At 47.4% G+C, this 70749-nt stretch overlaps 2 protein-coding genes and 2 pseudogenes across 3 annotated transcripts; 1 reads left to right on the top strand and 3 right to left on the bottom strand.

Moving 5' to 3' along the window:
• The window catches only part of LOC133773791 (multifunctional methyltransferase subunit TRM112-like protein), a 426-nt pseudogene extending 323 nt beyond the window's left edge, over window positions 1-103 (bottom strand).
• Window positions 104-7787: 7684 nt separating this feature from the next.
• Window positions 7788-8304, top strand: LOC133773368 (large ribosomal subunit protein uL11-like; annotated as a pseudogene).
• A 23206-nt stretch (window positions 8305-31510) lies between these two features.
• On the bottom strand, window positions 31511-45682 carry LHX9 (LIM homeobox 9). 2 transcript variants are annotated; one of them, XM_062211240.1, is made up of 5 exons: window positions 45485-45682; window positions 43311-43513; window positions 41900-42255; window positions 36105-36307; window positions 31511-32083 (listed from the first exon to the last, which is right to left on the bottom strand). In XM_062211240.1, exons 1-5 carry the CDS (start codon window positions 45656-45658, stop codon window positions 32027-32029), a joined length of 993 nt encoding a protein of 330 aa, XP_062067224.1. In that variant the 5' UTR covers window positions 45659-45682; the 3' UTR covers window positions 31511-32026. The 2 variants fall into 2 exon arrangements, with proteins under 2 accessions (XP_062067224.1, XP_062067223.1); XM_062211239.1 differs by lacking the exon at window positions 31511-32083 and adding an exon at window positions 34751-35008.
• Window positions 45683-55527: 9845 nt separating this feature from the next.
• Window positions 55528-60477, bottom strand: C14H1orf53 (chromosome 14 C1orf53 homolog). Its single transcript, XM_062211237.1, has 3 exons — window positions 60235-60477; window positions 56986-57087; window positions 55528-55745 (listed from the first exon to the last, which is right to left on the bottom strand). The coding sequence occupies exons 1-3, from the start codon at window positions 60475-60477 to the stop codon at window positions 55674-55676; spliced, it is 417 nt and encodes a 138-aa protein (XP_062067221.1). The 3' UTR covers window positions 55528-55673.
• Window positions 60478-70749: the final 10272 nt, after the last annotated feature.

Below are 70749 nucleotides of genomic sequence, written 5' to 3'. Positions count from 1 at the left end.
ACAGGGTTGATGCGCACCTCAGTGGCCTGCAGGCTCAGGGGGAAGCCGCGGTACCCCACCCCCATACGTGGGAGCTCAGCAGGTTGTGGGTGAGCAGCTTCATGTCACCACCTGCGCGCTTGCCAGGTCGGAACCAGAAGACCCAACATTCTTTATAGAAACAGAAAAAACAATCTTAAAATTCATGTGAAACCACAAAAGGCCCAGAATTGTCAAAGTGATCCTGAGCAAAAAAATAAAGCTGGAAACATCACAATACCTGACTACAAAGCTATAATAATTAAAACACATGGTATTGGTATAAAAAGTAACACATACATATCTATGGGACAGGATAGAGAACTCAGAAATTAACCCACATACATATAGCCACCTGATTTTTGACAAAGTTGCCAAGAACATACACTAGATAAAAAATAATTTTCTTCATAAATGGCACTGGCAAAACTGGATACACATATGTAGAAGAGTGAAATTAGATCCCTACCTCATACCATATACAAAGACCAACTCACAATGGCTCAAAGACCTACATGTAAGAACTATAAAAAAAAGTAAACATTCTAAGACATGGGTGTAGGCAAAGGTTTTTTTAGATAAGACCCCAAAAATGTAGGCAGCAAAAGCAAAACTAGACAAGTAGGGTTATAGCGAACTAAGAAGCTTCTGCACAGCAAAGGAAATAATCAATGGAGGGAAGAGACAATTAGCAGAATGGGAGAAAATATTTACAAGCTATTTGTCTGACAAAAGAGTAATATCCAGAATGTCAAGAACTCCAAAGTCTCAATAACTAAAAAACAATCAGTTAAGAATTGGCCCAGGGCCCGGCGCTGTGGCCTAGTAGGCTAAGCTGTGCCTAGTAGGCACCGGCATCCCAAATGGGCACCAGTTCATTTCCCAGTTGCTCTTCTTCTGGTCCAGCTCTCTGCTATGGCCTGGGAAAGCAGTAGAAGATGGCCCAAGTCCTTGGGCCCCTTTACTCATGTGGGAGACCAGGAAGAAGCTCCTGACTCCTGGCTTCAGATCTGCACAGCTCCAGCCATTGTGGCCATTTGGGAAGTGGAAAAGCAGATGGAAAATCAGTCTCTCTCTCTCTCTCTGACTTTGCCTTTCAAACATAAATAAATAAATCATTAAAAACAATAGAAGGCACAAGCTTTGAATCAGGCAGAACTGGTTTTTAATTCCAAACTCGCTATCAAGCTGTGTGACCACAGGCAAGCCATTCAACTTCTTTAAACCTCAGTTCACTCTCTTCTAAAACTGGTATTATAACACACAGTTGGAAAACTAATCGATAATATGATCTTGGTGATATATTGTTGGCTCAAAAATAACAATTATTATTACCATGAGACCAGCCACCCATGGAAAAATCCCACCTTGAAATATGAGCTAAAAGTGTGTAATTGGGAGCAAGTGTTTAGCCTAGAGGTTACGATGCCCATATCCCACATGGGAATATCTGGGTTTGAGTCCCATCTCTGGCTCCTGACTCTAGATTTCTGCTAATTCAGATTCTGGGAGGCAGTAGTTATGGCTCAAGCTAATTAAGCTCCTGTCACCTATTTCAGACCTGGACAGCATATCTAGCTCCCAGCTTCAACCCTGGCCCACCCTGGCATTTGTGAGTATTTGGGAAATAAATTAGAGGATGAGCTTGATCTATCTCTCTCTCTCTCTCTCTCTCTCTCTCTCTCTCTCTCTTTGCCTACCAAACAAACAAAAGTATATTATTGACAGATGTTCAAAATCCTCAAGTCCAATCCACCTTACTGAGCACTGAGCTACCAGAAAATATGATTGAATGTAAGCTATGACTTACTAATGCTTTATCAGAAGAGCCATTAACTTCATAAAATGTATAATCATAAAATTCAGGATTTGACAGTGTTGATCCAATGCTAAATCACAAAGAGAGAGAGAGAGAGAGAAGAGGACAGAGTGAGAGAGAGAGAGAAAAACTGCATTTAGTACTTGAGTCACAAAGCAAGTACATCCCCTTGAGGAGCAAGGGGAAGTCAGCAGGATTTACAGTGGCATCTTTGAGATGTCATTCAAATTAATGCAACTCCCTCCCTGGAATTCCACAAACATCAAGCTGAGTGCTGTTATCAATAGGTCCTTCTTGGTAACTTAATTCTAGAAACTGGAACTCCTACACGACATAAACAAATGAAAGGGCATATTCTCTGGAAATCAATAAATTGTCTCTTTTAATAAAATCAGATGCATACTATTATTTTCTTTTTTGAGATTTATTTATTTATTTGAAAGGCTGAGTGACAGAGAGGGAGAGGAAGAGGGGAAGGGGGAGGAAGAACTCTATCAGAGTCTCCCACACGGATGACAAGGTCCCAAGAACTTGGGCCATCATCTGCTGTGGTCCCAGGTGCATTAGCAGGAAGCTGGATTGGAAGCAGAGTGTTCATAGGCCGGTGCCGCGGCTCAGTAGGCTAATCCTCCGCCTTGCGGCGCTGGCACACCGGGTTCTAGTCCCAGTCGGGGCACCAATCCTGTCCCGGCTGCCCCTCTTCCAGGCCAGCTCTCTGTTGTGGCCAGGGAGAGCAGTGGAGGATGGCCCAAGTGCTTGGGCCCTGCACCCCATGGGAGACCAGGAGAAGCACCTGGCTCCTGCCATCGGAACAGCATGGTGCGCCGGCCACAGCGTGCCTACCGCGGCGGCCATTGGAGGGTGAACCAACGGCAAAAAGGAAGACCTTTCTCTCTGTCTCCCTCTACTGTCCACTCTGCCTGTCAAAAAAAAAAAAAAAGGAAGCAGAATGTTCAGGACTTGAAGCAGCACTCTGATGAGGAATGCTGGCACTGCATATTTAACCAACTGCACCACGCTGCTGGCCCCATGTTAGCTGTTGCTGTTACTAGTTTTATTAACATGAGCCAGCCAAAAGAGTTTGATAAGGTCTGGAAGATGATGTTAACAAAACTCAAGATGCTTTGCTTCCAAACTGGAGAACCAGATCCTGGGCTATAGTAATCCTATCAAACTATTGCTTTTCCAAGGAAACCTGTAGACACAGCCAGCCCACCTTCTTCCACAACAGTCCACTCTGATTATAGGTCTTGAACACCAACCACTAGAGTGGTTTCTGATCAACCAATAGATGCCTTTCTCTTTCTCAAACATTGAGAAGGTCTCTGTTGAAATCTACCCATTAAGATGTTGACAGAGCAGGGATGCATATCCTTAGTATCACCCTGGATTCTAACATTATGTCAATCCATTTTCATATTTATGATCATTTCTTCTATAAAATATTATTTGCTATTGCTAACAGACCAATAGTATGAAAGATTATATTAGGGCGGCACTGTGGTACAGCGAGTAAAGTAGCTGTCTACAGCACTGACATGCTTTATGGACTCTGGTTCGATTCCCAGACATTCCACTTCTGATCCAGCTCCTTGCTAATATCCCTAGGAAAGCAGCAGAAGATGGCTCAAGTGATTGAGCCCCTGCACCCAGGTGTGAGTCCCAGATGAAGTGCCTGGCTTCAGCCTGGCTCAGCCTTGGGAGTGAACTAGAGGATGGTAGAATGATTTCTTTCCTTCTATCTTCTCTCTCTCTCTCTCTCTTTCCTTCCCCACATAACTCTTTAAAATACACAATCTAAGAAAGTTTATATTAATAATGCCTAGCTACACCTGGTTCTAGTCCCAGTTGGGGTGCCGGATTCTATCCCGGTTGCCTCTCTTCCAGGCCAGCTCTCTGCTATGGCCTGGGAAGGCAGTGGAGGATGGTCCAAGTCCTTGGGCCCTGCACCCGCATGGGAGACCAGGAGAAGCACCTGGCTCCTGGCTTCGGATCAGCACAATGCACCGGCCTCAGCGGCCATTGGAGGGTGAACCAACAGCAAAAAGGAAGACCTTTCTCTCTGTCTCTCTCTCTCACTATCCACTCTGCCTGTCAAAAATAAAATAAAATAAAATAATGCCTAGCTAGATACATATTCATATTGGTTCACTGCTACAAAAAGAAGGAAGAGCTACCTGCCCTCACAGACACTCTGATAACTCATCCACGGTAGATATTTTAAAGTTATTTAAATAAAAATGGAACATTTCACTTTATTTTAAAAACAGTCACATCAACACCAGCAAACACAAACCAAATACCTTCCAAGTACTTTAAATGAAAGAACTACAGAGAATTCACAGTTTACTTCTTGGTGAAAGATGGTGTCTCAAAATAAGGACCATTCTGTTTTTAAAAGCTTCTTAGCAAGATAAATACATGAGCCAAGAGGAATGCAAAACTTGGAGAAGAAAAATGAGCCCTAAATTTTACTTCCAAAATCTACTTAAGGAAAACATGTATTCTATTAAGAAAGGAGAGAGACACTTCCCCCTCCCTCTTCACTCTCACAAAGGAGGATGTGTGAAATCTCACAGCCCCCAGAGAGCAATATTTGACTCACAGCACATGACATGGTTTCACACATTGGTTACTAAAGGAGTCCAAATAGATGCAGGAAGACACAGCCACTCCTCCAAGTTTCTACTTGTGAAACTCACAAATCTCCCCTTAAAAGATAAATTTTCTTCTAGTTTATCCCACTCCAACATAGACACATACTGAATGGACTTAACATCAAATAATGTTGCACTTTCCTCACACGCTTTAAAATATAATTGATGTATTATAACACATATTTACTATATTAGCATCATTGTGTTCAAAGATAAAATGAACCACATCCATCATTCCAATTCATTGCACTAAAGAGAGAAGGACCCAGAAAGTGATGAGCCCCTTGCTTGTTGGCAGTGAGCTCTATGTATCCACACCATGTCAGCCAAAAGGCTGGAGAATATGGCAGAAGAGCAAGGCACCTGTGAGAGAGCCGGGCTGATGTATGATACTCCCCAAGTCCTATCAAGGCTCAGGAGACAGATTGTCCAATATGTCAGTAGCAACACAGGTAGGCAAAAAAAAAAAAAAAAAAAAAAAAAAAAAAAAAAAAAAAAAAAAAAAAAAAAAAACTAGACCAGTACAGAAACCATACACCTGCCAAGGTCCCGTTGAAATCATCTTAGTGATAAAAGTCCTCGATGTTTGCCATCCCTAGGGAGCCACCCCAGCCCACTGTCCTAGAGAATGAGCTTGGCCATGCACCTACAGGGAGAAACTTGGCCATCGGGTCTGAACAATCTATAGCCCTGCCTCACGGGGCCTGTCAATTTCTCTCCCAGGCTTTTGGAATTGTGACACAGGCGAGTCACTGTGGTCCTTGATCTCGGCCCACACACACCTAGGGGCTGTGGGACAGCCGTGTCAATCACAGGCTGATCAGCCAAAACCCGCCAGCAGCAGAGAGGATGGGGTGAGGGAGGAGAGGGTGAAAGGAGTAAAAGACCAGGCAGCTGGGGACGGCAGGGGAGGAAAAGAGGTGCTGCATGCGTTTTCTTCCGGTCCCATTTTCCCTTAAGCCGGTGTGAGCCAGCTCTGCACCTTGCCTTTGAGAGAGCTCCGCACCGCTGCCTCCTCTCCAGCACGTGGAGCGCAGCCCCGAAATGACTCGTTTCTTCCTTTCAATCGCTCTCTGCTCTCGCTCACCAGTCAGAAGCTACGCCAACGCTTCTGTGGGTACCTAGCCCCGCAGTCAACAACGCAGGCTTGAAATAATCAATCTTTGTTCCCTTCTGTCTTGAATCTGGGGCTTAGTGGACCCCCTGATTACAAAGCATTTCCTTTTAAAACCTACTTACCTTTAATCAGAACCAGAAGCACACAGTCAACAGTTTGCAGTAACAATAGCAGCAACAACTGCTTAAAAAGCAGTTGGGTTTTTTTCCCCCTCACTTTGATTTCTGGTTGGTCTGTCTGCAGCGCCTGTTTCCAGCCTTTAAAAATCGAAAAGAAAAGCCCTGCTATCGGCCTTTCTATATTTTTAATGATTTTTCACATTGACCTGCCAAAAGGCCCGAGGCTGAAAAACCCCAACAAGGCGTAATGGTAATGGAATCTCTGCTGAGGACAAACCGCCCCTCGTGAGCACCTGCGTCAGCTGCTTCGCTACGTAACAGCCCCCTAACAAGCTCGCCTGCCCCCAGTCTTGGCAGAAAGGAGAATTGTGTCCCAGAACAAGCAACCAGAGCGTGCCAAGGGCGATGCAGCCCAAGAATCAGCCAGGAGACAGTTCCAACCTTAGACACTCATGGATTAGTTTTCAAAATATAGCGACTCTGCCATTTTGAAAATTTGAATCTCACCTTTTGTGTCCCCAGGTGTGAGGCTCCCAATTCTTCTGAATGAGATTTCATGCTGTCATTGTACACACCCAGGAAGGTCAACTTTTTTTTAATGTCCTGGTTTGGGACTTTTCCATCTCCTTGTGCTGTCTGGAAATTCCTGTCTCTTCCCATCCGAGGTCTTTGCCTCTCTGCCAGTTGAAAGCCTGCTGCCAGGTGCCGGCTTTCATGCTCCGTGCCGTAATTAAAGTTGCAGCCAGAATTTAAGGACTACTTAAAACACATGACATTCACCTGCTCCTCCCTTGCTCTCTCTTCCATGAAGGAAAAAAATAAGTACACACGCTTTACATTCAATAAACATGTTTCCAAGGTCCAAGCAGATTAAGAGTTCTGGACGGGCTCGCGTCGATGGAGACTGTGCCTCCTCCAAGGTCTTGGGAATTGGTGGAGAGCGTGAGAGAACCTGTTGAAGAGCGTGCAGGCATGTGGGTTTAGCATTTCTCAGCTTACAGAAACACTTTAATGTGTTTCTGAGTCCACCCTCTGTTTAGGGAAGCCGCCCCAAACAGAGGTTGCAGCTGTGGAGGACACTCTTGGGCTTGATTTAAACCTCCTGTGAGTTAATAGAGTTTACCTGTTTACCAAAGACCTCTCTGCACACTGGATGTGAGGGCTCACAACACCATGGACACAATCTGCATTTTAAGAATCTCCCTCTCTGGCCTCCACTTGCTCTCGCACCAGGTGCCACGGCTCCTGCCGGTCCAGAGACTCTCAATCCACGAAGCCCTCCATCTTTTCAAGGTCCCACAGAGCCCTCCTGTCATCACGCTTCTGGAGCAGCTCAGCTTCCAATGTCCATCAACAGCATTGCTCCTCGAACAGACCTTTCACTCCCTGCACCGCCCCCTCTCTTTGTCTTCCTTGCTTGGCAAACCTCCAGCCCCCTGACTAATCCGGGCCTGCACCTGCTCAGCGGATTGTGGCTGGAGACAGGCTACTCTCTGTTTAAATTCACAACCAGAACCTTAAAGGAGGCCCTTCCGGCTGGCTGGCAATCCTGCCACCATTTCTAAGTCTGTGCTCACTCTCCAGTGGAGACCACTGTTTCATATCTTGTCTTTCATCAAACCTCGAACACCTCCATACTTACGTCTCTCAGGTGTCACCTTGCCTCCTTGTGCACTGAGAAAATTGAAGTCGTCAGTGGAGAATTATCACAAGCTCCCACGTGACATCTACCTGCCCGGAGCATCTGCGCCTCACACCCCTCTCCTTTCTTGTTAATGCGGATAAATCTCCCAGGTTCCTTTGGGGGCTCTACATTCACCTCCTCTAGCCTTCTGGAGAGCACAACCCAGCATAGTCCCCCTCTCGCTGTGGTCGGTTCTCTGGTCCCTGCAACATCTTTCCCTCCAGCAACCACACTTGCGCCATTTACATCATTTAACTACTGCTGACTCATGGCTTACTCAGCATATCCATGAGAAGGGCTAATAACTATTTCAAAATTTTGTTGGTGACATCTGGTGTGGTCAGCGAGACTTCTAGCCTTTTGGTTTTCGGCTCAGAGAAGGGAAAGGTGCAACTTTCTTGGGTCATCTAAATCCGTGTAGACCAGGCGCCTCCACCATGCCACCCAAATTCAAGCCTAACCAGATCAAAGTCATATACCTGTGGTGCACCGGCGGCAAGGTTGGCGCCACATCTGCCCTGGCCCCCAAGACCGGCCCTCTGGACCTGTCTCCAAAATGGTTTGTGATGATATTGGCAAGGCAACCGGTGACTGGAAGGGGCTGAGGGTTACTGTGAAACTGACCATTCAGAACAGACAGACCCAGATCAAGGTGGAACCTTCTGCCTCTGCCCTCTTCATCAAAGCCCTCAAGAATCACGCAGAGACAGCAAGAAGCAGAAGAACATCAAACAAGGTGGAAACATCACCTTAGATGAGATTGTCAACTTTGCCCAGCAGATACCCACTGATCTTTAGCCAGAGAACTCTCTGGAACTATTAACAAGATCCTGGGGACTGCCCAATCTGTGGGTTACAATGTTGATGGCTGCACACTCATGACATCATGACATCAACAGTGACATCATTACATCAACAGTAGTGCAGTGAAATGTCCAGTTGGTTAACAAGTACAGAGGAATTGTTTCAATAAAGGATCATCTGACAACCCAAAACAAAAACAAAAAACTTCATTTGTCCAAAAACCAAGACCCTTGTGCCCTATCAGTGCCAAGATCCTGAGGTCTGCGGTTAGAGAATGGGGTGCCTTGTCCCACTGCTTCCCTTCTCATCAGTTGATGGCATCTTAATCCTCTGGTCACTGAGATTAAAATTTGGGGAATAATACTTTTTAAATGTTTATTTTATTTATGTCCATGCACTTAAAAGGCAAATTGATAGAGTCAGAGACAGGAAAAGGGAGGTCTTCCATTTACTGGTTCATTCCCCAGATGCCTACAATAGCCAAAGCTGGGCCAGGCAGAAGCCAAAAACCAAGAACACCTTCCATTTCTCCTCTGTGGGTGGCAAGGGCCCAAGTACTTGAGCCATCACCTGCTGCCTCCCAGGGTGTGCACTAGCAGAGAACTGGATCAGAAGCAGGGGAGCTGGGACTTGAACCAGGCACTCCAATATGGGATGTAGGTGCAGCTTAAACCACTGCACCACAATACCCAGCCTTAATTCCTTTCTTAAAATTCCATATCCAATTTGTCAACAAATCCTTGTAACCTTACTTGCAAAATAGATTGACAGCAGGATCACTCTTTGCCACTGCCCTGGCCCTAGCCTGGTTGGCATCACCATTGTTCCTTCCCTGGCCATCACCATGGTCTCCTGACACCTGTCAGAGCTCCTGTAGGCTCCTCCCAAGACCACAGCCCAGGAGACTGTGTGAAAGCAGGAGGTGAAGATGCGGAGGCTGAAAGCGAGGGAAAACAGGGAACAGGAGCTGACAAGGAGGTAGAGGAAGAGGATGGAGATGGAGATTAGGAGGGTGAAACAACAGCTGGCAAACTGGGCAGCTAAAGATGGAGAGGATGAGGATGCTGGTGCCCAGAAGCCCGACATTGACAAGGATGGCTCAGCAGTGCGAAGGCGAAAGTTGAAGAGACAAGGTCACTGTGACTCCTTTCCCCCCCTATTTCCCATCTCAGGATCTAAACAAATGCTGGTCCCAGAGCTTTTTTGTGTTTCTTATGATTTAACTATTTATTTGAAAGTCAGAGTTACAGAGAGAGGGAGAGACAGAGAGAAATCTTTCATCTGCTGGTTCACTCCTTGAATGGCCACAACCACCGGAGCTGGCTGGTCTGAAGCCAGGAGCCAGGAGCTTCTTCTGGGTCTCCCACGCGGGTACAGGGGCCCAAGGACTTGGGCCATCTTCTGCTGCTTTCCCAGACACGTTAGCGAGGAGCTGGGTAAGAACTGGAGCAGCCAGAACCCCACAGGACACCCATATGGGATGCCAACTCCATAGGCAGGCTTTACCCAGCATGCCACAGCACCAACCACTTAAGAGAACTTTAAAAGTAAAGTATTTTTGCATTTTATTTACGTTTTATATTTGTGTATATATCATTAGCAAGCAGCCATTTTTAATGATTTTGGTGACAATACCAGCCCTTGTTCTCTGCCACACTTCTGACTTTACCCATGGGATGATCATATTCATTATAATCTCAAAACAGAAAAACAAAATTTGCAAAAATACCAACCAAAACAAACTTATCCTGAGCATTCCAGTAACTTTTGTTATGTATGTCCTTAGCTGTACTATAAGTAGTCGATTTGTATGAAATGGTTAACAAGGACAAAGAAAAAAGATTTCTTTTTTCCCTTTTTTGTCTGTGGGTTTTTTTTTTTTTTTTTGACAGGCAGAGTGGACAGTGAGAGAGAGAGAGAGAGAGACAGAGAGAAAGGTCTTCCTTTGCCGTTGGTTCACCCTCTAATGGCCGCCGCGGTAGCGCACTGCGGCCGGCGCACCGCGCTTTTCTGATGGCAGGAGCCAGGTGCTTCTCCTGGTCTCCCATGGGGTGCAGGGCCCAAACACTTGGGCCATCCTCCACTGCACTCCCTGGCCACAGCAGAGAGCTGGCCTGGAAGAGGGGCAACCGGGACAGGATCGGTGCCCCGACCGGGACTAGAACCCGGTGTGCCAGCGCCGCAAGGCGGAGGATTAGCCTGTTGAGCCACGGCGCCGGCCGGGTTTTGTTTTTTGATGTTTGTTTGCACCTGTTCATGTTGTCCAATAATAAGTGGAAATTTTAACTTGCTGTTTTGTTCTAACAATAACCACAAAATCTGATGAGGAGTGGGGTGTTCAGCCTAGAGGTTCCATTCTCAGCTCTGCCTCCTCCTGACTCCAGCCTCCTGTGAATGTAGACCCTGGAGGAGCAGGAGATGGCTCAAGTAACTGGAATCCTGCCACCAACATAAGGGACCTGGATTGCATACCCTTGGCTTTGGTCCCAGCTCAGCTTCAGCTGTTGTGTGTACTGAGAGAGTGAACCAACAATGCAGCTCTCTATTTCTGTCTCTATCTCCTATCTCTCTCTTCCTCTGTCTCTCTGCCTCTCAAATATATTAATTATTTTTAAAAAATCATTGGAGCCGGTGTTGTGACGTAGCAGGTTTAAGCCACCGTGCAATGGGCACTGATTCGTGTCCCGGCTGCTCCACTTCTGATCTACTTTGCTACTAATGAGCTCAGGGAAAGTAGCAGAAGATGGCCCAAATACTTGGGTCCCTGGACTCATGTGGGAGACCTGGATAGAGCTACTGGATCCAGACTTCAACCTGGCTCAGTCCTGGCCATTGTGGCCATTTGGGAAGTAGACCAGTGTATGGAACATCTCTGTCCTCTCTCTCTGTAACTCTGTCTTTCAAATAAATCAATGAATCTTTAAAAAGAAGTATGTGATCTTTCTCATTTTACCTTTAAAAGCTCTTGTCTCCCTGAACACATCCACAATTTACTATGGCACACACATGTTACAATGGTTATTCTCAATGAAGATCATTATCTTTAAAGAATCTCTCCCTTTGTTGTTAACTAGATTGACAAAAGTGATATATTCTAAAACGAAAAATTTCCTCTATATAGAAGTCCACAGCCTGTATTTCTGTGTGTTTCCTGGTGGTTAACTGGACTGAGTGGTGTTTGACAATCACCTGGTGTGAGTATGCGCAGAAGTGTATCACTTTCTAAGGCACAGTACTTCCCTGTGACTTAAGTCCTTATGGCGTGGGCAGTGCACGCTACCGTGGCTCTGAGTGTTTTGTGGTTCAGCTCTGAAGTGGCTCAATACAATGGCTGAATCCATTCAGACATCAGTGATGCTTTTAGCACCTTTCATTAAAAAGTAGAATCCTAATGAGCTATAGCCCATTGTACCAGTACCTCCTTTTATCACCCAAAAATAAAACATCACAAAAATTTTGACACTTTCAGTTCAAGTTGTTGGTGTCTGTCAACATCATACTGGAGACTGTAGAATGGAGCACACGTTAGCTTGGAATTCCTGCTGTCAAACTGAAGGCACCTTAGGTGTTTTCCAGGACAATTGTTTCTGTATAAGAGAGGCAGATAGTGGATGGGGAACAAGAAAATCAATGTAGATAGAATGTGGTCGCACACACACACACACACACGTCACGAACCCACCTTTCCTATTATTGCTCTCTTTGTTCAATACCTTCTTTTCTTTTCTCCACTTCCTACCTGATTTTATATTCTTCCTTTACATGACGCCCGGATTCCAGCTAAATTAACTCATTCATTTCCATGAGCAATGTTGGCTTCCTTTTCTCTCTGTTATGGTTTTAACTTCCCTCTTGCATATGTTGCTCTTCTTACTCCACTCTGAAAATCCAACCCCTCAATCCTTCTTAAATTTCCTTTAAGAGTTACTTCATATCTTGTGAATAACCCTATAATTATTTCAATCTGAAATGATACTTCCTTTCCATAAACACCAATAGTAATTATTAGTCATAAAATTAATACGGCAATCAATTGCATGCATCAGCAATAGCCCAGATCATGTCAATTTCATAGCTATTTCTGGCTTCCACAATATTTAAATATATATAGTGTGTATTTTACTCCAATTTTTGTATCTTCTATTTTTATCCAGAACAAAATTGTAAATTTCTTGAAGACAGTGACCATATCCCAAGTAAGTATTTAATTCCCTGAAGCAATGGTTCTCAAATTGTGGCCCCTGGACCAGCAACATCAGCACTACTTTGGAACTTGTTAGAAATGCAAATTCTTAGCTGACACCGAAGACCTATGGAATTGGAAATTCTGGGGTTGAGGCCCAGGGATCTGGGCTGTAACAAGCTTTCAGGTTGTTATGATGCTAAAGTTTGAGAACCAGTGCCCTTGAGCATTTAAAACAGTTCTCTGAACATTTATTCAATCCACATTCTTTCAATAAATATTTATGGACTGCCTGCTACATGCCTGGCATTATGCTAGGGATAACGTGCAAAACAGAAATGGTCCCTGCTCCCCTGAGCTCCTGGGCTAGTGAGGAGGACAGACATGATTAAGTAATCTCAGGAATAAATGGAAAATGGCAGCTGTCATAAGCTGTACAAAAGGAAAGACACTTGAAGCTATGCAACCTTACAGTGGAGAATTGCTCTTGTCTGAGATGCATGTCTAGAAAAGGGCTCTCTCAGCTGGAAGGAAAGGATGAATACGTCCAGCAGGTGAAGAGGGACCAACTTGCACTCCTAGCTGAGGGAATCGCGTGGGCAAAGGCCCTCGAGGAGAGAGAACGCGAGCCTGGGGCACTGGACTTCAGGAAGTCAGGAGGAGCATAATAAAAGATGGACCTTCCCTTCTATGTTGAAAACTATAGGCTTCTAGGGGCTGGCGTTGAGGTGCAGCAGGTTAATCTGCCATCAGTGAAGCTAGCATCCCATACGAGTGTGCCAGTTCTAACCCCAGCTGCTCTGCTTCCAATCCAGCTTCCTGCTAATGCACCTGGGAAGGCAGCAGAGGTTGGCCCAAGTGCTTGGGCCTCTTCCTCACATGTGGAGGACAGGGTGGAGTTCCTGGCTCCTGTATTTGGCCTGGCACAGCCCAGGCTATTGCTTCTATTTGGGGAATAAGCCAGTGGATGGATTCATTCTCATTCTCTCTCTGTCTCTCTGTCTCTCTCTCTTTCTTTCTCTCTCTCCCTTTTCCAAATAAATAAATCTTCGGCCACCCCCTCAAAAAATTATAGACTTTCTAAAATTGTGGAGAACAACCTAGGAAATATTTAAAACACTAGGACTGGGGTGAGCTTGGGGAATTGATATGATGAGTTATGTTTTGAATACATCACCCAAACTGGAAAATGAATGGAAGGGGGCAGAAGCTGCTGTGGCCGAACAAGCTACAACTGCAGCCGTGGTTCCCCAAACAGAAAGCTATGAGCTCAGACTACAGAAATGCGATGGGGCAGGGGGACTGGCTGAAAATTTGCAGGAGGTAGAAACTGATAGGATGTGATGACACTTTGGGTATTGCAGAAGGCAAACTGTCAAGGATGACCCCAGGGTTTCAGGTTTGCATAATGGATAAATGATGATGCTGCTCCCTAAAATAACAAAGGTTAGGCAGGGAGGAGTTTGGAATGCTCAGGACATCAGTGAACATCCGAGATAGAAGATGAATGAATGGTTGAGGGAGGCTCCTGAAGATGTGAGAAACTGTGGGGCCACAGATGGAAGGAATTAAAACAGGAGAGGAGAGCTTCCCCTATTGGGACAGGAGGGGAGAGAGCCTGGGTCTTTTAGTATTATTTTTATTTATTTATTTATCTACTAATTCATTTGAAAGTCAGAAAGGAGAGAAACAGCACAGGTAATCTTCCATCTGCTGGTTTGCTCCCCAAATGCCCACAACAGACAGCGTGGTCCAGGCTGAAGTCAGGAGCCCAGAGCTCAATCCCAGGTCTCCCACATGAGTGGCAGGGACTCAACTACCTGAGCCGTCTCTGCCAAGAGGCTACATGCTGACATGACTAAGTTGGTACGTTTCAGCAGGAAGCGGATATAATTCCCATGTAAGGAATTCTACAAAAGGGCCTTCAAAAAGTTCATGAAAAAATGGATATTTTGAAAAAACAATGCATGGATTTCAAAATATTTTCCAGCTGAAGTTTGCCCTTTAATGCCATTTTGTCATGAACTCCATTCCCTAGAAAACCAGCCAGGCTGGGAGGTGTCATGGAAGAAATGGTATTGCAGGTTTGAGACTTGTGGAGCAGATCTGTTGCAGAGGGTGCAAGATTACTTTGATCAGAGAAATCATAGGATTACCAGGAAATACTGACGTGAATGCTGTGAGCTGACCATAATACTCATCTGACTTGGAGCTCAAATGCTCTAGAAAACCTCAGGTGTTTCCCTCGTGCACCGTTAGGCTCAGCCAAGTTTGCATTGCTCTCATTCAAACATGATGAAAAGGGAGAGGACTTGGAGTATAACAAACGTCTGCAGATGAGTGAGTGAATGAGGAACAAATTCTGTTCTGTTAATATTTTACTTCACTCCTTTTATTTTGCTCCTTTTCATACATGAAAATCACCCTTGCTAGACCACGTTGCACAAAATTGTACACCGTAGTCACCTTATGCTCCCACTAACCTTGCTTCAAGGCAGCCTTCATGTAACCATTGCAGCACTTGCTTAGGGTTTTGGCTGTCACCTCCCTTCTTGATGTGTTCCATCTGATGAGCCCAAATTGCAGTGAGCTTGACTCTCGTATCGGGGCTGACCCCGGGGAAAGGTTCCGGGATCTCATTACTGGTGACCTGATTGGGAATGAAAGGGCCTGAGCCATGCCTGTGGCATTGAAAGGAGCCACTGTGTCCCTTCTAATGCTGCCTCTTGTCTAGAACGGGTTGGAATCAGCCTCCGTTTCACCTAGGTGATGTGTGGCTTCATCCTGAGTCAGATGAAAACAGGGATAGGATGCTGGAAAAGCTGTTCAGAGGGGAATAGGGCAGGGGTGGGGATCTCAGTAGACCAAGAATCACCGGAAGTTTCATTAGGAAGCTACAGGAAAGAGCAAAAGTTCTTTGTATGTTCGGTCTTTCTATCCCTTCCCTTCTCTTATGATTCCTGCAATGTGATTATCTGAATGGAGAACTGGTTTTGAAAGAGAGGGAGGAAGAGTAGCCCAACTACTGAGTGATTTCCAAGTGCGGGTAGCCATCTGAGGGCATTCGGCCTTCCCCTCCCAGCCTTTGGGCTCCACAGCAGCTGGTACTGCTGGGCCTTCATTTGAATACATCACTGGATCCCACCAATCCCCTCCTGGCTCTTTCTCTGGAATAAAAAGCAGCATATCATACAGTCACCCAGAGAAAAGCTTCATTCTTCTCTCCTGTGTGATCCTTACGGCCGCAAATACTGTGTGGCACCTGCCTTTCTTTCAGCCTCATTTGAAGAAATCCAAATGGATGATGCATGCAATCTTTTTGCTTGAATCCTTTTGTCTTTCGGTTTTATTTTTTTGTTTGAAAGTCAGAGGGACAGAGAAAGATATCTTCCATCAGCTGGCTCACTTCCCAAATACCTGCAGCCAGATCTGGGCCAGGCTGAAGCCAGGAGCCAGGGACTCCATCCTGGTCTCCCACAGGGTGACAAGGTCCCAGAAAACTGGGTTATCTTCTGCTGCTTCCCCAGGTGCCTTAGCAAGGAACTAAGTCGGAAGTGGGATGGCAACATCGCAGGCAGTGGCTTACCCACTGAGCCGCAGTGCTGGCTCCCAAAGGGCCCTACTTTGAGAACACTTGCTGTAGAATCCCCACAAGGAGCTTCCGGGACCCTGACATGGAAAGGTTGAATTTGAGTATAAGATAATGTGCTAGATATTCTCACCTCCATCTTGCGTGACTATAAGCTATAGTAGCATTGAGAAACATTGACATTATATCATCTAAGTCACTCATTTATACGACGAGGCACTGGGTTCTGGACTGAGAGTTAAGAGACAAACCTGAAACCACACTGCTAGTTTGGGAAAGTCAGTTTCACAATTCATCTCATTTGTGGGCTGTGGAGAGAATATCAGAAAATTAACTGTGTGCAGTATTTTTATTGTCCCAGTTATTCCTAGTACACATACAGTGTGAAAACACCACACCCTGATATTACTAGAATTCTTTAACTACTAGGAGAACAATATCTCCTCTTTACTTTGTATAATTCTTCACCACACCCATCGGTGTGTGTCTGACCTTAAAATAGGCCAGTGTTGTGGTACAACAGATTATACCTCTGCCTGTGGCACTGGCATCACCTATGGGTGCCAATTTGATTCCCAGCAGCTCTGCTTCTGCTCCAGGTCTTTGTTGATGTGCCTAGGAAAGCAGCAGAAAATGGCCCAAGTGCTTGGGCCCCTCTATCCATGTGGGACTCCAAGATGAGGTTCCATGCTCCCCACTTCAGCCTGGCCTAGCCCTGACCATTACAGCCATTTGGGGAGTGAGCCAGCAGATGGAAGATTTCTTTCTCTCTCTCTCTCTCTCTCTAGCTTTCACATAAATAAATAAAACCTTTTGTGGTCTGAATGTCAATCTATTAAATAATAAAAGCAGAAACAAACAAAAAAAAGAAACAGCTTTTTATAGTCATCTTACTCTCTGAGAATAGTGTCCTTGGGCTTGTGCAGTGCACAGCCCAGGCAGCCACCTATGGCAGCCCTGGCCAATCTTCCAACAGTGGGAAAATGGCTTACAAAAATCATGGTATATGATAAGCCCACAGGAACGGCCTCGGGAAACCCTTTTCACCAAGACGGTGCCGAAAGCGAAGAAGGAAGCTCCTGCCCCTCCTAAAGTCGAAGCCAAAGCAAAGGCCTTAAAGGCCAAGAAGGCAGTGCTGAAAGGCATCCACAGCCACAAGAAGAAGAAGATCCGCACGTCCCCCACCTTCCGGCGGCCCAAGACACTACGCCTCCGACGGCAGCCCAAATACCCTCGGAAGAGCGCCCCCAGGAGAAACAAGCTTGACCACTATGCCATCATCAAGTTCCCCCTGACCACGGAGTCTGCCATGAAGAAGATAGAAGACAACAACACCCTGGTGGTCATTGTGGATGTCAAGGCCAACAAGCACCAGATCAAACAAGCTGTGAAGAAACTCTATGACATTGATGAGGCCAAAGTCAACACCCTGATCAGATTGGGATCATCTGAACTGAGTCCAGCTGGCTAATTCTAAATATATGTTTTTCCACCATAAAAAAAAAAAAAAAATCATGGTATATTTACATCATGGCATAGCTTGCAGCCACTAAAAATAATTACTTTATAATGTGAAAAATGCTTATGGTAAAATATTAATGACAAAATAAGATGCAAAATTATAGCTTTCGGATGATCACCATGATATGAAAACATAACATGCTAGGGCAGGTGCTACGACACAGTAGATTTAGCTTAGGACACCCACATCCCATATCGGAGAGCCTGGTTAGACTCTTGGCTCTACACGTTTGATCCAGCTTCTTGCTAAGGTGTCTGGGAGGCAGCAGAAGATGGCCCAAGCACTTGGGCCCCTGCCACCCATGCGGGAGACCTGGATGGAGTTCCTGGCTCCTGGCTTCAGTCTGTCTATTGCAGGCAATTGGGCAGTCAATCAGCAAATGGAAAATCTTTCTCTCTTGCTCTCTCTTTTCTCTGTTGCTCTGCCTTTCAGATAAATGAAAATAAATAAACTAGAAAGAAAATAGGCTTAAATGTGTGCATTTAAAAAGGAGAAGAAAGCATACTGTCCCTGTGTGGTTCATCCTGCAGAGACAAATTCCCCAATCTTATTTACTCTGTGTCTTCTAACTCAACCTGAATAACATCACCACACCTGAGCTAGCACATCAACACCTTGCTGGTTCCCAGTGAGTCTACCTGGCCCTGAAGTTGATGAGAGTTCCTCCCAAGTGCTGCTGTTTGGCCGAGTTCAGCCTTTCTGTCTCTTTCTCCCCACGCACATGGCCTCTACCACCTCAGAGCCAGGAGTTTTCAAAACTGTTCCTCAGAACCTCCCCACAGACCACAGAGAGGAGTGAGGAGGAATAGAGGGGCCCCCAGGTTCTCCACACCCTTTCCAAGCAGAGCACATTTTGCTTGCCTGAAAATGTCAGTAAGGTTTTTGCTTGATGAAAGCACTCCATGGCAAAATGAATTTACACATCACTACCATGGCTCTCGCACCTGCGTGGGCAGAATTCAGGAGCTCCCTGTAGCTTTCCACTGGGCCCCAACTGAATGTCATCTCTTAGGATCAGACCAACATTCCAGCCTCTTAGAATCTTTTCTGTTCTCATTGTGCCACCCTCTGCATGATTCTCTGTCCCTCCCAGCTTTGTGCTGTCTGCAAGGGTGATCTGCTGGGAACTCCATGATTCCATGATAAAAATGGTGAAACACGCACAGCCCTGGAGCAAGACCCTAGACATCGCACCCGGGACGTGTTAATTCATTAAGCAAGCACTGTCTGCAATGGGGTTTTCTGAGCAGTCTTCCATCTACATGACTATATGTGGCTCGCCCACGTTGAGATCCAAATACATCTGGTTAGATGGACAGGCCTGAGAGAGGCAGCCTGGCTAGAGTTGGACACCTGAGGACCCCTGTCTAAGGCTGAAGAGGATTGTGTGCAGATGTTGGGGGAGGCGAGGAGAGGCAGAGAGGGCTTCTCACCCACGCTGGTCCTGCAGGCTGGGATCAAGGCCTGGGGCTAGGACAGGCTACAAGAAGCTGAGGGAAGGATTCTGTGACAAGGGCTGCTCAGGTCCACAGGGACCTGCAAAGGGCAACGGTGAGTGGAGGAGGGGATCATTCCCTCGCTCTCTGGGAGTGTTAGCATCATCAGCTGTGCAGTGTGGCTGTCTCATGGTGGGACCCGTCCAGGTCCAGGACAATTTGGAGCCAAAGAGGAGAGCAGGAGGCCCCCTCCTGTAAGGGACCCAACATGCTGATACATGCTGATGTCTGGAACCTCCCTGGGGACCCAGGAGTTTCCAGCAGGGGTTGTAAGGGAATGGTGCAGAGAGGGACCGCGCTGAAACACTGGGACTTTCATGTGTTACCAGAGAAGCAAAGGGTCCTTGTCTTCATGCAAGAAAGAATTCAGGCATGAGACAGAGGGCAGGGGAAAGCAACATAGCCAGGTTTATTAGGGTAGGGACATCTGTAAGAATGGATGGGCACCTCTCCAGACAGGACCTGAGACAGAGTGCGTAGTGCGCAATTAGGCTGGGGTTTTTAAGGGGAAGGGTCTTGCCTTCCCTCCCCCTCTCCTTCTTCTGAACAAAGGACTTGTTGGATGTAAACATGAAAAATTCCTTTCTGAGTTTTCCCCCTGAAGTTATCAGAGAGGGGAAGCCTGGCTGGCGTCGCCCCACCTTAGAGGAAGGATGGTTATGGGGTAGAAGGGGCAGGGCCCCCGGAAGGTCATCAGGATCCGGGCAGGACATTTGAAGTGCAGATGCTGGGCTGCACCTGGAAGGTTATCGGGATGACTTTGAGATGCGGATGCTGGACCTAGATGTCAATTCCTTAGGCCTTTGTCACACACATAAGCTCATTTCTGACTTCCTACCTAACACATGTTTGAAGCCATGTGATGCCCTCTGCAGCTCCAGACCGGAGGGGTGCAGAGATAAGGAGTTGAAACCAGCACGCGTTCCCCCCACAAAGATGCCATGAAACTCCGTCTTCTAAGGGCCACCCTAGTTTTCCTGCTTTCCTGGAGACTCCTGGCCGTCGTTTGGGTGAATTCCCTTTGTATAACTGCCACGACCCCATAATGTTTAGATTCCTGCTTTTCAGAGTTGCTCTGCCCTGGCCAATCTGAAGAAAATCCCCGTGCCAGAGAACTAGGAAACAAATAATGGATGATAAAGAGGTTAGTGCTAAGAGTGAAAAGTATCTGAGCCAGTGTTTTCTCAAACTTTCTTGATCAGCTGGGGCATAATTACCAAAAAAAATGGATTTCAGGTCTCTGACATGGGGGTGGGGAGGTAGAGCCAGAACCCCATCATTTAGCAACCTGTATTAGCCAGTTTTTCAATACTATAATGAAAGATCAAAGGCAGAAAAGAGGTTATTTTGCTTCACAGTTCTAGCAGTGCTAGGTATAGGGGCCACATCTGGTGGTGACCTTCTCACCGACAGGGTCCCAAGGTGGTCCAGAGCATTCACATGGCAAGAGAGGTAGTGTGCCTGTCAGTGTGGTCTGCTTCCCTCTAATTATAAAGCCACCAGGTGGAGGCTCCACCCCAATGACCTTGTCTAACCCCAAACCCCAGCCAAAGGTCCCACTTCCACACACTGTGGTTAGAATTAAGTGTCATCCTTGAATGCCATGATGGAGGTTAAATTTCAATATATGATGTCTTGGGGGATCCTAAAGCCATATCCAAACCACAGCACAAGCCTTCCAGATAAACCCTGAAGGCTCATAAGTTTTGGAAACATGGGTTTAGGTCAGCCCATAAGCTGTCTCTCAGAGAAATGAAACCAAGATCAGCACTGCTCTCAGCTTGACTTTACCACTTCTGCAGGCTCCTGATCTAACCGGCTGCCACTACAGGGTCATTTTTGATCATCTGTACACTTTACCAAAATATTTTTTTAAAAGATTTTATTTATTTGAGAGGTAGAGTTACAGACAGTGAGAGGGAGAGACAAAGAGAAAGGTCTTCCTTCCATTGGTTCACTCCCTAGATGGCCACCATGGCTGGAGCTGTGCTGATCCGAAGCCAGGAGCCAGGTGGTTCTTCCTGGTTTCCCATGCAGGTGCAGGGGCCCAAGGACTTGGGCCATCTTCCACTGCTTTCCCAGGCCACAGCAGAGAGATAGATCAGAAGAAGGGCAGCCGAGACTAGAACCGGTGCCCATATGGGATGCTGGTGTTGCAGGCGGAGGATTAACCTCCTGCACCATGGCACCAGCCCCTACCAAAACCTTTAACAGGAATTCAGGATGGGATTCAAAGTTGTAGTTTTCAAAGTACGTACCTAGCAATCCACAGACTCCAAAGCGAGGGGTCAGAGAAGGGAGAGTATAACCACAACTTGGCTCTCCCCACATCCTCTTCTCTACCAGAAGAGCCGTATTCCCATTTGTTTTGTGTATTCAGTCCTTCAAAAAAGGAGCAAGGCTTGTTTCTTGAAAGAATCTGAGGGACAGGTGTTTGTCCTACCAGTGAGGACATCGGGTTAAGATGCCCACATCCCACACGGAGGGCCTGGATTCCATGCCCATCCCAGGCTCCTAATTCTGGCACACCGGCTAAAATAGATGGACTCCCATCATCCACAGGGAGACCTGGATTGAGCTCCCCCCTCTCAGCTTCAATCCCCAACCCAGGACCACTGCAGACATTTGAGGAATGAACCAGCAGTTTGGAGTGCTCTCTTCCTCCCTCTCTCTCCCTCTCCCTCCCTCCCTCCCTCCCTCCCTCTCTCTCCCTCTCTCTCCCTCTCCCTCCCTGTCTCTCCCTCTCTCTCCCTCTCCCTCCCTGTCTCTCCCTCTCTCTCCCTCTCTCTCCTTTCTCTCTCTCTCTCTCTCTCTCTCTCTCTCTGTGTGTGTGTGTGTGTGTGTTCCTCTGCTTTTCAGGTAGATCATAAATGAATTTACTACTTACAAAATAAAAATGAAGAAATTGAGAGCAAGTGAGTTGAAACATTCCCATCTGAAGCTGAATCATGCTGTGTAAGTTCCAATTCTGATTTTGAAGTTCGTTCAGTGAGTATCGGTTCTCACTGCTAGCAATATCTAAAGGTCATATTTATTTTATTAATGCAGAGATGGCCAATTAGTGGTCTCCATACATCTCAGGGCATGCTTATCAAAGACAATAGTCTAATAGGCAGTGATTAGCTAGAGGAAATTAATACCTATTCTAATATGCAGAGTATAACATCAACAGCCATGATGGGAAAATAGGAGGATCTATAAGCGCCCGTGAGCTGTCGCCTCTCTGGGACACCACAGCATGCACCTTGGGAAAGCTGGTGATCCTCTACCAGAATGAAGCCGCCCGTAGAAGCAGTGCGAACACTTCACAGTTAGGCTGTGAACACCTCCGTGGTTTGATGCCAAATTTTGATCAATGTGTAAAATTTATTTTTGCTCTGAGTTTATATACCAGTAAAAGTCATGCTGTTGGTTTAAGGTTGTGCGGAGTCAGTTTGCACTTGCTGCCAGTGGGGGAAGAAAATGTAGCTCAACACTAATCTGGCACCAAAGAAATATTTATGCTTACTGAAATGTGAGAGTGTGCCTTATAAATACATAGGAAAGCCTGCCCAGGGCAGTCCATAATCGTACCCAAGCCAAGACTCAGACCTGAAAAGCAGCCAAGTGAGCAGAACAACAACGAGACATCTCTGCAGGGGAAGCATTGCAACCCAGCGACAGTGCCTGTGTTGTCATCACGAGTAACTTGTTCAATGCTCCTTCACTCCTTTTGGGCCCTCCCAAAGGTGCCTCCCAAAACTCCAAAGTGGCTAGAGTTCGGACAGCATGGGAGGAATGACTACAGTGGCATAATCCAACAACGTGGAGGGAAGATCCTGCCCTTTCTCATCAAGGCACCAGGACTGGCCCCTGGAAGGCTCAGCATCTCAGAAGTTCCTAACGACAGGCCTTACGTGCTGCCAAGTAGGATGAAACTGGCTCACCTCTTGCTTGCATTCTGAGGAGTCAACCTCACAAAGCATGCATCGGCCTCAGAGAAGGAAAGCACAACTCGAACAAGTCCTGCCAGGCCCACATCTTCAGCTTCTCCCTGACCTCCATCATGAAGGTGTGTAGTTCTGATCAAAACAACTGTTTCAGCCTACCCTATCCACTCATCTACGAAGGCACTGCTGCTTCACAATTCAAATTTTCCAAGTGCTTATTGAACAACTACTAATCTCCTCACATCTTCAAAAAGACAATGGAATGTAAGACATCCTTTTTCTCAAGAAAGGGATAGCATCTGGTGGAGACAGATTTCCAATGCGAATGTAGTAAAGGCTGATGTGATTCATGTCAGAGAGAGGGGACATACCATGTGAGTTACGGGTTGGTAAAGAAGGAAGGCATTGATTATAACGAGTGTTAATGGAGACACCATTAGAATAAAGTAAAAGATGAGGAAGTTGGAGATTCAGTTGCCATTTACTGAGTACTCGTAACATCCAAGACACCAAACTATGAGCTTTAACCAAATTATTATAAATTTGGGTTTTTTTAAAAAAAGCAAAAACAAAAGAAAGAACTGGAGAGAAGGGAAGAGTAACGTTTTTGTAGATGATCAACAGTATTTGGAGATAGTGATTTTATTTCTTCTAGAAACTTTTCTTTATAAAGAATGGAGGAAAAAAGAATGTGTAAGACAGACAGAAAGTGATGAAAAGTGGAGAAGACATGTGCAAAGCATGACAGTGAGAATTAAAGCAAGCTGTGCTGTGGACAGTGAGGGCTTAGTGTTGGGAAAGAGCGAAAATCAAACTGGAAGAGTAAGGCTATGAAGAGCCTTGTCTCAGACAAGAACAGGTGTTTGGGAATCCATTGAAGCTTCTGAGACACAAAGTGCAGCTGGAGGTGCCGTTTAGAAAGATGACTCTTGTTGCAGGACACAGGAGGGCTCAGGCACAAGGACATCCCCAAAGGTGCGACTCCAGGAAGACAGAAGTGGGCCTGGTCCAGGATTGCAGTGGGTGAGGAAGATGCTGAACCCAGGTCTGTCTGTCTCTGTCCAAAGTCCATGATTCTTCCCTTCACACAATGCCCTGCCACATGGGGTTGGTCCCCAGAAAGAACCACGACTTTACCATGACCTGGGGCACCACCCACAGAGGTCTGCCGCAAACCCAGACACTGGATTTTTTAAGATTTATTTATTTGAAAGGCAGAGTTACAGAGAGGCAGAGGCAGAGAGAGACAGAGACAGAGACAGAGACAGTGACAGAGAGACAGAGAGAGGTCTTCCATCCACTGGTTCACTCCCCAAATGACCGCAATGGTCGGAGCTGGGCCGATCTGAAGCCAGGAGCCAGGAGCCAGGAGCCAGGAGCTTCCTCCAGGTCTCCCAGGCGGATGCAGGGACCCAAGGACTTGGACCGTCTTGTACTGCTTTCCCAGGCCATAGCAGAGAGCTGGATGGGAAGTAGAACAGCCGGGACTCAAACTGGTGCCCATATGGGATGCCGCCACTTCAGGCCAGGGCGTTAACCGCTGCACCACAGTGCCAGTCACTTTTAAAGACTTCTACCTATTGGTTCTATCTTTCTGGGGGAGCAGAGGGTGGGGTCGGGGAAGCAGCACAGGATCTGAAACAGCTCCTAGGCTCCCTGCAGAGACCATCTTCCCACAAGGTGAGAAAACAGCTCCAGTGAGGACTGCAGAAAGGGGAAAGGCAAAAAGAGAGGTAGATTGAGACCCAGACCAGAGACATAGAATAAGGAAAGGATGGATAGGATTTGGTGGCAGAAGGAAACGAGACCATTTTTCTTAAAGGGGAAGGAGAAGGTGACAGAGGGAAGGATGACTTCCTGTCCAGGTGACTGGGAGAAACTGCAGGCACATCACAGACAGAAATGAAAAGGTCTCAGAAGACATTGATGCTGGTAGTGAAGATGCCCATATCCCCTATCAGAGTGTCTGGGTTCAGTTCCCAGCTCCAACTTCCTGGTACAGCTCACCCTCCAAGGCAGCGTGATGGCTCAAGTAATTAAGTTCCTGTGATGCGGCTGGTGCTGCGGCTCACTAGGCTAATCCTCTGCCTGCGGCGCCGGCACCCCGGGTTCTAGTCCTGGTTGAGGCGCCAGTTCTCTCTTGGTTGCTCCTCTTCCAGTCCAGCTCTCTGCTGTGGCCCGGGAAGGCAGTGGAGGATGGCCCAGGTCCTTGGGCCCTGCACTCTCATGGGAGACCAGGAGAAGCACCTGGCTCCTGGCTTCTGATCAGTGCAGTGCGCCGGCCGCAGCATGCCAGCCATAGTGGCCACTTTGGGGGTGAACCAACAGAAAAAAGAAGACCTTTCTCTCTGTCTCTCTCTCACTAACTCTGCCTGTCAAAAAAAAAAAAAAAAGTTCCTGTGATCCATGTGAGAGACCTGGAGAGTTCCTGGCTCCTGGCCTCAACATGGCCTGGCCATCACCAGCATTTGGGGAATGAACCAGTGATAAGATCTCCCTGTCTCTCTCTCTCCTCCTATCTCTCAGATAAATAATAAATAAAATAAAATAAAAAATAAGCGAGGACCTCTAGACATCTGGTGAGAAGAAAAAGTAAATTCAACTTAATTTATGTTGCCCTTCAAGCAATTACAGAACAATTGTCCTGAACAATGTATTTGGAGTCATCACCAGAAAGCTGAGCTATTCAACAATGGCATTTCCGGGGAAGCAGGTGGGGCACGAGCAGAGAGCAGTGCCTGGAACTGACTGTGGTGCCAACTCTGCCTCAGCAGACACACCGGGAGAAGCAGTGGGTGTGTGGCCTGCAGAGGAAGAGTTTTAAAGAGAAGTTTCCTAAAAAAGCAAGGGGCACAAAATTTAGCACAAAAGTCCATGTGAATAAGAAAGGGAAAATGCCATGATTTGGGTGACCAGAGAATCCTTGCTAACTTTTTAAAAAGTGGTTTCAGTAGTGTGATGGGAATAGAAGGGAGATGAAAGAGAATTTAGGAGGCTTGGTGGTGAGCAACTGATGCACTGAATAGAAACTGACTATTTGTAGAAAATTCTCTGCAATAATAACTGTTGGCATTTCAAACAATTGTGATCTTTCTAAATGGAATACAACTTTCACCAACAATTCAGAAGCAATTAATAAGAGATTTTAGTAGTGGCCATATTATTGCAATGATTTTGCTTAAGCAATGTTTTTTTTAAAAAAAGTAAATCAGTGCCGGCGCTGTGGTCAAGAAGGTAAAAGCCTTGGCCTTGGCACCAGCATCCCATATGGGCACTGATTGAAGTCCTGGCTGCCTTACTTCCAATCCAGCTCCCTGCTAATGCACCCTGGGAAAGCATCAGAGGATGCCCCAAGCCCTTGGGCCCCTGCACCCACATGGGAGACCCAGAAGCATCTCCTAGCTCCTGGCTTCGGATCCACCCAGCTCTCGCAGTTGTGGCCATTTGGGGAGTGCACTAGTGGATGGAAGACCTCTCTCTTTGTCTCTACCTCTGTCTCTGTATCTCTGTCTTTCAAATAAATAAAATAAATCTTTAAAAAATGAGTAAATCTGCAGAAATTGAAAGGAAACTCTTGATAGCTGTACTTTTTTGAGGAAGTCCCACAATTGTTTGCAAACTAGCAATGGTATACACCGGTCTGGGTGATTTCTGCTTCAATGAGAAAAAAAACAGTGGGGATTTGAACCAGACAACCTAGTGAGGATCTTTCCTACACAGAGAATGGTTCTCTGGTTTACCCAGATCTAAGACAAAAGAAAACCAAGGTCTATGGAGAGAACTTTCAGTGGTGAAATGTCCCAATAAATGGCACTCCAGAAACAGAAAGCATCGGTGTTCACAACAAATGATTCATAATCCAACACTGAATAGATATTCAAGCTACAGAAATCACATACATAGTACAATGTTCCTTGCAAGCTAGGATCCTGCTCTGTTAGGTAGCATGAATATTTGCACAGCATAGGTGTGCTTGTCCATGGGTAGGTCAATAAATGTACACTCACTAGCTAATGAATTCATTGAGATCCAGCCGCTCTAATAGATACATTACGTTCAATTTAAGACAAAATGTTCTCCAAAGAACGTTTTGTTCCTGCTGTGCCTATTCTTTTTTTTTCAAAGATTCATTTTATTTATCTGAGTTACAGAAAGATATATATAATATATATATACACATATATATGTATATATATATATATAGAGAGAGAGAGAGAGGGAGAGAGAGAGAGAAAGAGAGAGAGAAAGAGAGAGAGAGAGAGAGAATCTTCCCTCTGCTAGTTCACTCCCCAGATGGCCACAATGGCCAGAACTGAGCCAATCCAAAGCCAGGACCCAGGAGCTTCCTCCAGGTCTTCCACATGGGTGCAGGGGTCCAAGGACTTGGGCCATGCTCCACTACTTTCCCAGGCTCATTACCAAGGAGCCAGATCCGAAGTGGAACAGCCAGGACTTGAACTTGAACTGGCACTGGTATGGGATGGCAGGGCTACAGGCTGGGGCTTTAACTCACTGTGCCACAGCGCCGGCCCCATCTACTGTGCCTCTTCTAGCAGTAAAGTACATTACATTACTCATTCCCACAAAAATTGCCTTTTCGGTTGTGATTGTTTATGTAAGCCTTAGTCAGTCTTTGTTGAACAGAAAAGTTAGAAACAGCAAAAGTCTAGTACAGAAAAAAAAAAAAGAAAAGCATAGTTATGGACAAGTTCAATGACAATAGGAAACTCAAACTGAAAAATGTCACACTTATATTCACAGGGAAGCTTTGGGGAGTATAGCTTCAGGTTAGCCTCATGAAAACAGGCCTATTACAGTAGCTCAACTGGAGACACAGATTTTCATTAATTTGCCTGTTTGCTTTTAATTAACAACTAATTTAAGTCACTAGTCTTGTTATTAATACAGATCATTTCAGGAGTATCAGGGAAACACATGTGACACACGCAGGCTCAGGATGCTGAATTTAACAAGACTGGACAGAGAACTGTATCCCAATCCTTAGGGACAGAAATCTCCCTTTGTCATCAAAATATCCAGGAGAACACCCTAGATCCCACTCGGACAGTAAAGTAACTATGTCAATGCATTTATAAAATAAGCTGTCTCAATGTGTATTACAGAAAATAGCACCACTTAATTATTGATATCATAACATTTGGGAGATTTCTATGGTTCTTGAAAATTCCTATACAGCATCTAGGTCAATCAGATAAAATGCTACAAATATTATATTTAAATAGTTTTGCATCATATTTCTCTTACAAAAAACTATTTGCTTGCAGAATCCAAACAGCTTCAGCTGCATGATGCCCTGAAATACCTTTGTGATTCTCAAAAATCACATTTCATAAAGGGCACTGATTCTGTAGAATTAAAGTTTACTGAATAATAAACACTATGTTAAGTGATGCAAGCTGTCGAAATCCTTGAATGTCAAAGTTAAAGCTAGAAGTCTTTTACGATGTTTGGAAAAGAAAAAGCAGCAGAATGAGAATGATCAAGTCAATGCAATCTTACCTTTGGATGCCTTCATCTCTGTGTATTTGTCATAACTAACAACTTAAATGTCCTCTGAGGTTAATACTTTCTGTTCAATGTAAAAGTATGGAAAAAATAATAATTCATGCATAATATGAGGCAACAGAGGCTGAAAGATCTTATTTGTAGCAAATTTTATTTTCAAATAACCATAAAAGGTATCCAGTTACTCTTCAGATATAATTTATAAGATCATGCAAGATGTAAACAGGAAGTTCCAAAGGGGAGGAAAATGTTCCTGACATTCTAATAGTTGAGGGGAAAGTACACAGAAATGCACACCAGCAGCTTTCTACATATGGCTAGGACCTGGATCTTCATTCTTGCCTGCTTTTAATCACTTCAGCACAAGATAAAATGCAATGCAAAAAAGGCAAAAATTAATCCAAGGGAAGAGAAATTTTTCGATGTGATGCATTATAAGGAAGGACTAACAATATTAATATATTCGCAGGGAAATGTTGCAAGTGAGGATTGATATGCAATGATATCTGTTTTTGCAACACGGTTAAAAAGAAATTTGGTTGTGGCAATAATATTGCACTTATATCATATTCAGAGACTTTTCCTTGGATATCATGCACAGTTCTGACTTTTTTTTTTTTGTATATTTTTTTCTAGGGAACCAGGCAAGATAAAAAGGAAACCTTCCCAAAGGGCATTCAAAATAATACATTAACTTAGAGTTATAATTTGTTTTAAAGATAAAGTAAACCATAATGTTATTCTGAAAGAATTATTGTAAGGGCAGAATAAAGATCATGAAAGCATTTAAAATCAATAAAGCAAATCACAAAGAAAATAACTTCTTACTTTTGATGTGGACTGTAAAGCAAAGGGCTGAGGCTTTACATGGGAGAATTTTTATTTATTTCAATATTCAGAGTTGGGTCCTAGCTACTACAAAATAGACAACAGATCAAAAAGGCCAACCCAGAGCTTGTCCATATATATGGCTTCAAAGAAATACAATGAAAATTCTTCACTTTCTGATAAGTCCTGGTGTCTTTATTTCACCGTGATGTCTAAAGACCATAGAATGTAAAAGGTATTTCATCACCTTGAGAGTACACAGTCTCTCTATAAGTAAAGCTAGTCTTGTTTATGACATAGTTAAAAATTAAATAGCAAAGCTTCATACAAAATTATGTTTATATTTCTCTTTTGGAACAGCAATATTATCCCCAATAATCTCTTTAAGAGCCTAGAATGACATGACTCCAAATTTCCATTCCAAAAGTTCCCATTTCTAAGGCTTTCCACCACAACACCCCTTGCAGGTATATCACACCAGAAAATGCTATTTATATGTGTGGATAACAAAAAAAAATTGCTTTGACTTCAAATTATGAACAGTGGGTTCTGCTGGGATTTTGTTAAATAAAGCAATTTCTTTTCTAGGTAATGAAAAATCACCAAGCTTTTAAAGATGCTTGCTTTGGGTCCCTTTAATGATAGATTTCCATCCTTCTTTGAGGTACCAAAAACCTACCCACTATGTAAGTCCACATGAAGATGGCTATTTAACCAAAGCTCACAGGCACTCTCAGGAAAGCTTTTCCTGTCCAAGATCAATTTGCCACGAGTTAGACGAGCCTAGGCAGAGGGAGGTAGCAGCTAAGAAAGTCTGGTGCCCTGCTTCCTGCATTCTTCTAGGCCATGCCAAACAACACGTGTGCAGTTGCCCAGGCTCAGGGAAAAGCATGCTGGCCTGCCCCGCTCCACTTCGTACTTTTTTCTCTTCCCACTCACATAATTAGTGCTCCCTTCCTTTCTTTTTTTTAACCAAAAAAAAAAAAAAGTGCCTGTTTCAAATTTGTATCATTTTTTTCAGATGTCTAATTTCAGTTATGTTCTTTCCCTCTTTGGTCTCTTCCCGCATTTCACATACCAGACAAATATTTAAAGGTCTGTAAAACCAGGCGAGGTTCCAAAGTGTTTCTAAATGAAACTGCCATAGGTGACAGAACAAGGCAAGAGGGCAAGGCTGTAGGATACAGATCGGAATCAACTGGCTAGAAAAGTATTGGAAAATCTATTTAAACTGCGATGGCCATAGAGGAGGTTTCAATGAGGCATAAACATCAAGTTACTGACAAGACCAACATGTTTTCCAATGGTCTACTTGTCACGTGCAATTGCTTTTTTTGTTAGTAAGTCGCTCTCTCTTTAAAATTTCTTTCTTAAGCATTTAGGAAGTGAAAGAATTTAAGAGAACATTCAAAATTCTGAGAATACGCGTAAGTGAAATATTTAATGTCTGTCACTCATAAAAGTTACATCATTTACATACGGTTCATTTGTATATAATAAAAATTTCATCGTTATGAAAAATTTTCTGGAAAGTATTTTATATGTTAATTTGTTTAACATATGCTTTGGATATAAAGCTAACTAGGAATAAAAAAAAATTCTTTCTTCAAATAGTCCCTTTAATAATTAAAAAACCTCATTCCTAAATACTTCTTTTGCTTTCACTTGCTCTTTTGTTTGCATTATGGACCCATGAACTATGCCAAGACTGGATCTCTTCATAGCTCAGTATATATTTGTATACTTCAATAAACTCACTCATTGCATAGCAAACATGTAAACTCAGAGGATCTATAAATGTTACTCTAATAATTTGAAAAGGTTGCTGGAATTTTACACAACAGCTTATTCTGAGGTTTATTTTCATCACAATTTCAGTTTACTTTGTTTCTTTATTTTTAATGTACATGTCAATGGAATGAAACAAAAGAAAATGAGTCATGAAAAGTTAAGAACCAAATAAATAATTTTATCCTAGACTGCCAGAATGTAACCTCATTATATTGTTTGGAGTTTGTCCTAAATACATAACAAGTTGTAAGTGTGCTGGGCTGCCTCTTAAGGCCAGTGTTCAAAATTAATTTATGTTTAACATAAAGTTAACTATGTTTGCACCAAATAAAATGTTTATTAATGAAAGCTATTTATCATACAAGAAACAGCAAAGATAAGTCATCATACAGAGATGTACACTAGAGGTGACAGATCTAAGGGTGCATGCACAGATTTCTGTTTTAAAAGGAAGTAATAAACAATAATACTAAAGTTACTGGGGTCTGATCCCTAGACTCTTAAATGAGTGGTAGCTCTTCCTTGAATTTACAATTGTAAAATGCCATGAACAGAGAGGACTGATACACATTAGCAAGCAAGTGAAATGAATGTCTTTTGGACTTTATTTTACAATTATTTGTGCTTGACAAATGTGTGGGATTTTTTTCAATAATAATTTTCTTCAAATATGGGGTGGGCATATTACTGCCAGGTTGCTCTGGTTTGCACCTGGTTTATCTGGTTTCATTTTAAGCCACATGATTTTAAGCCTTCATTTTGTGTTAGACACCGTAAAGAACAGAAGTTTTGTTAACATTCAGTAAATGACACTTAAGTCTCTGTCTCTCTCTCTCTCTTTTTGGCTCAATAAATTTTTAAATGTATGATTATCATAACCTAATAGTGTCTTTGTCTTCACTGCAGTGGATTTCCGATCAAACTTTTCCCCTTCTTTTAATACTTTAGGGAATTTTCAAACGTCGGGATGTTTGGCTGTAATGCCCCAAGATTTGTTCTCCCTGAAAAAAATCATAGTGACAATTTATTAACTACAGAGCAACTTGGCTTTCAGGGGTCTGCAATTCTATTTAGATTTACAAATATCCATTTGTGCTCAATAGACCTGGCATTAAATCTTAATCATATTTAAGCTTTCTTTTCATGCAACTACTTTCTCTGCTAATTTATTTTTTATTCTAAAGATGGGACTGAGTCAAATCAGTGGGGCATTACGTTTATTATCAGCAAATATATTTCAAGGTACTTCTAGGTTGAATTACACTGCATAGGCAACGGTGTGTGCATTTAATATGAATCAGAAGTTCGGACATTTAAAAACTATTTGTATGTTTGAATATTTAAAATAACCTTGTTCCACCATTTTAATAGGTTTTACAAACAGACATTGGAAACACACTAGTACAGGTAAAATTTAAATAAAACTGATGGGAAATAAAACTCCTTAGATTCAAAATGGTTTATTCACACAAATTTAATAGGATATATCACAATTGTTTGGTCCATAAATATTTAGGGGAAATAGTTTCTATACAATGCATTTATCAATTAACAAAGAAACATGGACAATTTTGCTAGACCACTTACTGTACTATAAACACGAAGCTCAATATATAAGATTATTGAATTTATCCACTATATTTGAAAGAGTGCACAACTGCTTTCTATGACATGTTTGCCCCCTCTAACAGGATACACCATAAAAAGAGTTTCAGAAATAAGAGGTAAAACAGTACAAAACTAGTGAGGTGTCAAAAGGGCTTAAAACAGTTAATTTAACAAACAACACATATATCCTGATTTTTCACAAACTTACTTCCAAGTTATATCATAAGGCACATAGGAGAACTGAGTTATAATCAGTCTACTTAATAAAGTAGATCTATAGTACCATATATTGTTCTGTCAAAGAACAAAATTTATAAGTATCAATATTTTACCTGTAAAAGTGTATTAATAAGATCTCAGCTTTACCAAGGTTGTTTGGTCTGGTTAGTGGTAAATGCCCAAAATGTAATAGAAATATGAAAAGTCAAGATTTAAGCTCCATAGAAGATGATAACCACACTTGCTAAATATATAATGGCAATCACACCCTTCTTCTGTTACAGTGTTAACATCTCTTCCATCATCTTTTTTTTAAAAAATAAGCTACTTTCTGTGCTAATTTTCTAAAGACCCTGAGCAAAAGTTACAATAATGCACTTTAATGTGGGCAGTGAACTGTCAATATGTAACCACACATTTATACAACCAGAAGGACACCTTGAAAATCTGTTAAATAGCCACTTAGACCACCGGAGGAGATTTAAGGGGTCCAAAAAGTGGATACTATGTGCAAAGTTATTCTTAACAATCCACTAAAGCAAGACGTATATCTTGACTTCTTTTTAAATTTTTTTTTTTTTTTAGGAAATCCACATCTAATTGGTATTTAACTACAACAGAAGCATATAGATGAACATTCACCACTGCCCAGACCAATAAGATTTTAGCTTAAATTAAAAGAAAAGAAAAAATGCTACTGTAAACTAGGAAATATATTCAGATCAGCATCCACTAGGCTTTTGAGTTTATCTGCTTCAGGATAAATAACTTCCAATACCTAATGTAGGAAAAGTTTTTCTCAACACATAAGTCAACCAGTGCCCAAATAAAATAAAGTGAAACAAAACCAAAAATTTCTTATTGTTGATGTTAGTCTACCAAGTTGGATTCTTTAAACATTATTTATATAAAATGCCAGAGACAATATTATGGTACAGCTGAAACCAATTAATAGAGCTCTTGATTAAATTATACCAATTTTGACTTCTTAAAAAATTATGTTTTGCTTATTTCCATTTCCCCCAGAAAAAAAGTAATTTAGAAGGATTGGTTTCTGAGTTTTTTGGAATTTTGTTTTGTTTTGTTTTGTTTGTTCTTTTTAGCTTTATGAAGTTAAAAGCATAGAATTTCAAATCCAATGTGAAATTTCCATGGAAACACAGGGTGTTTAAGTAATTTTTACATGTTGAAAAGAGAAGGAAAAGTCACATTCCTGGAGTAGATTCCCACCTAATTACGACTTAAAATTGCTACAGGTGATGATTTGGTTTAATCATAGTCCTCATTTCAATTAACAGTTCAGGTAAGAAATAGGAATATTGAACACAATTTTTCAGTTGTAAAATTTTTTAAAATGTGAAGTTTTCAAAATTCCACAATCACATATACAACTGCAAATTTCAGAAGTGAAATTTCATTCTTTGACTCAGAATAACCCTAATCATTGATGCAGGAGTATGATTATTTGCCCATCATAATACCATCCTCATTTTTTTTTCTTTGAGATTCTGGAAATAAGAAACATATAATTTTAAGAGGCACTTCTTAGAATGATTCGAAAACTCCCCTTACCTACTGAAAGACCTAATGAATCAAAGAAAAAAATATATTCCAAATACACTTTGTAGACAAAATATGGTTCACTTAAAGGAGACAGTACTGTAAACTCATTTGCCAAGTGGCTGCAGATGCTACACATCAAGCTGTTATTTTTATTCCCCAAATATCTTGTGGGTTAGAAGAAGGAGGGAAAAAAAAGTCTTGTAAATAATAAAGTAATAATAATTAGAATAGTAATAAAAAGAAGAGGAAGAATGAAAAAATAAAAAAAAAAACCAATGTTAGAAAAGGTTCGTTAAGGTAGTTTGTGAGGGGCTTCCAGACTCGTGGCTGTCCATGTTAGAGGTCACGGAGGTCACTACAGTGATAGTGGGATTGGTCAGGTCTGTTAAAGTGGTCGCAGTGCCGGGTGGAGTGACAGCGCCGCAGTCTGCTGAGGGCGGGGCCGGAAGCGACGGGCCATCAGCTTTATCAACACCCCCATTCTCCTGCCGCAAAAGGTTCCTTCTGAATTTGGCTCGTGCGTTTTGGAACCAAACCTGCAAACCAATCCCAATTGATTTCTTTACCGATGTTGATTGTTGTATTTCTTTTTTTTCTCTCTCCCTTGTTTTAAAGTGTTTTGTTTTTTTTTAATATGTGTTTCCATTTAACTATAAATGCTTTCCTTTTCTTGGGAGCAAAAGGACTTTTTTTCCCCTTTCTGTTAAAACACAGTAACTTCAGTAATACTACAGGTTGATTGTCAACTGCACTGTCCCCCCCAGGACTGACAAGTGCCACTTGGTTCTGTTGATCCTGAAGTGGACGTACAGGGGAGAGGGAGGCACAGGGGGAGAAGAGGGGAGAAGGTGCTCTGATTCCTCACCTGGTCTCCTGGAGACTGGGGGAGGGGCAGGGCCAGGAAAGCACCAGGAAGTAAGTCACTCATACCGAATGAACAGCCCTGTCCCAAACAGCCAGGGCAGGCAGAAACACCTGCCATTTGTCAAGGAGTGCTGAGGGAGGTCACGGCTGCCTCAGACAATGCGCTGCACCTGCCTTAGTTGCATTTTGCTCGTCTGAGGAGTTTAGAGGAACAACTGGACAGCAACAGTCACTCCCAGGATCCAGTGTCTATCTAGGGTTTGTGAAGAAAGAGAAATACTTACTCTCCTTGGTGGCTGAGACACTAACCATATTTTTGGCTTTTGGGGGGACTTAGGGAAAAAAAGATCTGCCTGAATTTGGAAGTCCACAGTATGTTGAGTGAGGCTGCTAAGAACTTGCGGAAGTAATCCGTGCCAGCAGGTCCCTCAGCAGTGTGTGCACTGAGCCTAAAGTGAACAGGAATCGCCACAGCCACAGCTGTGCAAAGACCACCACTCGCATTTGCACAACAGTGAGCCAAGCTGTGCTGGCTGTGGGGGAACCCACCTCCCCATGTGTACAGAGAAGGTGGCTGTGTTTCAAAAAACAAAACAAAACAAAACAACAAAACACATCGTGGGTCTCTCTTTAAGCATCTTCCAGGAAGTGCCTGTGCACCCTATAGGGAGATAACGGCTAGAAACTAGGAAGAAGCAGTACAGGAAATCTCATCTGACCAGGGAAGAGGGGGCCGTGTGTGTACAGCCAATGATGGAGGTGTCTTACCTGCAAGACTCTTTTGGTGAGGCCTGTTTTCTGGGCAAGCTGCTTGAGGTCCTTGGCGTCCGGGTTGTGGTTGATGGCAAAGTAGGATTTCATGGTGCGGAGCTGGTGGTGCTTAAAGGAGGTCCTCATGCGCTTGGTCTTCTGAGAGGGCGGGTAAGGCTGCTGGTCCCGGTCCAGGTGGTCTGCCTCATTCTCGTTACAACCTGTCGCGGCAACAGTCAACACACAATTGCTCAGTGGAAACTCACAGGCTGCCATGACAACAAAGTGACGGTGACAGTGGCTGTCAACCCAATCATGAGAGGTATCTAGACTGACAGAAGGAAGTGCATGGCTAAAGCCAGCCAAAGGAGTCTGTGAACGTGCACACGACCAAGGTCTAAGCAATGGAAGCATGTTACATAAAGCCTCTTTTTCTATAACACTTGGGGAGGTGAATTAAACCCTCCGGGGTGGCAGTGGGCATGGGAGAGACCTCCAAGAGTGAACCGAAGAAGCCCCTCTCATAATGAGTTCATGTGTGTCAGCACCCCATGCCGGACTCACAGAGGTTTTTGAGACCCTACATCTTGCCTTATTTTGTGAGAGGAGACAAAATCCGTTAAAAGCACTGCTTCTTGTCATGAGCTATATGGCAAGTAAGTATTTCGGCTCTCTCAAGTCTAGAAGTTTCTGAGAGACCATCAACTAAGAAAAAAAAATCTCTGTCCATTCCAATTCCTAGCCTTTTCTCATACTCCTAGAGGCCTCTCCATCAGGAAAGGAGTTAGAACCTGTCTGGAACAGGACATGGAACACACATGTCTGATGTAATCATAAGAATACTATTTTTGCGGGCCCTTAACCAGCACTGGTTAACAGAGAGATGTACCAGGAAGAGAACAGTTTTCCTTAGAGTTATTCTTCTACATGTCCTGAAGGAACATGAGCTCAGACTTCTCTTCACTCTTCCCACAGCTCCCAGCTCACAGGCACCAACAGTGCTGATACCTAGGCTCAACCCCAGGCCCTGTTGCTCTGGATGTGTGTGAGTGGGGTGTGTGTGTGTGTGTGTGTACCGCTAGCTGGCCTGGCAGACAGAGAGTGGCATCTTCTCTCCCCTGGCAAAGCCCTCCTTGGCACCAAGAGGAAAACAAGTCAGCCTTTGAAACCAGCTAGAAAGTCCTTCTCCCCAGGAAATAAAGCTGCACATTTAAAAAGGTCATTTCCAATAACCTGCTGGCTCTGCATAGGAAATGTGATTACAAAGTGAAAACCTTGTACTATTTACTGATTCAGCCAACCTCACCAATTAAAGTACGTGGCATTTTTTTCTTGAAATCCTTACTTCAGATATTTATCTGACTTATATTCATATCTGATCACCCTGCATTATAGTGCATTATCTAAAATCAGCCTGATCAGGCCACACAGTGGGGAAAGAAAACTGAATCTTGAGAAAAATGAGACATTTCTTAATTTGCCTCTTCCATCCTGTTTAATTAAATGTTATCTGCTTGCTATGCAGTGGTTGAAGTTATCATTTTAAAAATATCCAGCAAATACACATATACATTCAGTAAGTCGTGTATGTACAGAACCACAAAAAGTTTTATAAGAGGTCACAAAATTCATTTAACAATAAATTCTCCCCAATGTAATGAAACTAAGCATGAACTAAGGTCTCCTTGGTTTGTATTTCTGTAAGATACACAAGTTGAAAGATACACCTGGCAAGGGAGCAGGTGGACTTAGCCAAGGGGAAAGCATGTATCTTACTCACCTTGAGATCCCCTGAGTCAAACACAGGACCAGGAGCTCCACAGTCTCCAGTCAAGATTTTGAACCATTTGTTCATCGATAAAATTACAAACAATTATTGGTTCAAAATCAAATCATCTCTAAAGAGAAGCCAAGTCAGGCATACACATTCAGATGTTGAACACAGGCTTTGTAAACCCACCAGAAATGGCAAGCTACACCCAGAGATACTTACATTTCATCCTATTTCAACCCAGTGGGCAGATGGCAAGTTCAAATACTCTACAGAATTGCACTTCCATACCCTCAAATGGATAAAAACAGCACCTCACGACCCACCACAACACTGCACTTATCTCCTGTAAACTGAGCTCCATTTCACATCTAAATTATAAATGCAACCACAACAAAACGGTCAGAGAAACACATGCTAGTCACAGGAAGCTTTTTCAACTAACATTTCATTCCCATTGTATGTGTATAACATGCAACTTTCCTGAACAATACATCAAATTGAGTATTATACTTGGGACAAAGGATTTCACTTAGTGTTTAAATAATGCCCTCAGAATCCTACCCCCCATGATAAGACTCAGAAATGAATATGACTCTCAACCTAACCATAAAATCGTGCATCTTTGAAATGAAGTTTATGAAAAATAATTGTAGTAACACGATGTAATTGCCTCCCTGAACATGTATTCTATCCATTATTGTTGATTTTAAAACTCACCCAAGCAGTTGAGTGCATCACATCATACAGGGCTGTTTCCACATAGAATACACAATTGGGTGTGTAAGAACATAGAAGGGCTTTATTAAACAGATACTACTCTCTATGACTTTCCTTTGACTGTTATTTACATTATGCAACCTTAATAGAGAAATATATTTCTTCTACTGAGTAACTCGCTGCAGTATCCTGAATTATTTATGTTGAAGTACAAATGCATTATGTAAGCTTACAAATGATTGTGTTTCTCCATAATTTATTTCTGAAATTCTAGAGGCTCCTCCTATCCCCCAAAATATGAGACAAGATGATAACTCTCTTGAAACTGTTTGAAACACACACTTGTAAGGACACAGCTCACGTCAATGAGACTATCTATATATTTTATTTATTTTATATAAATTGTATTTGCCGCAGTCCCCTCTCTCAAAGTGAGTTTCTGTTGTGAAGGTGTGTAAGCTTCTGAGAATTAACTGATCCCTGGGAGACCACTAGGGGTCAGTGCCAGGCTAATTTAACAACCAACAGGAACCTTAGAAGTTTGCAAAGGAAAAGGGACCCCAAGGAAAGAAGATTCTGAGAAGTCCCAAAAATTTAGTTCCTCGGTTAATGCTAAGTTACCCAGATAGGTAGTGCCTAACCCATTCTAGCATTTTCTTCTCCCCCCGAAGGGTTTTATTTCAGTCCAGCATTCCAGAGAAACTTTCCATGTCTCTTTCTAAAACATCTGCCTGATTAATTTGCACAAAGAGGTATAAAGTAAATTAGGAACATTCTCATTAAAAAGCATTTGCCTTGTGCCAAGCACTAACCAGCATTGGCCAAATTTCACATCTTCTCTGAGAGTCTCTGAATCTACAAACATGCTTTGTGTGCGTGTTTCTGAAAAACGTATCCCCATGCAAATTACATTTTGTCTAGTATCAACATTACCCTTAGGAGATTCATTGACATTTAAGTAGAAATGGCAACATACAATCCAAAGAGGGCTAAAAGGATGACTTAAACTGTGGGTCCAGTTTATTTTCTACATTTAACATGTTTTTAATCTACCAAAGGGTTTTTCTTTTCCTAGTTTTGTAACAAATTGGCATTGAATTCTTAAGTCCTTTTCTTTAAAGCTGTGGGTTGATTTCTAGTTAGGCATCTTGAATCCAAGTCCTCTAGATTTCCTCTCATCTTAAAAAACTATCTACGGTGTACTCAGACCTCCAGAAAGGAGGGCGTGGATGTTAATGAAGGGACCTAGTTGCCACCTGTCAGTGGCAGTGTGCTGTACAGGCTCTTCACTGGGGAGTGGTCTCAGCAACTTTTCCCTCTGTCCTGGGGAGGGCCACACCAACTTTCTCAACAACTTGTAGCAAGACTAATTTGCAAACTGAAGACCTAAGTGGCTCTTTGTAAGAAATAGATTTGTACTCCAGTTTTCTTCTGAGAAGTTATATTCTACTGTTTCTAAATATCTTTCCAACATAAAATAAAACCCCAGGTAAAAGCAAATTTAGCTAATTAGATTAAGTAAACAAGGGAAAAGCCAGGCTCACTGCCATTTGGTTAGAAACCTCACCTTTCTAAGATGTCACTGGGGCTGAGAGATTCCCTTTTCCCAAAGGACTCCCTACTTAGGTCTGAGTGGCGCTCTCTCTCTCTCTCTCTCTCTCTCTCTCTCTCTCTCTGTGTGTGTGTGTGTGTCTCCCTCTCTCTCTAATTAGAGCATTAGGGCCTTGGTAAATGGCTCAAGATTCCAATGTCATCTTCTATTAATAAAGAACAATTAGTGCCCTGCCTGCCCCGCCGGGGACCACGCATCAAAGGAGATGAAATAAGCATGCTGGGCACAGTGGCCCCTAACCAGAGCCCCTGGCCCAACACAGCAGGGGCGAGCAGGAGGGCTGGCTGCTGCAGAGGGTCGCCAAAACCCAGGGCTGCACCACCGCCCTCACACAGCCAGCCCTGGTGGGGTGTGGACAGAGCAGCCCGGCCCTTCCCCTTCCTCCAGCGACCCTGGCAGGAGTTCCCTAGGCACAGTGTGGTTGTTGCTGAGTACTGTAGCCCCCATTCTCTCTGCAACCATGGGGTGACTTGCCCAGCACTGATTTGTCCTCTGCAGTTAGAAAGAGAAACACAAGCCTAGGAGAGAACCCCTCATCCTGCCTTTTCTACCCCTGAAAACCCTCAGAGCACACCTCTTAGTTCCCATATTCCCACCAGCCTTGCAACCTTGGGCAAATCATCTCACTTATTAGACACTGTGCCTCTCCAGTTACCCATATAATGGGCTCTGGAGACTGGAAGGGAAAAAGAGGCAAGATCCATGCTCTGGAGATGACCATGGTTTGGTTGGGTATCTTGAGTGCTCCTGCTAACAACTCAAGGTCCCCCAAATCCTTTCCAATGGAATGGTTTCCCTGGCCTGAGTTTCCTGTTTGCTGAGATTTCCAGGTACCTCTGGTGCAGTTCAGGTCTGCAGGGACACACCAAAAGTTAGCCAAGGCTTGCTGCGACCCCTATTCGCAGCAGCTGGGGCTCCCAAGGAGAGTACACTCCACAAGGTTCGTGACCATCCGCACCCAGGATGCAGTGGGAAACTGGTATGTGTGAGTCACTGATAAATGCTGGGTATGTCCCCAAAAACAAGCGCAAAGGCTGTGCACTCGGCTCGTTGCCTGCGTGTTTTCAATGACCAGAGAAGGCTGCTGGAAGACAAAGGAGCAGCCCCAGATTCGGCTAAGCCGCGGTCCTCAGGGGGCCTGACCTAGAGAACTGGTCAGGCCACCAAGTCCTGGACATCCGGATGGTCTAGCATGCAGGCAGTGAGCTGGGGGTGACCTGGGGAAGGCACAGGCCCGCTCAGCTGTGCAGAGGGACTCCCCCGGAGCAGCTGCTGATGGCCAAGATCAGGGCTGGGGTGGTTCAACACTCCTGCCAACTGTGTTCCTGATTAACTTCGGGCTGGGGACCACAGCCTCTGCCCCTTAACACAGACCTGGGTTGGGCTCTGAAGATTTTTTTTCCCCCTTTAGGATTTAGGAAAACCTCCTCCAGGATCTATAATTTGGCTTCCACAAAGGAACTGCCCTGGGGCTGTTTTGCTCCAACTGGGAGCCAGAAACTAATGGGCTCATTAACTAATGGGCAACCAGGATTTGGCTCTGCCTGTTTGGGAGAAATCACCACATCCCCAGCGCGCTGCCTCTCCCTTCTCCTCCCCTTCCTCTCAGAGCGAGAAGGAGTTGGGGCGCGCACAGGGGCACGGTGGGAAACTAGCCCTTGGCCAGTGAGGGAGCTCTGTGGAGTTCCCCGAGCGCGGGTAGGGGCCCACCTGAGTTGTAATTGACGATGTCCACTCCCAGTGCGGGGCTCTTCCGCTTCCGGGGCCGCCCCTTCTGCACCGTGCCCGTGCCGTTGAAGTAGGGAAGGGCCAAGCCGCCGCTCTTGGCCGCCAGCTCCGTGTAGCTCAGCTGCGGCGGGTACTCTCCTTGCAAGAGGGTCTCGAAGTGGGCGCGGCAGTACACCAGGCTGTCCTTCATGCCGAAATGGTCGCCCGTGGTCAGAGTCTTGTTGCAGGTGGAGCAGGTGAAGCAGCTCAGGTGGTAGACGGAGTCTCGGGCGCGCATGACCATCTCGGAGGCAGAGATGCCAAGGTGGCAGCGGGCACATCTCTGCACAGAGAACCTTCTGGAAGGAAAGAAACAAGTCAGGGCTCTGGGTGATTCGAGGTAGGCCATCTCTCCCGCCTGCCTACGACGCCGGGAGATGGGTAGGGGTCCCGCTTAGACATTATTTCTCTGGGTTCACTGACCTGGTGAACAAGACAAGGAATCCTTATAAAGTCGGAGGAGCTGGGTAAAAGCCCCAGTTTGCTTTCATGTCAAGTGAAGATTGTGTGCGTGTGTGTTTAAAGCAAACCACAAAGCCTGCGCTATCCTCCTCGAAACGCTAGCGAAAGAATATTAAACTGCCATGCCAGGCAAGCACGCTTCATCAGTTGCAAAATATTCCCTGGATGCAGGAAGGTGCCGCGGGCGCTGTTGAACGCAGACAGACAGACACGGCCCCAAGCTTTTGCCGAAGAACCGTCGCTCTGGATTTCAGCCACCTCTGGTGCTTTGGCCGGGAGCGGAGCTGGGTCACCCGCACACGATCCTGTCCTTTGCCACCCCAGACACATAATCGGGGAGAAGCAATCAGCGCGCCCGCGGCTGCGGTTGCCCTGTGCTGCGGTTCTACCTGACCGCATCAGGCCGGCCACCACCACCCGTGAATCCTAATGCGGTTGCTGCTGCCCGCGCCCCGGGGTTCAGCTCCAAGGCGCGGGGCTTGCCCAATTCGTAGTAAGCGGGGGAAAAAACGAGAGAGAGAGAGAGAGAGAGAGAGAGAGAGAGAGAGAGAGAGAGAGAGAGAGAGAAGCTCTTGTCTCCGTGAACCGATACCTCCACTTCCTCTTCCCCGATCGCCCCAGGCTCTGCCAACCGACGGCGAGGTGCCCGCAGCGCAAGGCACCCACCAGGAGCGCGGCAGACCTGGGGGCCGCTGCCGCTCCTCCCCGCGCCCTTCCTCGGGCTGCAACTTGAAGATACCCGCAGTGGACTTCCCCGGCGTCTGGGAGGATACTGGCAACCCGAAGGGGCGAAAGCAGAGGACCGCGAGGGGCCTCTGGGCTCTCGCACATGGCGCGCAGGGTGTCCCGAGCTGGCGTGAGGAGGGCGTGCAGGGGTGGGGGTGGGGGGTACCTGTAGTAATCCTCCTTGCAGTAAATGCTGCCGTCCTTGGCGAAGCAGGTGAGCTCGGACTCCAGGGCCAGCTTACATTCACAGCACTTGAGGCACCTGAGGTGCCACTGCTTGTCCACAGCCAGCAGGTAATACCTGTCGGAGATCTTGCCCCCGCAGCCGGCGCACAGAGCGGGCTTCTCAGGGCTGAGCGGGGGCATGCCCTGGAAGGCAAGCATACGGTCCGGCTGAGCCAGCGCGTGGCGTGGCCGTACCACCCGGGATTCTCACCCCAGGGGCCGCCCAGCCCCGGGGTGCACGCGGAGCAGCTGGGATGGGGAGGGGGCGCACAGAGCAGAGGCAGACACCAGGAGAAAGCTGGCCAGTTTCTCCCTTTGAGGCCCACTCCCTTCATTTGATGTCTGCCCAGACTAGGAACCTAAAATCACCCTGCCCATCCTGAGCTTGGCTTAGGAAAGAACAGCCGCGAATTGTCCACTGTTTGGTGAGTGTTCCCGGATTAGGATAATTACCAGCTTAAAAAAAAATTGTGGCTTTCCACTCGTAGAAAATAAAATAACGGAAAATATGATTGGAGAAGAGGACAATAAATCTGGATTTGTCCAGACTGCTTTTTACGCAGAAACAAACCAACAATATTATAATTGTTATTTCTCTAAACTCATAAGCAACACTGAAGTCAAACACAAAGGAAGAGGTTATTTGCCTATGTTCTCCATTGTTCGGGCTGGAGATATACCAATATGTGGCTATATCGTGCTGTTCCCTAATTCTCAGAGCTCTTGGTTCTGTTTCCCGCGAGGGGGTGAAGTAGCTGCTCCCAGCGAAGTGCCGCTGTCCGGTCCCCTCTGGCACCATCACATCAGGAGATCTTTGGCCAGAACAAACATCTCTTTAATGCCCAAGTGCCACTTCCCGCCTGGGTCCCCACTGACAAACCTTGGATGGTCAGCTTCACCTTGACCGAACCCAGACCCTCCGTGAAACTCGGGTTTGGGTTTCTGCTTTTTGTTTGTTTGTTTCTAAGCAGGATAACCACAAAAGAGAAAAAGAACGTATTCGCTGGGCCTTCCTCCGGGGAACCAGCTGCAAGCTTGTTGGACTATCAGAGGAAACTCTTGCAGGCCTGGAAAACTCGGGCTTTGCTTTTTGCTCCGACCGGGACCTGCCCTGAATTACTGTTGCCAACGTGGACACACATCCACCGCCCTCGCTTACCCGGCGGGACCCAGAACCTGGAGCAGCCTCCAGGCTGGGTTTGAGCTGCAATTCCCGGCGTGAGACCAAAGGTCTGCTCAGCTCTGTTTGGCCGACTTCATTTCCGGAGACCTGAGTGGTCTTCGCCCTCCCGGCTGGCTCGTAAGTAGTTAAGGGACTCACTTAGATTTACCAACGGGCGCTCTTAAGAGGATGCGACTTTTAGTATTACGAATAGGAGGCGCAGCGTTCGTTGGTTACCTCGTTTCGGGACTACAAAGGTTTTTGGCTTTGGACGGGGCGCCGCGCTCCTCCGCATTTTTTTTGTTTGATTTCCCGCTACACAGGACACCCGCCCGGCCCAGGGGGCTGAACGAAGTCCAAGGGGACTGAGCTAGGACGCCCAGGAGCCTGAAAAATCTCGGATCTCGGGGTGCAGAGCCCTGCGCACTCAGAGAGCTGGAGGCGGCCCAGCCGCGTCCGGGGCCGCTCCAAGGTGCGGTCGTCGGGCCGCGAGGCTAAGGCCACCTGGGCTCCGGCTCTGCTGCGCCCGTCTGCCTGCCTCCACGGCGCGCCGTCCTCCTACGCCCGTGCCCAGCGTGCGCTTGGGGCTGCGGTCCTCGCGAGGAAGCGCGTCGCGGCCCACGCAGCCGGGACACGGGCACCTGGGGTCTGCCAGAGAGGACGCCTCCCGCCTCCCTCCTCCCACCCCCGGCTGGTCCTCCTTGCTTGGGAAACGGGGCGACAGAGGGCAGAGAACTTGGGGGCGAGGGGGAGGGGGCCTCGGAAGCGGAGACTTTCCAAGATGGAAAGGCGGCCGTTTCTTAGCTCCGCAGACCCAGACGGGCTGCAGAAATTCTCTCGCCAGCCCTAGTGGACGGACGACCCTGCAAGCCGCCATGCCCCTCTGCGGCGGGCCACGGCGCCGACGCTCGGCTGAGCGCGCGGTGCGCAGGGGCGGCGGGGCCCGTGCTTACCGCGTCGCGGCCGTTGAGCTGGGCGCCTTTGGCCAGGCGTGCCTCGGTCTTGGATCTGCGTTCCATCTCCTCCATGATGCCTTGGATGTGGCCTCCGGAGATCCCGTGGAAGAGCATGGCTGGGGGGCGGAAAGGACACGAGTTGTCTTCTGCTCGGCAGCCCACTATTTCCATATACACTCGCCCGCGGCTCTCAGCTCATCCGAGGGAAGCAGCAGCAGCCGGGACCGCCGAGGGCTGCGCGCGCGCGCGCGCGGGAGGAGCGCAGAGGCGCTCGGGGACCGAGGAGAGCACGAGGGAGCGAGGGCAGAAGAAAGAGGCAGACGGAGTGGAAACCGGTCTGCTTGGTGGGGGAAAGACCCCAGCTCCCAGAAGGAGATGTGCAGAAAACAAACAAACACGGGCGGCGGGGAAAGCAGGCGAAGAGAGCGAATCTCACTGCTCGCGGAGATCGAGTTACTAATGGGAAACAACTGCGGGGGGGGGGGGTGAAAACAAAATCTGGTGCGGAGAGAAAATAGTTTTGAATACAAAGAGAGAGGAAGAAGCGCTATTTTCAGCGGTCCCTGGCTGCGTGAAAAGTTCCCAGTGCCGGTAGGTTGGGTTGGGGACTGCTCCTGCCCGAGCTGTGTCCAATTTGTTAAGAGACTAAAGCCAGCCCATTTTTGATAATTTAGTAGGAGGAGTTCTCTCCCTGGAGCTGCCACGGATTTTTATCCAGACAACAAAGACCTGTCATACTCCTCTCAACCCCCTGGTGATGGGCAAGCGGGGACAAACATTACAAAGGGGTGGGGGAGAGACGGGGGGGGGGCGCATTTACTTCCTCGCAAGGAGCGCGCGCGCGCGCGCACACACACACACACACACCACCACCACCACCACCACCACACGCCCTTGCAAGAGTTCCCAGAGCAGCCGTGTTTGAAAGAGGGGAAAGGAACCCTTACTGTCCCCGCCCTGCCCACGAGGCCTGTTTGATCCAAGTTCAAGCTCAGACCCCGGCTCAGGCACGCGGAATTAGCGGCCCCAAACTTTGGGTTTTCCCCCTTATAGACCCCCGTAGCCCCAGCCCTCCGGACCACCACCCCAGATACACAAACCCAGGGCTGGCATTCAAGCTCCGCCGTGCAGTGGGAGATAATGCCGGCTCCCGTCTTCCCCACCTCTTCCCCGGTCGCTTGTCAAAAGCAGCTGTCTGACAGTTCATTTCCTCGCCTCCCCCCTCCCCTCACCCTCCGGAGGACCCCAGACCCTACCAGGCGCTGCAGAGTCATCCGAAGCCGCGTGTCGGGAGGTTGGTTTAGGGAAAGGGGGGAAAAAAAATAAAAGACTTTCTTTGAAAAGTTAGAGGGTAGGGAACAGAACGTGGACTTGGAGACGTGGGTATGCAACTGGACCTTGACCTTGGGGGGGGGGGTTTCCCCCTCTGACCCAGTTCAGGTTTTGGCGCAAAGTGCTGGGGATCCTAGTGTCCCATTGGGAACTCGCGCGCGTGGGCTCCCGGGAGCTGTTCCCGCACCGCGGGGCGCACTGCATACTGCGCGGCGCGTGAAACGGGCTCCTGGCCGAGGAGGCGAGGAAGGTGAGAACTGACGAGCCCCACGGCAGACCCTCTCCTCACAAGAGCTGGGATTGTTCTGTCGCCCTCTATTCCCGCGAGCGGCAGCCCCTCCCCGGCCCCATTAAAGTGTCTACAATACCCTGATATTGTGGATTCATTCAAACGGCCCGACGCCCCCCGGGGTCCCGGAGCGCGGCGCAGCGGAGGGAGCCAACCCCGCCTGAACCCGAGACGGGAGTTCGCCTGGCTGCTCCCCGCGCCTCCCCGCACGCTTTCCCGGGAATAGCGGGGCTCAGGTCCTGGCTGGTCCTGGATGCTCTCCGGCGAGGCGGCACGGCCGCAGACCCGCTCCCCTCCGCCCGGGGGAGCCCGACGAGGCGCGGCGGCCAAAATCTCCGGAGTTGCCCGAGGAGGAAAGGAGGGAGCGGAAAGGAAGGAAAGAAAAAGGGAAGCGAGGGGAGCGAGGTGGGGAGGAGACGCCGGAGCGCCGCAAGCGGGGAGGCCGTCCGGGCGCAGCCGCCCGACTTCCCGCCCCAAAGCCTCGCCTGCTGCTCCGCTCCAGCCGCCTCTTCCAGGAAACCCAAGCCTCCGCTGCTTCCCCTCCTTTTTTCTCAGGGTCAAAAATAATGTTATTTGCAGACTGGACGCTGTTAAGGTCCTCCGGGTGCCAGAATACAGCTCATAAAACACAATTTCACACAAAAATGAAGCCAATGGAGTGAACTAAGCTGGAGACAGCCCCCTCCTCACTTGGGCGGCCCCACCTGACAGCGGGGCGGCTATTTACCGTGAGTAATGTAATTAGCCCCTTTGGATGGAAGTCAGTGCGCTTTTCAGACCCACGTGCGCACTGGAAGGGCTGGGCCAGGAGGGGAGCTGGGCTCAGGGGCCCTTTCGAAGACAGCAGGTTCCCGCACAAAGAGGGCGGGTTGCCTTCCTACCGAACAGCCACCGAACCACCCAGTCCGGGAGCAGGAGACCCAGCAGCAGGGCCCGTAGGAGAGGACCATCCTTGGATAAACCCAGGACATCCTCCCAGGTTGTCACGTTTTTGAGCCAAACCTTCCCCTCCTCCTTAAATGGGATCAAGTTTGGTGGTTGTTGGATGTTGGTGCTGCTCTGCAAGAACCATTTTACAAAATAAATAAGTAAAAACAACCCAAGCACACCCTGCCCTTCTTGCCAGAGATGAAATGTTGAAGGTTTCATGAAGGGAAAGTTGTTAAACTCCAGCAAAAAGCCAGAACGTTGGGAACAGTCTCCAGGGAAGCCCAGCAAAGGAGTCCTCCGTTCACTCATGCATGCAATCATTCATTCATCCGTTCTACACAGGTTTTGTTCATCGTCTGTCAGGTACATGCAGGGCAGGGCACTCAGCTCCCCAAGTTGAATCTCAGCCATGGCCACTCTTTCTTACAAAACTTGGGTTGCAAGTTCTGTACCCAGGGAGATTTGCAACTTCCCATAAAGATGCAAACTGCTAGGATTCCTCCTTCCCGGCACATGCAGGAAGTCTGCAGAAGGCTGGAGGCTGGTGGGTGGAGGGGAGGGCTGCCGGAGTTTGGGAGGTCCTTGTTACTCCAGAGGATACCTGCTCAGCCTTTGCAGGGAGCCCATGGGGAGTGCAGGGATGCCCCCAGAATTGCTGTCCTAAGCTTTTTGAGAGATTGGCTAGGAGTTGCTCCCTGCTCCTATTCCTGGCTCTCAAAGGATGACAAGCATTTTAAATAAAAAGAACACCTTTGTAGCTGCCTTCTTTCACCTCTCCCCAGGAGGGGCTGAGGCCAGGGGTTGCCGACAGGAAGTGCTCCCCCTTCCCCCAGCTCCAGGCTGAATGGCCAGCAAGTGTTCCATAAAAGTTGGACTCCTTGCTGGTCTGTACGTACACACAGACACACACACACCCAAGGGACAGGTGCACTGGGCTCTGGGTGCCTCCCAGGATAGGATCTCAGCCTCCTCTGAGTTCAGAGCTCGCTCCTGAGCGGTGGGGCAGATGCTCAGCCCCACACAAACGGGTACAGAAAGCCCATCAGCTCTCTGTCCTTTCAGTCCTGCCAGCACCTCTAGGGCTACTGTTGTCACCTTCAGGAAACACCCAAGGTCTGGGCTCCACGGGGCAGAGGAGCTTCGACTGCGTTCAGGATCCTGGCATCTCCATGAGGATGAACGAGGCTGCAGCATTCTTGCTCCCAGCTCCCACCTGGACAAAGGGATCCTGGCCCAGCGAATTGTCCAGAGGGCAGAAGAGGAGAAGTGAGGCAAACTGGAGCCTTCTCCCAGGGGACAGCAGAGGGGGAACTAAGCCAGCAAACTTGCACACCTTGGATAGCAGAGTGACTCAAGGTCTCTTCAGACCTGAATCTTGGAGGCCAGGATCCTGTAGAAGGAAGGTTTCCCCTTTCCTCTAGACACTATGAACCTGCTCCGGAGACCCGTGATACAACTCTTGGAACACTTTGAGGCGCACCCAAAGGCCGAGGGGACGTCAGCTTGTCTTGGGTTGGGTACTGCGCGCTCACTGCTGCGCAACCCTGCCCTGGATACCCCTGTTGCACTGCGTGGGAGGCGACCGTCTAGGCCAGGAGAGGTCTTCTCCTGACTGTGGAGCGAACGATTCTCCAACACTGAGGTTGGTGGGTCCGGTCTGGCGCGGCCGCCCGGACACAACACTGGTCAAGCTCTACTGCGAAAGCCTCTCTCCAGACAGATTGGCGTGAGCTGAGCGGAGCTGCGGGCCGGGGCAGCTTGGAGGGGACGGCCGGCTCCGGCCCGGCGCTCCTGCGCGCTCCAGGCGCGCGCACTCACGCCCTGCTAGCCCGCGAAGCCTCCCGCGGCTTGCTCACGCCCCGCAAACTCCGTCCTCCTGGGCCCCTAGGTTCTTCTCCCAACGCAGTGCAGCCGAGTCTAGAACACAGCGCTTCTGAAATCTGAAGCCCCTTGACCTGAGATGCGCTGCGCCACGCCCTTTGCCCCTCAGGAAGCAAGGGAGAAGTCCCGCGGGGCGTCCGTTGATTTCACGAGCAACAACAAAAATGTAGGTGAAACCAGTTTCCAGCTGAGCCTTGCCTGCCTGGAGGAGAAATAGGGTCTTCTCAGGCCCCCTCCCACCCATCGCTTCCGGCCAGGGCTCCCGCGGCGCCCGGCCGAGGGTCAGGAGTGCGCCCCGCACGCCGACTGCTGGAGGCGCGGTGGCACCTTGACTTCCGTCCCGCGCCGCCGGAGACCCCCGCATCCCGACGGAAAGGCAAAAAGAGAAGAAACGCGCGTTATAGGAATTCTGCTTCTCTAGAGACCCTGAATAAGACTGTATTTTGTGACCTACGACGCGCGGTTTAATTTTTAAGACAAACATACCCCACTCTTGGTAGCGGCTGGCGGAGGCGCGCACACGCGAGTGCAGGCACACGCGCGCGCGCCGGCCCAGGACAGGGGCAGAGCCAAGGAGAAGGAAGCTGGCGTCTCACTCACCTGCTTCGAGAGCGGTGCCGTTCAGCATCCTTGGAGCCGCGGAGCCGGTCGCGCCGTGATGCTGGCAGAGAAAAGCCGCGCGTCAGCCGGGCGCAGGCCCCAGCTCCCCAGGCGCCTCCTCCCATCCGGCGGGTCCCGCGCACACCCCAGGCAGGCCCCCGACTGGCAGCCCCGCTGAGCCTTCCTCCGGGACGCCCCTGGGGGTCCTAGCCGCCCCGACTCACTCAGGGCAGCCAGATGCTCTGACCAGGCGACCCCCATCGGGAAATTACCTTGAGGTCCGGACGTCAGGTGTTGCCTCCCAAGAATTCGGTCCTGCGCGAGGGAGGGAGGGAAGGAGGGAGGGCGGCAGGCGATGGTCGGCGGTGCGGGCCAGGCAGTCCCCGCGTTCTTGCCGAGGGTTCTTCTGTTAACCCAAATAAAATAAAACAAACCGTTGGATGAAAATTCATCCTCTCCCCTCCCTCCCCGCCTTCTCGGTCGGAAAGGACCTGTACCCCTCACCTCTGACCCTCACTTTCCTCCACCTGTCTTTTATTCTCCGTTTATGCGTCCAGATGGGGAGGGGGAGAAGAGGGGAGTGGGCAGAGGGCACAGGCGCCGGCCGGTGCCCGCAGACAGACTCTGAGGCTGCGTTCGGCCCTTCCAGCCGCTCAGTAACCGGAGCAGGTGTTAATGGAGGACTCCGCGGTAACTGAACCTCATAAAGCCGAGAGCGTCTTGAGGCTTGGGCGCAGCGGGGGAGGGGAGGGGGTTGCGGGAGCGAGAGCCCCGCGGCGCGCCCTGGGCTCCGGGCCCCGCAGCTAGCCATTGCCTTCCTGGAGCTTGTACCTAAAAGATGCTGCCGCCAGCTGGTGCCTGCATAGACGGTGAACCGGCGGCAGCTCCTGCGGGAAACTGGGCTAAGCCAGTTACTGCGCACCCACCGCATCCCCGCCTTCCCCTCCCGATCGTGCCTGGGCTCTCTGCGCTCCGGGGCTGCGCGCCGGGAGCGCAGCACTTCGGGGAGCGTTCTGCGCTGGGGCGCGGCCTTTGCCACCGGGTCGGAGCCGGGGCCCGGGGCATCTCTCCTACTCTGGCCTGTGCTAGGGGCTGGGGCTGGCAAGTAACCTTCGAGGAGGAATCCCGCACGCAAACCCTGGCGGACAAGCGCTCCCCGGGTGAAAGCCAGACCCGGGACGGGGCGGGGGCCGTTGTTACCTGGTCTCAGGTTCCCGAGGGGCCGCGTCGCCCCAGGGCTCGGTCAGGCCGCTGGAAAGTGGAGGGACAACCGGGCAGCCGGGCCTCCGGCTACTGATTTACCCACTCTCCACCCGGTGTGCCCCTCGCAGTCGGAGAGGGGGAGGCGGGGGACTCCTGCCAGGTTCCGGCGCCGGCGAGGAGGGGGTGTGTGCGGTGAGATTGGCCGCTCCGGGATGCCGGTCCGGGCCACGGTGCCGCCCTCCCCTCTTATCCGCCCCTCCTCCCCATGCCACCATAGCGGCTCCACGGCGGTGCGTGGGCCGGGGGAGCGGCGGGCCGGGGGCGCCTGCGCACCTCCCCGCCCCGCGGCAAGCGCGTGGGATTGGCGGCGGCACGTGGGGCCGGGCGCTGCCGGCCGCCCTGGCTCCTCCACACACTTGGCGGGGGGCGACAAGGGACAGACCGGGAGCAGCGAACCCGAAATCCCTGGCTTCCCTTTCCACCCCGAATCCCGGTACGTCTCTCGGGGCACCCTGGACAGAGTCCTTTTACCCGCCCGCGCACTTGGCCGTCCCGGCTGGTCCCCGCAGCTCATCAGTCTCACCGCAGGGACCTCCCCCACGCGCGGCTCCCCACACCCAGCCTCCTCCGCTGTCTTCCCGACCCCTCACCCCACCCCATCTGGGTCAGTTTCCGCAGCCAGAGCCGACAGGCCGCCTGGATTCAGCTTCTCGGCTCTTGGGCCACGGACGGACAGCTACGCCCACCCGAAAGCGCTTGGGGTGGGTGCCCGCGACTCATCTCTGTCCACAGCGGCGGGCTTTAGCCTCTCTGGGGGCCACGGGCTGGGCTAGGTATTTGATAACCGCACGCCTTCCGCAAGGCGCTCTCGCATCTCAGACGTAGTAGTCGCGGATCTCCCGTGGCTCCCAGTTCACGCTCGCTTTTACCCACCCGCGTGGTCCCGGAAAGAGGGCAGTGAGCCCGACGTTTTGGGAGCCGCGGGACACCGTGGCACACACTGGGGCATCCAGAAGCCCCTGGCAGGTTGGCCCACGAGGGACCAGCCAATCCCTGCCCCCTAAAGCCGGCTGCGGGTTCCTCACAGCTGTTTCTTCGAAACCAGGCTCTCCACGGGGGCGCCCGAGACGGCGCAGACCACTTCCTCCCCACCCCTCCCCGCACTCACACACGCACTTAAATAGCTTTCTTTTTCTTTCTTGTTTTCCTGGGAGGAGAGGAAAACGTGGGTATCCACGAGTACCTTTTAATTGCTGCATTGTTGCGAGGCAGTGGAAGAACCGGGTTTTAAATCTGCCACCAGACAGGAGTCCAGTCCGCAGACTCAAGCCATCGCTGCCAATGGCAGGTGTGGGCAAGGAGTGCTGGGCGAACTTCCCTCCGGGCAGGCCGGGGTGGGGGGATGCGAGGCGTCAAAGCCCACTGCCACTCCACCCGCGTCTGGACACAAATCTAAGCCCTCCGGGTGTCTGACGGTGGAACCGTGTGTGCGGAACAGACTTTGCGAGAGCGTGTGCAGAGGGTCGCTGTGCCCAAACAAAGACCCGTGCCCAGAGAGCGCCCCTGCATCCCAAGGCCCGCCGTTCCAACACAACCTACATGGGAGCTCTACGTTGTACTCCAAAAATAACAGCCTTTCTCTTCTTTGCTTGGCGTAACCAGTGGGGACAGGGCGGTTCCTGATGGGAGACGAGTGTTAGCCGCGATCCACCTGCCGCGACCAGGGCCCCTTCCTGGACCGGGCGACGCTCCAGCGCTGTGCGAACCCGTCCCCACCCCCGCACCCCGATAACGCGCCCAACAAGATCCCTACAGTTTCCGCTGGGATGCGCCGTTCGTGTTAGAAACAATCTAGAAATCTTTGGATTTATTGCACACTGGGGGCAGAAGGGGTCTCCGGAAATCTTGAAAATGGAGCAGCACCAGAGGAGATTCAAACTGGGAAGTCTCAGAGTCCACGTGTGTGTGCGTGCGTGCGTGTGTGTGTGTGTGTGTACACAGCTCATAAGAAACCTGAATTGTTCCTTTACAACGCGCGAGGTCCCTTTATGTGGCCCTATTGCATTTCACGTGGGAGCACCTGCCCCACTGCCACCCCCGAAGTGCGCCTCGCACGCATCTCTCCTGCGGACTGCAGACCCCCGCTGCAGCTCCAGGCGCAGGAAAGAGCAAGAGCGCCCCTCAACCGCCTCCCCTCCAGATCCCCATCCCCACCCCCACTGGCTCCTTTGCTGTGGCTGCCAGCAAGTTTTGAGGTTTTGCCAGAAGGAACCCGCAGCGTGCCACCTAAGGGTCCTGGACCGGCCGCCGGCCGCCGTATTCCTTTCTTGCTGAGCCAGTTCCCTACTGCAAGTGGTGCCCAGACCGGAGGAAAGACGCCTACCACGGGTCCTTTCCACCTGCCCCGGGCTTTCTGAAAACGCGGCCTCTTCAAACGAACTTCCTTTCTTCCTGCCCTTGTAGCTCCAGCAAGATGACTTCTTTTTCAGACCCAGCTTCCTTCTCTTCTCCCTCCTCCACCCACCAACCCAGAAGGGGTCTCGTTAATCATCACATCTGGTGGAAAACGCCCACCTGGCTGGCGGCTTCCTGACCCAAGGAAGAAAAGGAAACCGGCCCCCAGGAACCCCTGTGTCTTTCTGGAAAGACTCACTGCCTCCTGGTCACCGTGCTAATCCCCCTCTCCTACTCCCTTCCACGGAATAATGTCTGAGTGGACAGTGCCCGGCCACAGACATTGCTCTTTTCCATTCAAGAATACTGTCAGGTCCTGTCAGGTGTCAGGACCCAGGGGCACCATGCTTACTGCGTTAGCACAGCTGGGGTACCAGAAAGCTAACAACTTTGGGAGACAATTCAATATTCGACATTAAACAACAGCACACCCCCAAACAAACAGAAATCACAATCAAGGGGGAGATTTCAACCTTGTTGGGCTTTTCACTAGTTTCCCAGCTAAGGGCTTTTATTTTGAATTGCATGTGGCAGAAGGCACCAGAACCTTTGGGGGCTTAAGCGCTCTAGGAGCTCCTTCTGGCCTCAGGCAGGGTCCGAGGCAGCCCCCTGAGGTGCTTGGGGAAACTTCTGATTCCCCCCGAAGAAAAACCGAGGTCAGATCCAGGCAAAGCCGGCCTTCTACTTTACTGGACAACTCCCCAGGGCTAGGAAAGGGCTTTCCAGGGGCTGCTGTACCTCCGGTGGGGCAGAGAAGGTGTGGGAAGAACAGCTCCTGTGACTCCTGACTTTAGCCTGGAGACTGACACCCCAGGGTATCAGTACAGTGAATGGGAGGGCTGGAAAACTAATATTTTAAAAGAGATTTGCTAGGGAAGTGACGAAAGACATAGGAATAGGAACGGGTGGGGGAGGGTAGAAAGGACAGGCGCGGCCAGGCTTCTTCAGTGGCTGGCTGCAGCCCCAAGTCACAATGATGTCAAGTTTTTATTGAAAGGAACAGATGGAAGATGAGAGCATTTCTGGACGCGGGATGGCACTTCTTGGGTACCCTTACGTTGTACAAGATAGCATTATATCAATCTCCTTAAAGCTCAAGATATAAATAAAATGAAGATTGTAGTCTTCTATCTGCCAGCCACCTTCCTTGGATTGCTAATGCTGGTGAGAAAACAGTAGACGAACTGAGGCTAAGAAAAATCCAGGGCTACTAATGTCACCTGCTCGCTACTTTCATTTCATGGAACAGTCATTATTTGCTTTCTCCAACATGCGTGTCTGATAATGCAGCAAAGAGAAAGAAAAATAACTATCAATGTGTCACTTCAAAAACACACAAACATTTGTTAGCTTTTCATTTTATTGATGTTCTTTTAACATAAGTATTTCAGTTTAAACTAGTGCTCAAATCCCAACAGCTCGGAGGGTAAGTCTGGATCAGAGGTTTATTATTATTTTTTTAATACAGGTCCAACTGAACAGAGTATGAAGTTGTTCTCAAACATAAAAATATGAATTGAATTGCTTCTTTTTAGATGGATCTTTAACATTGACTTGACCATATGGACACTGTAGAAGAAATAAAACAAATTATTATTGAATTATTTAATAATCATCCTGCAAGAGTACACTTCTCATGAACAAAAGAGACTGTTAACAAGGTGATACAGATCATTTGATCTATCAGGCCCTGCAGACTTACAGGAGAATAATGGCAACCCCAGGCAAATGGTCCTAATTAAGGCCCACGAACCATTTCCTAAAAGCATCCTTCCAACTTTAAGAATTTTACTGTCAAAAATGCACTCCTAGAAAATCCTCAAGTCCTCAATTGATGCAAAGGTCTTATACGCTGGATTAAAAACAATGAATGGCAAGGGTAGCAATTTACCCATGCCAATAAGCTTCGTTTCTCAATACTAGCTACAACTTAATGCAGTTAGTGTCTATTCTTTCATTATAAAGTAGGTCAGTTAAGGAAATAACTTCTTGCAACAAAACATACAAAGTATTCTGTAAACAGAACTTATTACCTGGTTATAATCTTAATTTTATAACAATTTACCTTACTACCATGTCATTTAAAATAAAATAAAAATAGGGAAGAACACTTTGACATTTATGCTTTGCTCAAAAAAGGGAAGGAGTAAGTATGGTTCACCTTAATCAGTAAATATAGAGATTATCCATTGAAATAAACATTTTAGGAGCTATTCAGCACTAAATTTGGATCATTCAGGTTCACCATTATTTTAAGCAGAAACCAGAAAAGGACCAGAGAGGGAGACAGGGTGAGAGAGGAGGAAGAGGGTGAGTGGGAAGAAAGGTCAGAGGGAGGAAGCAAAGGAAGCCAGGAAGGAACGAAAGAAAGTATCATTTAAAGGAAACCTATCTCTCAGTCTTGGGCAAGTTTCTCTTTATTTGGCTAATAATGAAGAAAATGCTTTCTAGGATCCCGCTTGCAACATTCTAGATTTCTTTTCCTGCCCTCTCTGCATCTGCCTAGTACCCACAACTTATTTTAAACCTCATGAAAAGTTTCCTTGCAATAAAGAGCTCCCATGAATTTCAAATCACAGTGGTTAAGGAACTGATGTTCTCAGTGAAACATTACAAAATTCCATTAACTTTAAAGGTCCTATGTTGGTACTAAGGACTTCATTGTCCTTGGCTAAAGTAGCTTGTGAAAAGTGCACTCCAGGTCTATTTCGCTTTTTTATTTGACTTGTTGTTCAAATAATAGGTATTTACGAAGTTTCAGAAGCACCGCACTGCAGTCTGCGGCTGTAATGCAAGAATTGCTACTCACGTGTCTGCAGGCAGAGCCGCAGCACTCGCCCCTCTGCAAGTGGGCCAGCTGCGTGAGCACCACGTAGCCAGTAGCTGGATCCACGTAATTTAGCTGGCCAGCCTGAAGAGTAATAAAACAATTCATTAATCTCAATATTCATCATATCTCCTCACCATCATTTCTGCTCATAAAATACTGCAAAAAAACTTCTAAGCAATATCAAACTTCTTCCCAGCAATTTTAGTGGCGCTTGCAATTAAAGGCTGAATGCATTCTGACATTGTACACAATCCAACTTTATGTGGCTAAAGGAGAAAATATACAGTTTGAGAAAAATGAGAAGTTGATGGAAAAACAAGAACTCCCTTATACCCAATAACTATGTGCCACTGCTCTGATATTTTTCATTTGGTTTCTAGGTAACAAGCTTAATAACAGGTGATTTAAATGATTTTAAGAGCTTAAGAGGCTGAAAATGAACTTTCACTCAGAAGTTGCAGTTGTAATTTCAGTACTTAAAATATGTGGATAATGATTTAAACTTACAGAAAAGGTGCTAATCAAAACCAACCGTCCTTATAGAAAAGTATTACCTTTGCTATTATTGAACACTTTTCTTTACTTTCATGATGTGTTACTCCATTGCACATTTTACAATATGTCCCTTTTTTGGGGAGGGGGGAATGTTCTATTTTTAAGAGAAAAAAAGTATTGTTTCAAATACTAAGGCTCACTGCTTTCACGGGTTTGATCCAAAGCAACCTTTATTGTATGTTTTGAAACGTCAGGAAGCATACTGTACCTACATCGAACAGGGCACACACACAAAGCATCCCAAGGACAATGGGTGAAGGTGCAGGGGAGGAAGTCTCTCCTGAGGATCTGGGTCATTTGGGTGACACTACTCCGACTTGAGTTTGCAGCAGAAACTCCTCATGGGCTTTTTATGTAACCCTTTTACAAGGCAGAAACGCCTTTTCCTGCAGAATGCCTTTGCATGAAAACACCCGCGAAACTGGCCTGTCTCCTTGCACGATTTTTGTGAGTCCAAATTTTTCAGCGTCTTATTTATCAGATGAATATTTTATCCTGGTTGATGTTTCATGAGTAAAGGATGGAGCAAAAGGACACATGCAGTTTAAGTCTAGGTTCCCTGCAAGACTTCCCAGCAAAGCTAGACTTGACATCAGAAACCCAACAAGCCATGCCACCGTCTAAGGCGAGACCTGCGGGATACTCCGCGAATCTGGGCTCACTAAACGCTACTTCAGAATGACGTAGTGTTGGTCAGAACTCACTTCTTCACTTACAAAGCCTGTGTTTGGAGACTCAGAAGAGAACACAAACACAAACCACACCAGGCACTCCAACAGTCTTCTCTCCACTTGTCATTGCTTCTGGGCGGCGTGTGAGGGCACTTACCAGGCTACCCCACGCCACTGCGCCTGCGCTCTGCTTTCCAAGCGCGCCTCTGAGCTTGCCGGCCGCCCACACAAACTTAATTTGCCCCCAAATAAAGGAGCCTGGCGGGCGGTGGCAACAGAGGGGCAGTGACGGTTTGTAGAGCTGGATGTTAAGTGACGCTTGGGGGGCGGGGGGGGGGGAGGCAGGGGCCATCTGCCCTGAGGCCGGACAGTCACTGAACCCAGGACATTGACATGTGGAGTCAGGAGAAATCCCCTTCCCCTGCTTGGCTGAGAAACCTGCCTTACCCGTCCCTGGTGTGCAAAGAGAGAACCGTCTGGCTCATCTCCACCATATTTGTTTGGAGACAAACCACACACGTGATTTTTAAAAAGAAGAGTATAAACAGGAACCATCAAAAGCTGCCAGTCACTGCCTGCAGGCTCAACTCCTGAATGGGCCCACAGGGATTCTCGGCCTCCTAACGAGACAAGTAAGTCAGCTTGAGGCGCCGGCCACGGCTTCCTCTTCCTTCCCCCTAATCTTTTCTTATTTGAATGGCAGAGTGACTGAGAGAGGGTGGCACACACACACACACACAGAGAGAGAGAGAGAGAGAGAGAGAGCGCTCTTCCATCTGCAGATTCACTCCCCAAACAGGACCAGAACCGGGGCTGGGCCAAGCCGGGAACTGCACCCGGGTCTCCACGCAGGCAGCAGGGGGACACGTATCTGAGCCATTTCTGCTGCTTCCCCGCGCGCATCAGCAGGTCGTTGGGCCGGAAGCGGAGCAGCCGGCCTCCAGGTGCCCTCCAGTAGGGGACGCCGGCCGGCTCCCTCCACAGCGGGAACAGCCGCCCTGTGGAGAACCGCTCGCCACGCGCGCCCGACGCTCCACGCACTGCTCCACGCACGCTTCCCTGTGTCTGTCAGAACTCGGCGCCTCCTTCGGGCGCACCATCTCTTGTAAAGGTTGACAGAAACATAGACAATGACGCCGTCCACGCACGCAGTCTGAGGTGTCAGTGGCTGGGAAGGGAGGTAGGTTTGGCTACCGTATTGGTGCCTAAGGAGCAGCCGTCCGGGGCAGCAGTAAAAATTAAAAAAAAAAAAAAAATTAGAAAAATCACTGGCTGGTGAACTGTTCAGGTGCTAATGCAAACACAGCGTATTTTTCTTGCGACTTCCCAATTCGTCCACCTTCTCCCCCATCGATTTCTGAACGCCCGGTTCGCTCGCGCCAGGCGCGCGCACTCGGACCCGCGCGAGCGCGCAGAGAGGTGGCGGCGCCCGGGTGGGTCCCACACGGAGGCGCGACGCTCGCAGGCAGGGCAGCTCCCTGCAGGGCCTTTGTCCCGGGACGCGGAGCCGAGGCCGGGTTTCCGGCAAACGCCGGCAGCGGGAGGCGTGCACGCCGCACGTCGGGAGCCTGAGGCGGGGCGCGCGGCCGCCCCCGCCGCCGCCTCAGCAGGACGGCCCGGGCGCGCGGCCGCCCCCGCCGCCGCCTCAGCAGGACGGGCCCGGGCGCGCGGCCGCTCCCTCAGCAGGACGGGCCCGGGCGCGCGGCCGCTCCCTCAGCAGGACGGGCCCGGGCGCGCGGCCGCCGCCTCAGCAGGACGGGCCGGGCGCGCGGCCGCTCCCTCAGCAGGACGGGCCCGGGCGCGCGGCCGCCGCCTCAGCAGGACGGCCCGGGCACGCGGCCGCCCCGGCCGCCGCCTCAGCAGGACGGGCCGAGCACGCGGCCGCCCCCGCCGCCCTCTCAGCAGGACGGCCCGGGCGCGCGGCCGCTCCCTCAGCAGGACGGGCCCGGGCGCGCGGGGCGGAGCGGGCCGCGAGGGCGGGTTCGGGTGCGGGGACTCTCACCGCGCACGCGGCCGCGTGCAGCTCCGCGATCCGCCGCTCCGCCGCCGTGAGCGCGTCGGTGTCCGGCCTGCCCTGTGAGTCGGCTGCGGCGCCGCCGCGGTCGCCCTCGGCCGTGGAGCAGAGCGTTAAACCGCGCGGCAGTCGGAACCCCGCTTCCACCCGGAGAGGTCTGGGCGGCGGGGCTGCGGGCCGGGGCCGGCCGAGCGCGGCGCCCGCCAGCGCGCGGGCCTGCCGCTTCGCCATGGCCGCCGCCGGCCCGTGGGAGGCGGAGCACCGGGGCGCCACCGGACGGCGGCCGCGGGCCTGGGCGCGGCGTGCGGGGCTCGGGCCGCGGGGCCTTGGGCTCCAGGGTCTGGCGGCCGCGAGAAAGGGGACTTTGCGGGCAGCCGGTGAGGCTCCGGGCGTGCGCTTCCCACAGCTCTGGACCTGAAGCTGAAGCTGTTTCGCTTTCTTCTGAGGGGGGAATGTGTACTTTTTTTCTCTTGTCAAGACTAGATTTGAGATCACGTAGCCTAATCGCCACGACTTTAAGATCTTAGTGACCAACATCCACCGTGGGCCTGCGCGGTTTTGCATTTCACAGCGGGCTCGAAGGAAGTTGCAAGCGGAGCCTTCGTGGCTTAGTTCTCTGGGCCACCCCAGCCCGGGGCCGAGAAAGTAAAATCCCACATGGGATAAGAAAAGGTGCCGTGTTCATCTCGCTGGATAGTGTCAAAAATCCAAACTGAAAGTATATTTCCTGTGTGAAAGATGAAAGTTACCCTGGTGCAACCACAAAATTGACTTTGAGAAAATTAGCACAAGCCCAGGAGGTAATTTCAGGTATTAGAATTAAATTAGCACTGTAGCCGCCCCCTACCCCCAGCCTAGGATTCAAGAAAAGGAGAGTTGGGGCGTGGGGTAGCGGCTGGGACCTGGGCCTGCAATCCCTGCTGCTCCACTTCTGATGCAGCGCCCCACTAATGGCCACGGAAAATCTGCAGAAGATGACCCAAGTCTTTGGGCCCCTGCCATGCATCTGGATGGCCCCAGTGAAGCTCCTGTTAGGCCTGGCTTAGCCCTGGCTGGCGCAACCAGCCACCTGGGGAGTGAAGCAGCAGATGGAAGGTCTCTTTCTCACTGCCTCTCTCTCTCTGTGACTTTGAGTTTCAATAAATACATCTTAAAATTTTAAAATATGGAAGAGTTGAAGAGTAGCAGTTCTGTTCGTGCTCCTCGCTGCTGAGGAAGTGAGGGCAAGTGTTGATCCTTGAGGGCAAAAGTGAGCTCTTCAGTTGTACAGAAGAGTGAAGAAGCGACTGTAGACCATCACCCTCTGCATTTAACATGCAACTCTGTGTTCCTGTTGAGTTTCTTAGAAGGAGCTGATTGAAACGAATTTACCGGTCTGTGATCAATCTCAGTGAATTAGAACTTGGAATCCTATTTTACAAATCTGTTTACTTTGTGTTGGAATAATAAATTAGTTGGGATCTGTAGATTGTTCAAGGGATCTGAGAGAAGAATTTATAACCTGGACGGCTAAGGAGACGCTAGGGAAATCTATGGAAGGATGGCACCAGACTTGAATCCCAAAACATGAGCAAGTACAATTAGAATTCAGGGCCTGTGCTGTGGTGTAGTGGGTAAAGCCACTGCTTGCAGTGCTGGCATCCTGTATGGGCATCGGATAGAATCCTGGCTGTTTTACTTCTGATTCAGCTCTCTGCTACTGCAAAAGCAGTAGAAGATGGCCCAAGACCTTGGGCCCCTGCATCCACACGGGAGACCCAGAAGAAGCTTCTGGCTTCCAATTGGATCAGCCCAGCTCTGGCTGTTGTGGCCATTTTGGGAGTGAACCAGTGGATGGAAGACTTTCGCTCTCTTTGACCTTTTGACCTGTAACTTTGCCTTTCAAATAAATAAAATAAATTAAAAAAAAAAAAAAGAATTCACCAGGAATAAGGTTCATTTGCCCCCCACCCTCCATCAAAATCTCAAAGTTTAGAAGTTTAAATTTATTTAAACTTAAATTTTAACTTAATTATTTAATAATTTAAACTTTATTTAAATTTAAATGCATTGTTTTTAAAATTGAGGATTAGGACCTACTAATTGGCCATGACATTGATACTAAGAGTGTGAACAGCATTTTACAGAAATGAAATAGGACATAAATATAAAATAAGTATATAGACATCTTAACTAGTATGAATATTATTTTTTTGAAAAGCTTATATTTGTCTACTTGAAAGAGTGAGAGAGGGAGAGACAGAAAGAGAGCGATTGAGATCGTCATCAGCTAGTTCACTCCCCAAATGTCGATAACAGCCAGGGCTGAGTTAGGCCTAAGCCAGCAGCCTAGAATTCCATCTGGGTCTCCACAATTGGCAGGGATCAAGCAGCTGAGTCACCATGTGCTGCCTTCCCAGGTGCATGGCTGGAAACTGGATAAGAAGTGTGGAGCAGCAGGACTGGAACCAGCACTCTGACGTGAGATATGGGCATCCTAAATGGTAGCTTAACCTGCTGCGCCCCAAAAAGTGTTTCTTTGATCTTAACAATTATTTGTGCATTAGCTTTTTAAATGTAGTCTCTGTCTCTTTCTTTCTCTGACCCTGTTTTCCCCCCACAGACCATAAAGCAGATAACAGGGAACTTCTCATTTTCTCATGTGCACCTCCAGTGCCCATTCTGTACTTTTGCACATAGTATTGTTGGTACATAATAAATAATGAATTTTCAGATGGGTACATGAATCAGTGATTCTTCATTCTCAAATACATACTCCTAATTACCAGTTAAAATACCATATGAAAATTTGAAATTAATTTTCTTTTTTAAAAAATTTAATTTTTTTTACAGGCAGAGTGGACAGCGAGAGAGAGAGACAGAGAGACAGAAAGGTCGTCCTTTTGCCGTTGGTTCACCCTCCAATGGCCGCCGCAGCCGGTGTGCTGTGGCTGGCGCACCATGCTGATCCAATGGCAGGAGCCAGGTGCTTATCCTGGTCTCCCATGCAGGTGCAGGGCCCAAGCACTTGGGCCATCCTCCACTGCACTCCTGGGCCACAGCAGAGAGCTGGCCTGGAAGAGGGGCAACCGGGACAGAATCGGTGCCCCGACCAGGACTAGAACCTGCTGTGCCGGCGCCGCAAGGTGGAGGATTAGCCTATTGAGCCACGGTGCTGGCCTGAAATTAATTTTCAATACAGAATATGTTAATTATTGCAAATAATTTTTAGAATCTAAGTGAAAAGATACTAAATCAGCTCTTTTTACTGACAAACAAGACAGAAACATGCATTATCAAATGATCTGATCTTAGTCCTTGCCGTGCTGCCTCTAATTGACTTTACGCGGTGTCTTTTAGTGAATTATGAATATATTGAGCTGTTAGTGGACAGATTAGTGCTGCAGCCACTGAGCTATCAACAGCCTTTTTTTGTTCATGAACTGCCTATTATACGGTTCCTTTTGGACTCTGTATTTGATGTTTTTCAAATCGCTGAATGGTGTGTTATGACATGCCATGCTCCACGTAGAATGCATTTTCACTCTCAATTCTTATGATTGAGAGCAAATGTTACATGCCCCTAAGGTTGCCTATAGGGAATCTTTGTTTCATTTAATCGGACATCCAATAGCACACTTTGTTTCACAGAGCTGGTCTTAAAAAATTCTTTTGGGAATTTTAGCCATTCTATTTGCAAGCCCAACAAATCTCTGCTGACTTCACAGTGGATGCCACTCCACCAGTGTTACAGGCCAACAGGGCTGCTGTGTGTGGCCCTTACCTTTCCGTTTTGTTTGTGTTGTCTCGGACAAGTGTGGAAGGGCTCTGTAACCTGTAGTGATCTGCCATTTCATCCCCTCATCCACTCTCTGAAGCATTCTTTAATGAATCCTAGGCTGGCTTCAACCCCCACTGCCAATTTAAAGTGTCAGGGATGACTTCATTGCTAAATCCAGTGCGCTTGTGCAGTACTTACCAGACTAAAGCTCTGTGCTACTGTTAAAGTGGTTGATGATCTGCCCCTCAGAGCTATGCCCTGGCAGAGTTACAGAAAGAGAGAAATAACCTTCCATCTACTGGTTCACTCAGCAAATGGCTGCAATGGCCAGAGCGGGGGGCTGATGGGAAACACTTGGGCCATCCTTCACTGCCTTCCCAGGCACATTAACAGGGAGCTGGATTAGAAGTGGAGCAGCTGGGACTCAAATCAGGGCCCATACAGGGTGCTGGCATTGCAGGAGGTAGATTTACCCACCATGCCACAGTGCCAGTTGCAAATTCCAAATTCTTAATATTCACTTGTTATCTTTATGATTATTCTTTTTCAGACTTCTTGAAGGGCTTCTCTTTCTAGTTTCCTAGATGTTAATTTTCCTCAGAGTTCTGCAGTCCTCAACCCACTGCTCTTACTGTACAAATACTTCCCTGAGTAGCTTTTTCCATCCTTAGGTTTTCAGTCTATTACCATATGCTGTTGGCTCCCAGAACTGCTTCAAGGTCAAAGCTTGTGAGAGAAACACATGTATCTACCTGTCTGCCAGATACCTATCCACCTGCTTGCTGGACAAACACATGCTAAATTGCCCCAAACTTGTCATGGCTGGATCATTACCTTGTAAATCTTCCTTTTCCATATAATGTCTGTTTTAAAGGCACACTTGCCCAACCATTCCTCTAATCCAAGATCTTGGAGTGATCCTGAACTCTTTCTGTGTCTTCCCACTAGACCATCATCAGGTTTACTTGTAGATGAAATATCAAAATTTTTAAAAGATTTATTTATTTATTTGAAAGAGTTACACAGAAAGAAGGAGAGGCAGAAGAGAAAGAGAGATCTTCCATCCACTGGTTCACTCCTCAATTGTCCACATGGCTGGAGCTATGCTGATCTGAAGCTAGGAGCCAGGAGCTACTGCTGGGTCTCCTACGCAGGTGCAGGGTCCCAAGGATTTGGGCCATCTTCCACTGCTTTCCCAGGCCATAGCAGAGAGCTGGATGGGAAGTGCAGCACCCAGGACTTGAACAGCCGCCCATATGGGATGCTGGCACTGCAGGTGGTGGCTTTATCCGTTTACACCACAGCGCCCGCCCCCCAAATATCGAATTTGTAAAAATTGCCTCAAATTGGTCCTCTCTTTTTGCTTCTGGTGTTCTAGTTCAGTTCATTGTCCTTTCTCTATCCCACCCCCACTACAGCCATAGCAGAATGGTCTGGTAATATAAATACTAGATAGTGAGGATCTACTAAGGACCTTCTACTAGGGCTCGAGATTTATTGTTCATGCTGTGCATATGCTGCTTATTCTGACAGACAATATCCGGCTGCGTCTCCACCTCAACCATCAGGCCCATTTCCTTGAGTGGTAAAGTTGCTCCTGTCCTTGCAGCCTCGGCCCCCGCGTCACCTCCTCTCGGGAGCTTTGCCTGACAGCTTACTGGGCTCACTGTTCTCATCTCTTCTGCAGGCTGGACTGGTCACACCTCCTCGGGGCTCCCCCCATACCCGCAGCATGACTACATCTGCACTTTCCTATTGTATAATTTTACAGTTACAGCTTTTTTCATTCCTGCTGGACTCTGAGGTCTTTAAGGATAAAAATTGTCTTGCTTATCCTTGTATCTCCAGTAGCACAATTGCAAAGGAAACGCTAAAAACATTTTTTAAAGCTCATCCAAATGGACAAATGAATAATGGTAGCAAAATCCCACATCTGAGTTATGTAGTAAAGAAATAACACAAATGTATTTTCTTCTGATATTTTATGGTTCAAAAGCAATATTGAGTTTTACCAATGCATCAGTTCTCAGGCTATTGTTCTGAGACACAGCATACTAAGATAACAAAGTAATTGTGATTTTATTTGGCAATCTATTTAGTAAGTTCCCCCCAAACAGTGATTGAATTAATGGTAGGTGCAGGGTATGGGCTGCAAGCCAAATGAAGCAAGTATATGTTGACAGTGAAGTGCAGCCCTGTTAACCCTGAACAATCATTCCAATTATGAACTACATGCACACAATCGCTGTCACATAAAATATCTAGGCTAATTGCTTCCAGCCCTTTTGTTATGCAAGTAACTAGATATGAAACACACTCTTGTGTATATTCAATATTAACAATGCAGTCTCCAGAAAGAAATAGCAAGAATTTTTACATTGTTAAAATAAATGGATCAATATTGTGCTTTTAAAGCTGTATGGGTAGCCACTATTTTTGTAGGATTGCCCACATACCAACACATTTGTAACAAGGATCTTGGTTAAGGCCATAAATACAACATACAAATCAGAATGTTGTTCGCTGCACTCTTGATGCTGCTGGGAAAAAAGCATGTCCACTGTTCCATGACTAGAATGAAAGGCACACTGAGTTTTAGGTCAAGTATCCATGACATTGACATGTTTGACTAGTCTACTGAGTATGATGCATGTTAATATCTTCCCAGTGGTGGGCAGGAGTGATATGCCTCAGTGATCAACACAGCACGCACAACCCCTTTAGGTTTTCTACAGGTGTAAAATTGATGCTTCTTTGAAATCCCACACAATGTGATTCTTCTATGTGCAGTTACATTGTGCTAGTGCTGTGTGAGTTGTATAATTCTGTAAGGAGGTCATCAACAGTTCTGTCTGATGACGCTTTTGATAACACATTTCAGACAGCCTTGTTGGGAGCTAAATTTGCATTACATAATGAGACTAAGAGTAACAGAACAAGCAAAGGTTTGTGCTTGATTAAGCACTGAAAAGTATAAATGCTATGCCCACATTGTGATTTCTGCAATGGGTAGTGATACCTTGGGGACATGGTTGTGTAACTCAGCTACCGGTCTAAATTTCAGGAAAGCAGGAACGTGTTTGCTCTCTCTACCATTTCATCCTACTGTTAACCGTGACTGCCCCACAACATGGTAAATGAATGAATTCTGGAGTGGTAGCTTGCCAGGTGAGAAGAACACTGGATTTGAATGCATGAAGTCCTGGAATCCAATCTTAACCTGTCCACTTTCAGATTCTGTGACACTAAGCTATGTGGAATGTGAATAATACCTCAGAGCTTAATTATTATGAAGGCTAAATGAGACATTGTATACAAAACAGGTATCGTGGTACCTGGCACATACCAGAAGTGTTGTTATTAGTGAACTAGGAAGGCAGTTTTTAATATGTTTGTATGTTAGCTCCCAGCTGCTGAATAGTTCCGTTCTACTCAACATCAATCCTTCAGGGCAGAAGGCTTAGCTTGTTTAATGTGACTAATTTTATTGGTAAATGACAAAAAACTTGCTGTATATGTCCACAATTAATGTGTTTTCCTTTACTTAAAACTGAAGTTTTTATACAGTAAGTCAAAATTACAGTTTAAGGTTTCAAGATGTCATTGATCATGTTTCCAAAGCAACTTGATTGTAAGAATTGAAATTACATACTCATTGAGTAGCCATAAATAGTTACAGACAGTAAGTAATACAAGGTATTTAGAATAGGGAGATTTTATATATATATTTTTAAGATTTATTTTATTTATTTGAAAGACAGAGTTACAGAGAGAGGTAGAGACAGAGAGGTCTTCCATCTGCTGATTCACTCCCCAGATGGCCGCAATGGCCGGAGCTGCATAAGTCCGAAGCCAGGAGCCAGGAGCTTCTTCCAGGTCTCCCATGTGGGTGCAGGGACCCAAGCATTTGGCCCATCCTCTACTGCTTTCCCAGGCCATAGCAGAGAGAGCTGGATTGGAAGAGGAGCAGCTGGGATTAGAACCGGCGCCCGTATGGAATGGCGGAACTTCAGGCCAGGGCTTTAACCCACTGCGCCACAGTGCCGGCTGCGGGAGATATATTTTGTAAACTTCTTGGTGAGGAAAAATTTTATAACAGAATCAAAGTTTGAACTGAGAATGAATAATATAAAGAATACTGATGAAGAATGTTTACAACTTTGAAAAGAGCTATGAATTGGAAACCTTGTTTTAGGTAGGAAGAATATTTGAAAAGAAATTTTGTCGTTAGTATTAGTATGATTGTTTTTTTGACAGGCAGAGTGGACAGTGAGAGAGAGAGACACACAGAGAGAAGGGTCTTCCTTTTCCGTTGGTTCACACCACCACCCTCAGTGGCCGCTGTGGCCAGTGCGCTGCGGCCGGCGTAACACACTGATCCGAAGCCAGGAGCCAGGTGCTTCTCCTGGTTTCTCATACAGGTGCAGGGCCCAAGGACTTGGGCCATCCTCCACTGCACTCCTGGACCACAGCAGAGAGCTGGACTGGAAGAGGAGCAACCGGGACAGAATCTGGCACCCCGACCAGGACTAGAACCTGCTGTGCAGGCGCCACAGGCGGAGGATTAGCCTATTGAGCCACAGCACCGGCCAGTATGGTTGTCAATACAAGTGACAGCAAATACCAATTTCATTGCCTTAACACAATCTTTTAAAAAGTTTTTACATTTACTTATTTTCATTTCACTTGTAAGGCAGAGGGAGGGTGGGGGGCAGAGAGAGAGAGAGAAAGAGAGAGAATCTTCCATCTGCTACTTCACTCCCCAAATTCTCACAGCAGCCAGGGCTGAGTCAGGCTGAAACCAGGAACCTGGAACTCTATTTGGGTCTCCCACCTGGGCAGCAGGAACTCACATATTTGAGCCATCATCTGACTTCTTCCAGGGTGCTCATTATCAGGAAGCTGGATTGGAAATGGAGTAGCTGGGACTTGAAGTAGGCACTTCCAATCCCCACCTTAGATTATCCTATATTTGAGATTTCTATGGGTTATCGTTTAAATGTGTGTGTCCTTCCAAAATTCATGTGTTAAAATCTAATCAACAAGACGATGGTATGAAAAGGTAGGGCCCCTGGGAGGACTCCACTCTCATTCACGGGATTAATGCCCTTCTTCTTCAGCCATTTGGAGATGCAATGTTCAACTCTTTTGCACGGTGAGGGTGCAGCAAGAATGCACCGTCTTGGAGCAGAAAGCAGCCCTCATCAGACACAATCAGCTGGTGCCTTCATCTTGGACTTCTCAGCCTCTAGAACTGTGAAAAATAAATGTCTATTCTTTATATATTACTCAATCTCAGGTAAAATAAAAATAAATGTCTGTTCTAGCAGCAGAAAAAACTAAGACACTCTGCATGCCGTTATATATTCACTATGTATACATGTATTTCTCAATAATGTATGGTGTCTTATGTTAAAAACAGTAACATGAGCTTTATATAAATGGTTTTCCTGCTTTATATAACTAAACAACTTGATTTTTCCATTGACTTTGTGGGAGACATCTATGTTAATTCTAGTAGCTTAGACATTCCATTTTCACCATGTATAGATTCTATTTTATAACTGTACCTCAAAGGATTCAATATCATTAATCATTAAGGAAGTGTAAATCAAAATTGCAGTGAGATATCTATCATCTCCCACGGTGTAGGTAGTTAGTATATAAAATAAAAGGTTGAGTACTGGCGAGGAAATGGAGAAAAAGGAACTCTTACAATACACTTACTGGGATTGTTAACTGGCGCAGCTCCTATGGGAAATAGTTTGGATCGTCCTCAAAAAATTAGTTATAGAACTACTATGTGATTCAAAAATCCCACTACTGGATATTTTTCTTCAGGACTTGAAATTAGAATCTGGAAGAGATATTGGCGCTCCCATATTCATTGCAGCATTTTTTTTTTTTTTACAATAGCCAAGACATGGAAGCAACAAAAATGTCCATCAACAGGTGAATAAAGAAAGAAAAATGTGGTGTATTCATAAAATGGCCATGAAAAGAAGGAAATCCTCTGTCCTGCAACAATATAGATGAACCTTGAGGACATTATGCTTGGTGGAACAAGTCTGCCACAGAAAGACAAATACAACACGATGCCATTTATCCAAACAGTCTGAAACAGTCACTGCTCAGAGCCGAGTAGAATTGTGGCTTCTGGGGGCTGGAGGAAGGGACCTGGGGAGGTATGCGTTAAAGGGTACAGAGTTCCAGTTGGTGGGAGATGAGTAAGTGCTTTTGATGTCCTGTACAGCATGGTGCCTGTTGACAGTAATGTGTTGTATTCTTTCTCTCTCTCACTCTCTCTCTGTTTTTTTTTTTTTTTTTTTTTGACAGGCAGAGTTAGACAGTGAACCCCGAGTACCGGGACAGAACCGGCGCCCCAACCGGGACTAGAACCCAGAGTATCGGCGCCACAGGCGGAGGATTAGCCTAGTGAGCCGCAGCGCAGGCCTGTGTTGTATTCTTAAAAACTGCTAAGAGAGCAGATCTTAAATAGTCGCACTACAAAAAGACAAGGATTTGAAGTAATGCATATGTTCACTGGGTTTATTTAATCATCTCCTAATATTTGAAATATATGTAAATATATTTGTATATATGTAAATATATGAGACATATCCCAATATATGAAAACATCACATTGTACACCATACTGTATAAACTTGTGTTTGTCAATTTTACCTTAATAAATCAGGAGGTGGGGGGGTTAGAAACAAAGCTTTTTAAAAAGGTTTGTTTTT

The sequence above is a fragment of the Lepus europaeus genome, chromosome 14 (assembly GCF_033115175.1).
Source record: "Lepus europaeus isolate LE1 chromosome 14, mLepTim1.pri, whole genome shotgun sequence".
NCBI classification, from domain to species: Eukaryota; Metazoa; Chordata; class Mammalia; order Lagomorpha; family Leporidae; genus Lepus; species Lepus europaeus.
The sequence above is the reverse complement of the archived record's forward strand: the minus strand, read 5'-3'. Positions and strand labels throughout refer to the sequence as shown.

What these genes read in the sequence shown, in the direction of transcription:
- LHX9 (XM_062211239.1), bottom strand. Translation starts at nt 45,658, where the DNA reads ATGGAAATAGTGGGCTGCCGAGCAGAAGACAACTCGTGTCCTTTCCGC. An exon ending in AGCTCAACGGCCGCGACGCG is followed by an intron (nt 43,514 to 45,484) that starts GTAAGCACGGGC and finishes CTTGCCTTCCAG; the next exon opens with GGCATGCCCCCGCTCAGCCC. An exon ending in CATCGTCAATTACAACTCAG is followed by an intron (nt 36,308 to 41,899) that starts GTGGGCCCCTAC and finishes TTGCCGCGACAG; the next exon opens with GTTGTAACGAGAATGAGGCA.
- C14H1orf53 (XM_062211237.1), bottom strand. Translation starts at nt 60,477, where the DNA reads ATGGCGAAGCGGCAGGCCCGCGCGCTGGCGGGCGCCGCGCTCGGCCGG. An exon ending in TGCACGCGGCCGCGTGCGCG is followed by an intron (nt 57,088 to 60,234) that starts GTGAGAGTCCCC and finishes ATTACTCTTCAG; the next exon opens with GCTGGCCAGCTAAATTACGT. An exon ending in GCGGCTCTGCCTGCAGACAC is followed by an intron (nt 55,746 to 56,985) that starts GTGAGTAGCAAT and finishes TTTCTTCTACAG; the next exon opens with TGTCCATATGGTCAAGTCAA.